General features: G+C 44.9%; 2 protein-coding genes across 2 annotated transcripts; both read left to right on the plus strand.

Annotated features, from left to right (window-relative positions):
- Positions 1–2,820: 2,820 nt before the first annotated feature.
- Positions 2,821–17,881, plus strand: LOC125537839 (putative aldo-keto reductase 2). Its single transcript, XM_048701155.2, has 5 exons — positions 2,821–3,199; positions 3,286–3,486; positions 15,248–15,420; positions 15,637–15,739; positions 17,251–17,881. Exons 1-5 carry the CDS (start codon positions 2,972–2,974, stop codon positions 17,587–17,589), a joined length of 1,044 nt encoding a protein of 347 aa, XP_048557112.1. The 5' UTR covers positions 2,821–2,971; the 3' UTR covers positions 17,590–17,881.
- A 2,553-nt stretch (positions 17,882–20,434) lies between these two features.
- Positions 20,435–23,210, plus strand: LOC125537840 (putative aldo-keto reductase 2). Its single transcript, XM_048701156.2, has 5 exons — positions 20,435–20,770; positions 20,862–21,062; positions 21,950–22,122; positions 22,205–22,307; positions 22,556–23,210. The coding sequence occupies exons 1-5, from the start codon at positions 20,546–20,548 to the stop codon at positions 22,892–22,894; spliced, it is 1,041 nt and encodes a 346-aa protein (XP_048557113.2). The 5' UTR covers positions 20,435–20,545; the 3' UTR covers positions 22,895–23,210.
- Positions 23,211–50,562: the final 27,352 nt, after the last annotated feature.

The following is a 50,562-nucleotide window of genomic DNA, read 5'->3' on the forward strand; positions in this document are numbered from 1 at the left end:
TTAATTAAAGTTTTAGTTTGACCCACTACAAAAAGGTGTGCAAGATATATATAAAATCAAATAAACATCATACGAGTTAGGCTAGACCGATTGACAGACACATGACAGTGCTAGCTACTCGATCCCGATTGTCTTATTATTTTGTTAATTTTTGGGAGCAGATAAGTCCTGAATGTTTGGATTTGAGAATAACAAAACAAACATATTTTGTGACAATTTATATAAGTGAAGGATGCATAACAATTTTTGTTAGGAAATTACCGTGCTTCTCAACTAAATTCGTCATCCTCACGTCAACTAAAGTTTGCACAAAGATGTTTGATTTGCCATCCTGAACATTCAGGGATTTTATCATTTCCGTGCTTGTTTTTTTAGAAAATCAGGGTGTCACTTTCCTGTTCATGTTTACTACGAGCGAAACCGTGCACAACATGCTACGGATGTTCAGGTTTAGCAAAACGGTAAATAACAGAGAGCTAAAGCAAAAGGCAGAGCATTGCTTGCAAGCACGCAAAAGATTCAAAGTGTAGGGAAGCTAAAATCCTACTTCCTCTGTAATATAAGACGTTTTATATTTGTTAATGAAGCTACATACAAACTGAAATGAATGAACAAATACACTAAAATGCATTTATATACATTCGAATCAGAAAAAAATTAGAACGTTTTATATTTGTTAATGAAGGGAGTACTATATATTGCAAAGAACGACGTCGACGCGAGGAGAGAGAACAAAACAGGAAGCTCTCTCAGCTCCTTGTCCGTCGCCACGAGAAGTGGTGACCAACAATCAGATTCAATGATTGATGCTGGGCCCAGGAAGGCATGCTTCTATGAGATCTTCTCGCTTCTTGGTGGTTAATTAGGTTCATCTCCATCTCCTAAGATGTGAAACAATGAATGGTCATCCACATGAGAGAGAACTCCCCAGTTCATCTAACTGGGGCATGATATTGACCTTTCTCAACCACCTTGTAGAGGCAGGGGTGCTCTCAGCATAATTGTCAAGTGAGAGCAGGAACACTCCATTTGTTCTTTCTTCCGGAGGGCAAAAAATCACCCATGTTCTAACCATTTTCGCTTTTCAGGATTCTTCAACAAATCCGTTTGATGTCCATCCACAAGACATTGTAAAAAACATGCTATTCCTATGTTTTCAGATACTCCATACCAACAGTGACAAAGTTAGAACTAGGTGCTTTTTTATTGGCACTCCAAAACATGGCAACAGATTCAAAGACCTATTGAAACTTCACTGAAACTAGAGATAAATGGCCTAACATTAGAGGCAACCATACAGTCAAAAGCTAAATGCTAAATGGACCGTATTTTTAGCAACATGCCTTTTCTTCAAGTTATCTTTTGTACCTTGTTGTGAGCTAATAACCAGAGAAAGAATGTGTCCTCAAGGGGGTATCCAAACCTTCCAAATAGGTTGTACTCCTCAGAAATTAATTATACTATATAAGGAACGACTAGATGGCCCTTGTTCTCTAGTTGCGTGCCGGACTTGGAGGGTTCTACATGCCCTCTCTAGTGTTTTTTCTAATCTAGGCAGCAATTTGATATGTAGATCATGACGACTAGCCTCGTTTGATCTATATTAAGTTATTGACTGAATTCTTGACTATTGTTTCTATAAGTTCATGAGTTTCAGAAAAGTGGTTTCTTTTTTCTCCTCCACAAGAAAAGTTCTTCTCCTCCTGTCGGCGCCGCCGCCGGTCCCTCCCATCTCCGATGGTCTCTAGGCCATGGCGGCGTGGAGGATCTCGCCCCCTGCCGGCGGGAGGGACCCGTTCTCGTTCTTGTTAGATTCAACATCTTGATTGGGATTGTGTCCCTTGGTAGGAATAATGTCTCCCACGTTCTATCCCTGTCCCGATGATGCGTCTAGCATCGTCGGAGGGCGTGTGGAGGTTTGTCTCCGTCGGATCTTGCGGGATTCGATCGGTGCTGGTCTTCGGTGGATCTATTTGGATCCGGTCTTCGTTCATCTTCGTTTAGGTGTTTACATGATTGATTCTTCTAATTTATGACTTTCTTTATCGCGATGGTTGCTACTCTGGTGCGCTGGTCTTTTGGGTCTTTAGCACGACGACTTCCCGTCTGTCTACTACAATAAGGTTTGCCCAGCTTCGGTGAGGGAGGGGCGATGACGGCGGCACGTCTTTGGCTTGCTCCAATGCTTGTAGTCGTCATTAGGTGGTCCACGGACATGCTTGTAATTTTTATTACCTTTGTTGTTATTTGTACTGCCATAATTGAAGATGAATAGATTGAAAGTTTCTCAAAAAAAAAGTTCATGAGTTTCAACAAATTTGCTCTGCTAAGACAGACTAAAGACTTCAACACCCTACAGACTTAGATGTAATTTCTATTTTTTGTAAAGTCTTTTTAATGATAGGTACTCCCTCCGTTCTAAAATAGATGACTTAATTATATACTAACTTTAGTATAAAGTTAGTATAAAGTTTGGTCATTTATTTTGAAACTGAGGAAGTAATATTTAGTATATGACTCTCTTAACTGGGGAACATTCACCGGGAGAGGTTGACATTAGCGAATGTTTAGATGGCAGTTTTAGTTATACGAGGGGTGACAGTTTCTTTCTTCAGAGAAGAGCGTTTTCCTTCTAAAATTGTCACCGTTTAATCTCACATCACAACTAAAACCATCAGGAAAGTGCGTAAGCTTGCCACCCCCAACCATCTGCCAGATAACATTACCGTTAATATATGGCCAGTTTGCACGGTGAAGGAATGAGACGGTAAGCTGGAGGTGAAAAACTACCTCTCTGGCTGTCCCACACTGATGCCGCCATTCCACCAACCTCAGAAGTCAGAACATCTCATACACTCGCACGAACAATAAAAAGTTTCGAGAACACCTAGCTGCTCCCCATTTACGTCAGAGCCAGACCAAAACCTGCCGGCAACATCCAAGACCAGCGGGGAGCACTACCTTGACGACCATGGCGACCGCTCCTGTCACGGTGGTGCCGCGCTTGAAGCTGGGCTCCCAGGGTATGGAGGTCTCGGCGCAGGGCCTCGGCTGCATGGGCATGTCCGCCTTCTACGGCCCGCCCAAGCCCGAGCCCGACATGGTCGGGCTCATCCACCACGCCGTCGCCGCCGGCGTCACCCTGCTCGACTCCTCCGACATCTACGGGCCGCACACCAACGAGATCCTCCTCGGCAAGGTCGGTTATGTGCTGCAATCATGCTCAGATCTTTGATTTATGGACGCGCACTAAAGGCGCTCGATGTAATGCTCTGCTCGTGACAGGCGCTGCTGGGGGGCGTGAGGGAGAGGGTAGAGCTGGCCACCAAGTTCGGCATCTCGTTCGCCGACGGCAAGCGGGAGGTTCGCGGGGATCCGGCCTACGTGCGGGCGGCGTGCGAGGGCAGCCTCGAGCGGCTCGGCGTCAGCTGCATTGACCTTTACTACCAGCACCGCGTCGACACCAGGGTGCCTATCGAGGTCACGGTGAGTTTCATGTCCCCAACTATTTTTTTGGTTTTTTTTTGGAGTGATTTTTATATTTGCTGTGGTTATAGTTGTGATGAATACGAGAGTGGGGACTGCTGGTGATGAGAGAACTCAAATTTCTTAGAACAGAGAGTGGGTTGGTGGAGGCTGGTTCACCGGACGGTTGGTGTCTTATGTCCTTTTGGGCAACTCCAACGCTCATCACCAAACCTCCCCTAAACGTTCGGACTGGCTTGTCTGGATATTTTGCCATCCAATGGTGTCCCTTAAACACCGTGGACGCCTTCGGACGTCCAAAAGAGATTTTTTACGGCACATCATACTACCTCTGGTACCAAGTAGTATTGAATCATCTCAGCCGTTAATTAGCGGGGTAGTTTTGTCAAAAAAAAAGTTTCCTAATTTGTAAAATCGCTCACGGTGGCCATCCTCATGTGACCTCGTCGTTGCCATCGCCGGTCATCAATGGTGCATGTTCAACAATCGATCAGAGCCATGACCTTCAAGTGGGAGCTATGTCTGTGATCGGGCATCAAATCAATCAGGAGGCCACGGAGCCGCCACTACGGCGTCCTGATCAGCAGCGCCGTCGTTGCTGCAGCTCCCTCTCGGAGGTGCGGCCGCTGCTTGTGCGTGCGTCGCTTGTGTGCATCGGTCGCGGCCACCGGCTTGATCGCCGGAAAACAATCGGCTGATCACATACGCGTACTAGTACATCATGACACGATCAATCAATGTATTGTATATGGTGATTTCTGTTAGAGTTATAATATAAGTCATGTACCCCTTTGTATTTATCCCATTGTATAAGGGGTTTCCTGCGTATGTTCCACACCTGTACATGTATATATATCGGCCTATGGCCTCATGGGAATACAAGTTGCATATTTCCTAACATGGTATTAGAGCCCTAGGGTTTTTTTTTCGCACGCCGCAACTCGTGCTCGATCCCGTCGTGCACGGCCGTTTCCGTTTCCTTCTCTCCGGATGGCCGCTGCTGCTTCCTCTCCTATTCTGCTCCGGTGGAATCTTACCCATCCATCCACGCCAGGTCCTGATCCGCCGCCCCGGCCTGAAGCATCCACGCCCGCCGGCTTCCTCAGCACACGCTGGGGCGCTGCTTCTTCTGGATGCCACAGCCGCCACGTGGTCTGCAAGGTCGGGCAGACTAATCCGGCCGCTCGCTGTTGGCCTGTGACGGCCCGCCTGAACCTGACGTGTGCATGTACAAGTCTCATCCCAATGTGTGCTTGTTCACATGCGGCTGCTGCACCATCTTCCTCCCGTGAAGGCCCGTGACGTGGTGCACTAGCCTCCCCCACTTGATTCTGCTCCGCCGCCGCCTACTGATTCCGATCTGATTTGCTCGGCCGCTGTGTTGGCTGTTTGACTGGTTGCCTTCCGATAAAAAAAAAGAAAAAAAAGAAGAAAAAAAAAGAAGAAAAAAAAGGAAGCATCATGTCGTCGGGTACAATTTCCTCTCCACACTGTCCGCTGATTTTGGAAAGCGTACCCTACACTGATCCTGTCTCGCATATGCGCTTTTCCTCGGTGCTTGGTGCTCGTCAGCCTGTGACGTCGTCCGCTACGGCATCTTCCGCCTGTTGTGTTGGTCACTCCTCCGCGACTCTTCTCCCGACCTCTGCACATGGTGACCGTCGCTCTACGTCGACTCCTCTCGCGACTTTCACTGGTAGTGCTGGTGCATATGGTTCCGTCGACTCCGCCTCGCACAGGCGTCTTCCATTGACGATTGGCGCTTGTCTACATACGGCCTCGTCTCCTCCACCGGCCTGTGTGGATACTACTGGTCATGCTACACCGCCACATCTAGCGGCTTCCACAGGTGGTGGTGGCCGCTTCTCTCCCGGTGCTCCCGGTGCTACTGCGTCGACTACTTCAGCTGTGTACTTCACTGAGGAGGAGATTGCGCGACTTCGCGCCCTGCTGGTTGCCTCAGACTCTCTATTGTCGGGCGCATCTACGTCGACCTCTTCAGTTGCGCCCCTGACCGAGCAGGAGATTGTGCGAGTTCGATGCCTGCTAGCTCCATCCTCCGGTTCTCCATCGACAGGTTCTGCTGGTTCTGCTGCTGACTCTTCTGGCATTGTGAGACCACCTTCTACACAAGCAGGTACATCTCCGTGGATTCTTGATACTGGAGCATCTTTTCATATGACTCATGATTCATCCACTCTGTCCTCTACTCGACCTCTCGATTCTCCTGTTCATGTTCTTACTGCTGATGGTACCTCTCTCCCGGTTATTGGCCGAGGCATTCTTAGCACTTCTTCTTTTCATGTTCCTGATGTTGCTCATGTTCCCCGACTTACCATGCAGCTCATTTCTGGTGGACAAATTGTTGACTCTGGTTGTCGTGTCATTCTCGACTTTGACTCTTGTTCCGTTCTGGACCGCCATACTGGTACTCTCCTTGGTGCCGGTCCTCGACGTCGTGACTCTCAGGGTCTCTGGGAGCTTGACTGGCTTCACCTTCCGTCCGCTGCTGCTGCCGCCAGTCTCTCCTCCTCTGTTGCCTTGTCTACCAGCTCTTTTCAGCAGTGGCATCATCGCCTTGGTCACCTATGTGGCTCTCGTCTCTCATCCTTAGTTCGACGTGGTCTTCTTGGATCCGTCTCCGGCGGTGTGTCTTTAGACTGTCAGGGCTGTCGGCTTGGTAAACAGGTCCAGTTACCTTGTCCTCACAGCGACACTGTGTCTCAGCGTCCTTTTGACCTTGTTCACTCTGATGTCTGGGGTCCAGCTCCCTTTTCCTCGAAGGGAGGTCATCGCTACTATATTATCTTCATAGATGATTTCTCTCGGCACACATGGATATATTTTATGTCTTCTCGTAGTGAGGTCTTATCTATCTATAAGCATTTTGCTGCCATGGTCCACACTCAGTTCTCTACGCCTATTCGTGTGTTCCGTGCTGACTCTGCTGGAGAGTATATCTCCAAGATGTTGCGTGGAGTTCTTGCCGAGCAAGGTACTCTTGCTCAGTTCTCTTGTCCTGGTGCTCATGCTCAGAATGGCGTGGCTGAGCGCAAGCATCGTCACCTTCTTGAGACGGCTCGTGCGTTGATGATCGCCGCCTCTCTTCCACCTCATTTTTGGGCCGAGGCTGTTTCCACTTCCACCTATCTCATCAACCTTCAGCCTTCCACTGCTTTGCAGGGTGGCGTTCCTTTCGAGCGTCTCTTTGATCGTTCTCCTGATTACTCGGCGCTTCGTTTGTTTGGTTGTGTTTGCTATGTTCTTCTAGCCCCTCGTGAACGCACCAAACTGTCCGCTCAGTCTGTTGAGTGTCTTCTTAGGCTATCGTGATGAGCATAAGGGCTATCGTTGTTGGGATCCTATCGGTCGTCGGATGCGTATTTCTCGGGATGTAACTTTTGATGAGTCTCGTCCTTTCTACCCGCGTCCATCTTCCTCAACCTATTCAGTGGAGGATATCTCTTTCCTCACTTTTCCTGACACACCTCCCTCTGTGCCCAGTATGCCTATTCCTCGTCCTGCTGTTGCAGATCCGACGCCATCCTCTCCTACAGATTCTTCTCCATCTTCATCACCGCCACATTTCCCATCTCCACCTTCATCACCGATACCTTCCCCTTCTCCACCTTCGTCCTCGCTACATTCCCCGTCTCCACCTCCAGTGATTCCACCTCTTCCCTCCTTTCCTTTTCATTATACTCGTCGTCCACGTGTTCTAGATAAATCCACTGACGTGCCATCTACTTCTGGTGCGTCGTCCTCCTCATCCCAGCCGCCTTATGGTCTTCGGGCTCGGCCTCGCCCTCCCCCTGACCGCTATTCTCCTAGTCGATATGCTCTTTCAGCTATACTCGAGCCTACGTCTTATCGCGATGCTCTTGTTCATCCTGAATGGCAGTTTGCGATGGCAGAGGAGCTTGCTGCTCTTGAGCGTACCGGCACGTGGGATCTTGTTTCTCTTCCTCCCGGTGTTCGTCCCATCACTTGTAAGTGGGTCTACAAGGTTAAGACTCGCTCTGATGGTTCTCTTGAGCGTTACAAAGCTCGTCTTGTGGCTCGTGGTTTTCAGCAGGAGCATGGTCGTGATTACGATGAGACATTTGCTCCTGTGGCCCATATGACCACTATCCGCACACTTCTCGCTGTGGCCTCTATTCGTCATTGGTCTGTTTCTCAGCTTGATGTTAAGAATGCCTTTCTTAATGGTGAGCTGCGTGAGGAGGTATACATGCAGCCCCCACCTGGGTATTCTATTCCTGATGGCATGGTCTGTCGTCTTCGTCGCTCTCTCTATGGCCTTAAGCAAGCCCCTCGTGCCTGGTTTGAGCGTTTTGCCTCTGTGGTGACTGCCGCTGGTTTTTCAGCGAGTGATCATGATCCAGCGTTGTTTGTCCACATTTCCACTCGTGGTCGGACTCTTCTTCTTCTCTATGTTGATGACATGATCATCACTGGCGACGACCCTGAGTATATTGCCTTTGTAAAGGCTCGTCTTAGTGAGCAGTTTCTTATGTCTGATCTTGGACCTCTTCGCTACTTTCTTGGGATTGAAGTCTCTTCTACCTCTGATGGCTTTTCTATATCCCAGGAAAAGTATATCCAGGATCTTCTTGCTCGTGCTGCTCTTACTGACGAGCGCATTGTTGAGACTCCTATGGAGCTCAATCTTCACCTCCGTGCTACTGATGGTGATCCTCTCCCTGACCCGACGCGTTATCGTCATCTTGTTGGCAGTATTGTCTATCTAGCTGTCACTCGTCCAGACATCTCTTATCCGGTTCATATTCTGAGTCAGTTCGTCTCTGCTCCCACATCGGTTCACTATAGTCATCTCCTTCGTGTTCTTCGATATCTCACCGTCTATTCTTTCCTCGCTCCAGTTTTTTACAGCTTCAGGCCTATTCGGATGCTACGTGGGCTAGTGATCCCTCAGATCGCCGTTCACTTTCTGCTTACTGTGTTTTTCTTGGTGGTTCTCTCATTGCCTGGAAGACGAAGAAACAGATTGCAGTCTCCCGTTCGAGTGCCGAGGCTGAGTTGCGAGCAATGGCTCTTTTGACGGCAGAGGTGACTTGGTTACGGTGGTTACTTCAGGATTTTGGTGTTTCTGTCACTACACCGACTCTGCTCTTATCTGACAGTACAGGTGCTATTAGCATTGCGCGCGATCCTGTGAAGCATGAGCTCACCAAGCATATTGGTGTTGATGCTTTCTATGTGCGCGCTGGTGTGCAGGATCAGGTTATTGCTCTTCAGTATGTGCCTTCTGAGTTACAGTTGGCGGATTTCCTGACGAAGGCCTAGACTAGAGCACAACATGGCTTTTATCTCTCCAAACTCAGTGTTGTTCATCCACCATGAGTTTGAGGGGGGGTGTTAGAGTTATAATATAAGTCATGTACCCCTTTGTATTTATCCCGTTGTATAAGGGGTTTCCTGCATATGTTCCACACCTGTACATGTATATATATCGGCCTATGGCCTCATGGGAATACAAGTTGCATATTTCCTAACAATTTCCTCGGCCAAAAAGACCTCCGGCATGGATCCATCGACTATGTACAATCGTCTCTGTTGCATCTCATGTCCGCTGGAAAATATTTGGCCGAACCGGTCCCTGCAGTCTCGTCAGAGCAGGAGAAGAAAAAACACGGATTTCCCAATACGTGTAGAGTTTTGGTATCTATTTTGTAAGTCTTCCAGTTTTACCCCTTGAACAAAATATACTATTGATTTTTTCTAGTTGTATTGGTGGATTTAGTCCATTGAATCACTGAAAATGGACGGCTCACATTAGTTTGATGCACTGTAAAAGGTCTCGTCCAAAATCCCACAAACCGGTACCAAACCCAGGGAAGGTTTGCGGGCGTTTGGACTCGTGCTACGTTTGCGTCCGACTACACGGCCCTGCCCAAAACCCTTCCCGCACCTTCTGCTCTAGAAACCTCGCCACACATTCATGCCGCTTAGCGTGGATGCAGAGCTGATGCGACTGGACGGCCGCCTACCCGAATTGATGGGCAGACGGACGTGACCATGTAAAGTAATTGAGGAAGCGTAGAACCCTTCGTCTGGGCCGCATTGTATATATAAGAGACATGCCGTGGCTACAAGGTAGAGATCGATCGAGAGAGAGATCAGGATCGACTCAATCGGTTACAGAAAGAGAAAACAGAAGAAGAGATAAGAGAGAAGATTACAAGTTTAAAACTACTCTCCTACCTCTACACAACTTATTCTAAGATTCCCCCTCAATCTGAACCGAATGAACTTTTCCAAGGTTAAGATTGTTCTTGAACCCGTTCAACCTTCTTGTAGTGAGAGGTTTTGTGAAGCCATCAGCAAGTTGATCACCAGTTGGTATAAAACGAATATCAAGTAGCTTTCGAGCTACTCTTTCTCTGACAAAGTGAAAATCAACTTCAATGTGTTTGGTCCGTGCATGAAAAACAGGATTAGCTGAGAGATAAGTGGCACCAATATTATCACACCATAACCTCGCTGCCTGTGGAGCTTTGATTCCAAGTTCATATAGCAAAGTCTGTATCCACATTACCTCAGCTGTAGCATTAGCTAGTGCTTTATACTCAGCTTCTGTACTTGACCTAGAGACAGTAGCCTGTTTTCTTGCACTCCATGACACAAGATTTGTTCCCAGAAACACAGCAAAACCACCTGTGGACCTCCTGTCATCAGCACATCCTGCCCAGTCTGCATCAGAATATGCAGTAACAAGTAGAGACAATGATTTTGTAATCTGAAGTCCAAGACCTTCTGAATATTTGAGGTACCTTAAAATCCTTTTTACTGCAGTCCAGTGAGTTGTTCTAGGTGCATATAAATATTGACATACCTTATTGATAGAATAAGAAATATCAGGACGAGTAAGAGTCAAATATTGTAAAGCACCAACAACACTTCTATATTTTGTTGCATCTTCCGGTCCAAGTGCCTCTCCACTTTCAACTGTAAGTTTCTCTGAAGTTGAAATTGGTGTACTTACAGGTTTACATTCGTCCAATCCCACTCTCTTGAGTATATCATTGGTGTATTTTTCTTGTGTAAGAAGTATACCATCCTTTATCTGATTAACTTCTATGCCAAGAAAATAATGAAGATCACCTAAGTCCTTGAGAGCAAATTCCAACTTCAAATCTTTAAGCAAACAAGTGGTAGCATGTGCACTTGAACTAGCAACAATTATATCATCAACATAGACAAGCACAAATATAGTGATCTTATCTCTATGATAAAAGAACAATGAGGTATCTGCTTTAGATGGTGTAAACCCAAGTTGTTGTAGCTGCATATTCAACCTTGAGTACCAAGCTCTCGGGGCCTGTTTCAAACCATACAAAGCTTTATCCAATTTACATACATAGTGTGGTGTACTTCGGTCCTCATATCCCGGTGGTTGCCGCATGAACACTTTTTCCTCAAGAACACCATGAAGAAACGCGTTCTGAACATCTAGCTGGCGTAGGCTCCAACCTCTGGAAACAGCAATAGACAGTACAAGTCGAATAGTAGCTGACTTAACAACAGGACTAAAAGTATCTTCATAATCAATACCAAATCTCTGTTTGAAACCTTTGGCAACTAGTCTAGCCTTGTATCTGTCTATGCTTCCATCAGATTTTCTCTTTATCTTGTATACCCATTTACAATCTATGACATTGTGACCCTGCCTTGGTGGTACCAAATGCCATGTTTTATTTTTCATGAGTGCATCATATTCATGATCCATAGCTTCTTTCCATTCTTTGTGTGTAAGGGCATCATGCAAATGAGTTGGTTCACCAATGTGACTGAGAAAAGCACGCCTTACTCTGTCATACCTGACCGTACCATCGGTATATTCTTTTTCTTTAATAATACCTGACTGTGATCGAGTATGCCGACGAGGAGGTTCTGGTACTGTAGATGCTGTAGGCACAGAAGATCCAGGCGCAGGAGATGTTGTAGAGTCAGGCACAGAAGATCCTGGCTCCTGATCCAAGAAGGATAGCCGCGCAGGATCTGCAGAGAATCCAGGCGCGTGATCCAAGGGCGATCCTGACCCCGCAGGCGCCCCGCTGACAGCGCTGTCGGCGGCTGGCTCGGTACCGCGTGCACCACGTGGGGACGCGGTTTCTTCCGTGCGTGGGCTGGCCCCGCTGTCGGGGTCCACCAGGAGCGGGCTGTCGGCCACAACCGTCTCGGGAGCGGGGGAACCCACGCTGGCGTCCACCTGATTGGCTGCATGCCAATCTGCGTCGGATCGCTCGACGGCAGAGGCAGGACTGGCACGCAGATCAGCGTTGGATCGCGCGCTGCTGCTGCCAGGTGAATCCGCCTCGTGCTCTGTGCCGTTCCTGTCTTTTCCTGCACACATAAAATCATGGCCCAATTCTGCACAAACATCATCAGAACCACTATTTTCGATGGAATTTTGCACACAGTCAGTTTTATTTAATTCACCCCCGTGATCGGAAAGGAGTGCTATTTCAGCACGGAGAAGGGCTCCGGCGTTAGGATGAAGTTTGGCGAACGGAAAAAGGGTCTCATCAAAAACAACGTCGCGAGAAATATAGATGCGCCCGGTTGCAACTTCTAAGCATTTGTAACCTTTATGAAGATTACTATAGCCAATAAACACACATTGAGTAGAACGAAATTCGAGTTTATGGCGATTGTATGGACGTAGGTTGGGATAGCAAGCACACCCAAATATTTTAATAGAATTGTAGTCAGGTTTTTGATGATACAAACGCTCCAATGGAGTGGTGTTGGCAATGACTTTACTAGGGAGGCGATTTATAAGATAGGTGGCAGTGATGAATGCTTCATCCCAATACTTGAGAGGCATAGATGCATGAGCAAGAAGTGAGAGACCAACTTCAACAATGTGGCGATGTTTCCGCTCAGCGGAGCCGTTTTGTTGGTGAGCATGAGGGCAAGATACATGATGTTCAATGCCTATGCTACGGAAGAAAGAGTTGAGTTTTTCATACTCCCCTCCCCAGTCACTTTGGACTGTCAAAATTTTCCGATCAAAGTGACGTTCAACAAGTTTTTGGAACTCTTGAAACACAGAGAAAACTTCAGATTTGTACTTGAGCAAATAAATCCAAGTAAACTTGCTATAGTCATCAATGAAACTGACATAATATTTTTTTTCTTCCAAAAGAATCTCTGGCATGACCCCATACATCACTGAATATAAGTTCTAAAGGAGCATGAGATACACTATTCGACTTGGGATAAGGGAGTTGGTGACTCTTGGCACATTGACAAGCTTCACAAACAGACTCATTAACTGAACTATGGGACAATCAGAGATTGCCTTTATTGACTACTTGTTGAACTATGATCGATGACGGATGCCCTAATCTTTGATGCCACCTGGCCAAGGAGGGCTTGATGGCGGAGTGGACTTGACGACGCTTGTGACTAAGTGCTCCGGATGTGATGGGGTAGAGACCTCCAATGCATCTACCGTGATGGAGGAGTTCCCTCGTTGCCCGATCCTTTATGAAAAAGTAACGAGGGTGAGTTTCAAAGAAGATGTTATTATCATTGGCTAAACGAGACATGGATGCAAGATTTTTGTCGGCTTGAGGAACATGAAGAACATCTTTTAGGATTAGATCATGTTTAAGCGTAGGGGAATTAATAAAAGCTTGACCAATGTGTTGAATATCCATACCTCCACCGCTTGCAGTGTGAATTTGATCGTTGCCATGATACTGTTCACGGAGGGCGAGTTGCTCTAGTTCGCTTGTGACATGGTCCGTTGCACCAGAGTCAACATACCAAACCCCTTCTCCTCCTTGTTCACGCATGGCTGCAGCAACGTGACGGGAATCAGGAACAAAGTTCTCATCGTACCGATGCCAGCAGTCCATAACTTCATGGCCCGCCTTCTTGCAGAGCTGGCAGCGAGGTTTCGCACGGGAGGAAGGGGGACGGCGACTGTTGTTGGCGTTGAAGCCACCACCCCCTGCCCTGTTGTTGTAGCCGCTGCTGCCGCTGTTGTTGGTGTAGTCGCTGTTGCCGCGCCCGCGCCCGCCGCCTCGTTGCCCCTGGTGACCGCGCCCACGGCCACGGCCACGGGAGGCAGAGTTGGCGGAGGACTGTCGAACGTTGGTGCCGTGGAGGAGACTGAGACGAGCGTCGAAGCTCAAGAGCTGGCTATACAGCTCCTGAACCGTGATGGGCTCCACCCGTGCAGCAAGAGCCGAGACCACAGGGTTGCAGTCCATGTCGAGGCCGGCAAGAATCTTGGACACGATCTCCGGATCGGAGAGCACGGCGGCGGTGCAAGCTACTTCATCTGTAAGGCTCTTTATTTTTCCAAGATATTCAGCCATTGTCATGTTACCTTTTTGAAGATTCGTGAGCTCGATGCGGGTGTTGATTGCTTGAGCTTGGCTTTGGGCAGCAAACATGGCGTGGATGGCATGCCATACTTCGGCCGGCGTCGAGAGCGTTGCGACCTGTGCCAGGATCTCGCGGGATAGGGATCCCATCAAGAATCCTTGGAACTGCTGTTGCTGCGCGTACCAGAGGGATCATGCGGGGTTGAGGACCTGTTCGTCCTTGCCGTCCTTGGTGATGGTGAGCATGGCCGGCGGTGGCGGGCTCTGCGCGTCGAGGTGGTGCTCCATCTGTGCGCCCTTGATCTGGGGCAGCACGATGGCCTTCCAAAGCAGGAAGTTACCCCTCGTGAGCTTCTCGTGGGGTGGTGATCCGAGGAGAGAGGTGTTGGTGGAGGTGGAGGAGGAGGCAAAGGCGGAGGATGATGAGGTGGTGAGCGCACCAACGGTGCTGGCCGTCATGGCGGCGGAGGTGGTGGACATCTCGCTCGGTCGAAGAGGTAGCTAGATGCGATCTTTCCTGATCTATCGAGGAAGAGGCTCTGTTACCATGTAAAGTAATTGAGGAAGCGTAGAACCCTTCGTCTGGGCCGCATTGTATATATAAGAGACATGCCGTGGCTTACAAGGTAGAGATCGATCGAGAGAGAGATCAGGATCGACTCAATCGGTTACAGAAAGAGAAAACAGAAGAAGAGATAAGAGAGAAGATTACAAGTTTAAAACTACTCTCCTACCTCTACACAACTTATTCTAACAGACCAAAGGGTTGAATGCGCCGGCGTTCACATCGACGTGGCAACCGAGAAACCTACTTCGGCCGCTGCGTCGCATTGAAGTGGCATCGGTCTGCCTGCCCCTGCTATTTAAGCAGGCTGGTGTGCCGACCAACCCCATCTCCTCTCCTCTCATCACACCGCCACCTCACCTGTCCTCTCCTCTCCTCTCCTCCACACACCGCAATGAGCAAGTCCGGCAGTGGCTGGTTCTTGGTTCCGACCGGTGGATCCGATGGAGTGAGCTCCGGATCGTGGCGCCGCCGCCCACGGTCTCGGGGGCCGTCGTCCTCCACCGCTCCGTTAGTGAAGGAGGAAGTCGTGCTCCCGTTTGTGTTTTTGGAGTGGTTTTTATATTTGTTGTGGTTAATGTTATGAATACGTACATACAAGTGGAGGTGAAGACTGCAAGTGAGAGAAGTAAAATTTCTTAGAATAGAGAGATGGTTGGCGGAGGCTGGTTCACCGGATGGTTGGTGTCTTATGGCTGTCCTTTATCTGTACACACAACTGTCGGACTGGTCCTTTTGTTCTCATCCTTGTCCATTTATTATGTTGTTATATGATGTAAGCCATGCCTTTGTTTTTTTATGTTGCCAACTAAATTTACTTCCACCTTATTAGGTTGGAGAACTCAAGAAGCTTGTCGAAGAAGGAAAAATAAAATACATCGGATTATCTGAAGCATCTGCATCAACAATCAGGAGGGCTCATGCTGTTCATCCTATCACTGCAGTTCAGATGGAGTGGTCACTGTGGTCAAGAGATGTCGAAGAAGACATAATTCCAACTTGCAGGTACTCCCTCCGTCCGGAAATACTTGTCACCAAAATAAATAAAAGGGGATGTATCTAGACGTATTTTAGTTATAGATACACCCCTTCTTATCCATTTTGATGACAAGTATTTTCGGACGGAGGGAGTATTATACAAAAACCAGGGATCCAGGGCATTTTGTTTGTTGAAAAGTCGGGCGCTTTATTTATCATAATCATTTTACTTGTAAATTTCAGAGAACTTGGAATTGGAATTGTTGCTTACAGCCCACTTGGTAGAGGATTCTTCTCTAAAGGAGCAAAATTGGTTGACTCACTATCAGACCAGGACTTCCGCAAGGTGACTTCCCATGACATTGTGGCTGCAACTTAGTTCTTCATTGTCATCAGATTTCTAAATGTGCAATGATCCAAATATTATGCTTATGCATGATGGGAATGATCCTCATTCCCTTGATCCTATGGAAACTTTTTTAAAGCATTGCCTTGCAAAAAGTAGTTGTTTTGGACATATGTCTAGTCAAACTCCAAAATTTGTGGTACTGATATCTTATTCGATAAATTGTTGATGTACCACTACAAAGGTAATTATTAATGTATCACTTCAAACACGGTAATTCCTATGGTGCCATTGCAAAGATGTCAAATAGGGTCAGTGTATCACCCTAATAAGTTCAAATGGAGCACTTCTGTGTTGAAATTTTTGAAAATAAATTCTTGGGTGTATATTATTAGATGAATAGTAAATCTTGTCGCTGTGTTTTGTATTGATCTCATGCACAAGGAGTTCATCCAAAAGTCCGAACTAATGCAGAAGGGTGAGCATTTTGTTTCCACCCCCCCTTCACGTCTAGGCTGCTCCTAGCCTTAGATATGGCATCAATGTAGGCTGCAATTATTTTTATTCAAAAATGTGTTTGTCGGGTCTTGAACTTGCGACCTCTTGGCTCTGATACCATATCTAATTCATGCACCAACCAGTTCATACAAAGTCTGAACTGATGGCGAATGGTGGACAATATATTTCAACATTTTGTGCCTTATTTCATCATTTTCCACCTTGGGGGTAGTTTAGGTATCCCTCAAAATATTGGGTACTCCCTCCGTCCGGAAATACTTGTCCTCGAAATGGATAAAATGGATGTATCTATAACTAAAATAAGTCTAGATACAACCATTTCGAGGACAAGTATTTCCGGACGGAGGGAGTACCAATGATAAATTGACTCTGTTTCACCTCTTTGCAAAGGTACCACAGCAATTACCATGCTTGCATTGATTCACAATTGCATGCATTTGCAAGGGTACATTGACCAAATGTATTTGGATTGGATATATGTGTTAGACCTGCACCTGGTTTGTGTGGCATGTCCTGCATGTATGCATGGTACTCTACCATCACGGTCTATTATCTACTCTCTTTAAGGTTACCTCATGTAAGCAATTTACTCTAGTTATTCGTGATCAATGAAATGCAATGGTGTGTGGCAAGTGTTAGTAGTCTACTACATGGTATTACAGTGTGTCCGCTCTTGTACTCTGTCACTCCGATGATTGCTCTTTTGTTCCCTGCTTCTTAGCACTTCTGCCTCCCTATCTGTCATCTTCCACAAAGTATATTATAATAAAAATTCAACAATTTTTGTCAACTAGCATTTGAACTTGTAAAGCTACTGGTAACAAAGTATATTATAATAAAAATGCTGCGAGGACCATATCATTGTCTAAAATCACAGTTTTTTGTGAACTGGCATGAGTGTACATACAAGACTTGTCCATTTCTCCTACAAAACTGAGGTAGAACTTGTACTACCAGTTTGATCTTTTACTGATAACTTTATACTTCTACAGAATTTACCTAGATTTCAACCAGAGAGTCTCGAGAAGAATGCCCAGATATTTGAGCGTGTTGATGCGATGGCCACAAGGAAAGGATGCACACCATCACAACTTGCCTTGGCTTGGGTTCACCATCAGGGAAGCGATGTTTGCCCCATCCCTGGGACAACAAAAATTGAAAATTTCAACCAAAATGTGGGAGCATTAGCTGTGAAGCTCACACCAGAGGAAATGGCTGAACTCGAGTCTTACGCGGCTGCAGGTGATGTTCAGGGTGACAGGTACCCTCCAATGGCTAGTACTTGGAAGGAGTCTGAGACCCCTCCATTGTCATCTTGGAAAGCTGAGTAGACAGTTTCATCTCTTCAACAACTACACTGTTTACTTTTGATGAGAAGGTAAAAGCAGGGTAGAGTTGAACCCAGGACTTCGTTTTCCATTTCTGCAGATGCATGTATATGAACTGAGCTGCGATGTGTGTATGTTATGCTTGGTTACCGATTTGCTCCTGCTTAATAAATGTCATTGCTACCAAGGCTTCTGTATTGTATTGACCAACAAAATACAAGTGATGTGTGATATTAATATGTCGGCAGAATGAATAATCCTGTTTAAATTATGTAATGAAACCGTTGGTAGAGTATGTGCAGTGGTGCAGAGACCAACAGTGGTTACCATAGATAGTTCAGCCTTTACATGCCCAAACAATCCAGTTTGGAAGATAGGACCGAAGACTGCCTTTATGCTGGTAGCCTCGATGCTTGTTTTAGCTTGGTTCTGGAGCACTGTAAAAGTACTTCGTCCGTAAGGAAATATAAGAGCGTTTAGAGCAACTCTAACAGGGCGATTCAAACGGGTACGCGCTTTGTCCGTTTGGATCGGCCAGGCGGATGTGCACGTCTGTATTTTAAAATGGGTCGGCTTGACCGTCCAACGAGAAGGCCGATCCAAATGTGCTGGCGTGGAAATAAACAAAAAGGTTGCACGAAATAAACATAATTAAACATAAGTGGCCGGTCAAACTCCGGCCAAAGTCTATTTAGATCTAATTAAACATTAAAAAAGTCTGCGCCCGCCTGCTGCCGCCCCGCACGCTGCCCTAGACGTTGTCGGCCTTGCCCTTGCCCTTGTCGTCGACGCCGTCGTCGTCGATGAGGTCGATGAAGACCTGAGCAGGGCCAGTCCACCCGAACGCCGCCTGGTACGCTGTCAGGGCAGCCTCCTCCGGCGTCTGCTGGGGCGGCGGCATTGCGGCCAGCCGCACGCGCCCCTCCTCCTCCTCCTCCTCCTCCTCGAGTCGGAGCGCCTCCGCGTCACGTTGGAGCATGACCTCGTAGCGCATCTGTTCCTCGCCGTCGGCCTGCTCCTGGCAGAGCCGGTGCTCCTTCCAGCGCCGCCTCCTGCTCCGGCGTCGCGGCGAAGTGGACAGGAGGCGCGCTCACCCACTCGTGGTACCGGCCCGTCCATGAGCAGGCCTCCTCCGGCCAAGTGGGTGGAGGCGGGGAGCGCTTCCGCGTCGGCTCCGGCTTGGGCAGCGACGGTGGCGGTGGCGGCACGAAGAGCGGGGTGTGGACGGAGTCCCCCATCGCCGACAGGGCAAGAGCTTGCTCCATCCCATCCCAGTGCGCGTCCTCCTCGAGGCGGCTAGCCTCCAGCGCGTGTGCAGGGCCTCCTCGAGGGCGGCTTGGTACTCCACCTCCGCCTCCATGTCCTTCGGCTCTACCTGCGGGGGCGGCGACGGGAACGGCGGTGGGACCCGAGCGATGTTGTTCCTCGTGTTCGAGGGCGAACCACGCCTCCCAGTTGGGAGAGTCGGTGGCGTACTCTGGCAGCCGACGCTGCTCCAGCGTGAGCTGCGCGCGGCGCCTACGCACCTCGCCGTCGTGCGCCCGCTGGCTTCGCGGAACCGCCAGCACCGGGATCCGTTGCGGATCCAGATGCCAATGGTGCGGAAGCGTGACATCGGGGTACGGCAGCAGCTGCCCGTACTCCCACAGCGACCACGCTTGGTGCACCGGGATGTGCATGCGTCGGCGACCAGGGCGGAAACGCAGCGCCGCCGGAGGAGGAGGGGGAGGGGGAGCACGGGAGGACGAGGCGTCGGGGATGCCCTTGCCCTTGCCATTGCTGCTGCCGAAGAGGCCCATGAGCGCGCTAGGGTTTGCGGTCGCCGGCGAGGAAGCGTGGGGGGGGGGGGGGGGGCAGATGTGGACAGGAGAAGTGGATAAGGCTGGCCCCCGCCGCACGCGTGGTTAAAAAAGGACGCTTCCACTGGCTGACGCGTGGGCCCGCTGTCGGTGTGTCATAAATAAGACGACTGGTGGCAGTTGGGTGGCCTACAGGTGGGGACGCGGCAGACGGTGAGGAGACGCGCGGCGCGTCCGCGCCGACGCATTTCAGGCGCAATTTTGGGCTGGAAATGGGTCGGCGCAGACGCCAGGTGGACACGATTTGAGTTTGGATCGGCGCATTGGGCCTTCAGTTTTGTCCGCCCCGACCCGCGGACACGGGCGGACGAAATGGATCACCCCATTAAAGTTGCTCTTAGATCACTACTTATATTTTTTTTTACGGAGAGAGTACTTCTTGTTTACGTTTATCATCTTGACCGGAGAATCACCCTGGATGTGTTTGATTGCGTGCATCAACCCCTCACCCCCTCCCTCGACCACTTCTAGTGTGGTGGAACGTATTATGCAACCTCTCTTCATCAACAACGGCGATGGCGATTCTATTCTCTTCTTCGGTGAAGGCGGTGTCAATAAATAAATGCAGCCAAAAACACTAGGATGCTTGATCGGTCTCGGTTGTTTAGGACTTGTGGACGTGTGGAGTAGATGGGTAGGCGCGCTTTGCCGCGCCGGACTTTTGCTATTCCCAGTCAAGCTGTTATTTTTTACCACGACTTAACGTAATTTTTGTGGCCATGAATATGAATTTGTAGGACGATTTCGTCCCCGAAGAATAAACAACTAGGATTTGTACGACGAAGGACGTGCCAGGAGAACCCGGGAAAAAAAAGACGTGGCACGTGATGAGGTCTACTTCATTCTGTAGCAAGACGCCCCGTTTACATATGGGATGACGCTACCCTGTTGGGAACGGCTCCCTTCTGAACGGAAACTCCACGCTCGTCAACTCACGTGACATATGGGGTGACGCTACCCTTCCCGCCAGCCTCACATGGCACTGACACTACATAAAGGTACGAGGCTACGAGCTCCTCCACGACAATCCACACGAACACCAAACCACGGTGGCCGCCGATCGACCCGGCCACGCCTGAGAGCAGCATCTTGCCGGAGACATGGCAACCGCTCCTGCGGCGGTTCCCCGCGTGAAGCTGGGCTCCCAGGGAATGGAGGTCTCGGCGCAGGGCCTCGGCTGCATGGGCATGTCCGCCTTCTACGGCGCGCCCAAGCCCGAGCCCGACATGGTCGCGCTCATCCGTCACGCCGTCGCCGCCGGAGTCACCTTTCTCGACACCTCCGACATGTACGGGCCGCACACCAACGAGATGCTGCTCGGCAAGGTTGGTCCTAGATTCCTAGAAGCTAGACTAATTAGTCGGACTCTGATTCACGGACGTGCACTCAAGGTGTTCGATGTAATGCTCCTCGCAGGCGTTGCAAGGCGACATGAGGGAGAAGGTGGATCTGGCCACCAAGTTCGGCATCTCGTTCGCAGACAACAAGTGGAACATCCGGGGGGATCCAGCGTACGTGCGCGCGGCTTGCGAGGGCAGCCTCAAGCGGCTGGGTGTCGACTGTATTGATCTCTACTACCAGCACCGCATCGACAAAAATGTGCCCATCGAGGTCACGGTGAGTGTCACACCCCCACTTATCTATTTTGTTAGCTACAACGAAAAGGTGATGCTGGACCCAGGTCCACATACTAGCTAAACAATTACTCCCTCTGTTCATAAATATAAGTCTTTTTAGAGATTCCAATATGAAGTACGTACGGAGCAAAATGGGTGAATCTACACTCTAAAATACGTCTATATACATTTGTATGTGGTCCATATTGAAATCTCTAAAAAAATACTTATATTTAGAAGGAGGGAGTAGTTTTTTTCCTTTTCCCGAAAAGAAGGATAAACCCCGGCCTCACAAGTCTGTTGAATGGTTAACAAAATATGCACTAATTCAGAAACAACTCACATGAGTGATCACCTGTCTCCTCTCATTTTTAAGATCAGCAAACTCAAAATGTTTAGCTGAAAGACAGGATTAAACTTTCCCCAAAGTTCATCTCACTGATGATCTAATCTTACTTTTCTTTTCAAAGAATAAGTTTGCCGATCTTTAAAAGTTCAAAATAGTACTACACTCCATCATTTCTTTTGAGTATCCAAACCTAAATTCCAAATGCCACATCGACTGAACTTCACCCAAACGATTCATAATAATTAATAAAAAATAATAGGACAGAAACGTGGTTAAATGCTGCTATTCTCATGACATTTCTTTCTTTTTTAGTCACAAGAATTTGATCTATCCACTGTAAGTAATGATACCTTTAGCAGCCGTGAACTTGCACCATTTTAGACATGTACATTTGAACGTGGACGTGAACTATCCCTTTTTATGTTACTGTCATATACAACGTGAGCTTGCTAGATTGGCGGAATGTTGAGAACCCCAGTTGCACAATTTGAGACATGTTTTTTATTTTACATCTTAAATCTGAGTTTCCACCTTGCTAGATTGGCGAACTCAAGAAGCTAGTCGAAGAAGGAAAGATAAAATACATCGGACTATCTGAAGCATCTGCATCAACAATCAGAAGGGCTCATGCTGTCCATCCTATTACTGCAGTTCAGCTGGAGTGGTCATTATGGTCTAGAGATGTGGAAGAAGACATAATTCCAACTTGCAGGTAATGAACAAAAATTGCTATCTTCTGCTTGTTGAAATCAGGGACTACATGGTCTAAATTTATTTTGTTGTGTCAATTCAAGAGAACTTGGAATCGGAATCGTACCTTACAGCCCACTTGGTAGAGGATTTTTCTCTGGTGGAGCAAAACTGATCGACTCGCTATCAGATCAGGACTACCGCAAGGTGAATTCCAACGACTGCTATGTAGACTTTGCTATTTTTGGTGCAGGTTAATCCTGCTTTTTAAGTTAGCTTCTAACTCTTCATCAATCAAACATATTTGTGTTTATGCTTGATGGATTTTTTTCTTTGCATTGATCATACACATACCTTTTCTTAATTTAAACGCCTTTTCAGTTTCTTGTCACAAAAGGGGAATGGGACTTCCACGGCAAGTTGTCCATTTCACTGAAAACTTCATACTTTTGCAGCATATGCCCAGATTCCAGCCAGAAAATCTTGAGAAGAATACCCTGATATTTGAGCGTGTTAACGCAATGGCAACAAGAAAAGGGTGCACACCATCACAACTTGCATTGGCCTGGGTTCATCATCAGGGGAGCGATGTTTGTCCCATACCTGGCACAACAAAAATCGAGAATTTCAACCAGAATGTGGGAGCACTATTTGTGAGGCTCACACCAGAGGAGATGGCCGAACTCGAGTCCTATGCCGCTGCCGGTGATGTCCAGGGTGAGCGGTACTCTGAAATGGCGAGTACTTGGAAGTATTCTGAGACCCCTCCATTGTCATCCTTGAAAGCTGCGTAGCCATTTTTCTTCAGTGGGACTACAGGAGTTCATGATTCCAAACAGGCACAGGAGGGTAATCATAGTTGTGTTTTTGGAGTATTGACCAGAGTTGGACTCCCATTGTTGCGAATGCCGGTATGTAAAATAAGCTGTGGTATGTATGTGTGTATGCTTCGTTGTTGGTATACAACTAGTGTGTTGAATAAGCTTGTGTGCTGTAGTGCTACATAAAGGTGTGGTAAAAATACATGTTGACAAAAAGAATAATCATGTACAAATTGTCCCTTGGGTTATATTTTTGTGAAAGCATATGGACACAGTGCTTGTAGGGGAATTTTATTGTGTATTTTTGTACCTAAAGTCGTGCACCATACCTTGGAGCCACTTGTGGCCACCCGCCATGAAAGACGAGTGTTTCGGTGAAAGTGTAGATCGATTGATCTTCTTTGAATCCTCGAGATTTGTGAGTGTTTGGGTGGAGGAATCAATGGAGGATGAGCTTTTTCGAGTTCAGACAAGGGCGGGCAACTCAAGGTGGAAGGATTAGGTTGGAGGTGGAAGGAGTGGCTTTTATATCCCCTCTCAAATCTTACAATTATTGGGCCACTCGGTGTACCCTGGAGTTTGGGGGAAGCATTGGAGATCCGGGCTCCCCTGAGATCCAGGCCATGAGACCCCGGAGATCCATCCCATCAAGAGGGCGAGCCAACAGATATCACGGATATCCAGGGTCTCACACCCCGGAGGTCTAGCACATCCAGTGAAGATGCCATGGATAGCTCAAAGATCCCGGAGTTTCCAGAGAGGGAGCCATAGGAACCCCGGAGATCCAGGGCACGGAACAGCGGACATCCGAGGCATGGGACCCCGAAGAGATCCGTTTCTCCAGAGAGGAAACCATTGGACCCTGGAGATCCAGGGGCACTAGAAGGATGTATATTTGATGAAACTTAGTGGCAATGATGAATTTGATGTGTAGTTGGATGTTTGAGTGAGTGTATGAATTGAACTGAACTTGTTATGATCTCCTAACTAGAAACATTATCTCAGCCCCTCTTAATGATGCGGCTTTTCTATTGACTCAAAAAGATAAACCGAAACAAACCTCCGATTTTTTGTAATCTAGCCAACAACTTTTCCCTCTTTGGATTGGAGCCTGCCTTTCTTCCATCCTTTATCAGTGTAGAGGAATTAACATCTGATAATTACTTCAGGAAGGTATTAGTCCCTCTAATCATACATCATCATCATAACTAAAACATGATTAAGAAACACGACACACTTTCACAAGGGCACATCTCCTCTAACAGAAACACCGCATGCAGAGGCAAGAGCCCTCCAATGGTAGCATGAATGTGTGCCGTCCCCAGCACCCCACCACCAAACGGTACCCACCGACCATTGTAACCCTTCCCTAAATTACCGCCCCTCGGTCCAGAGGCTTCCCAGGGCGTCTAAAGGACATGTACTGAGCAAAAGCCCCTGCAGATGGCACACCGCACACAAGGTGGACCAGTAGAAGACCACCTCTCCCTTTCACCGAAAAAGGTGACCCACATGTTGATCTCCCACTTACCACAGGGGCTCATCAGGGAAGAAATAGCCTAGGCATCGCGACACAACAATTCACGCGAACCATCCCACTGACCATCATGGTCCCACCATACAATTGATGCCCTCAATCAACTCCCAGGGCTCCAACGCTATGGAGCATCGTATATTTAGAGCATCTCCAATAGTTGCCCTATTTTTGGGCGTGAAAACATGGTGTTGTAAAAAAAATTGGGTGTGAGACAGTTTTTTTTGACACGAGGAAGCTCCATATCCAACAGGTGTCCTATAATAGGGCACCCATATAAACAAAACCATTTTTTGAACAAACATTTGAACTACTTTGACCATATTTCATATTTCAAACATAGTTCGACTGAAGTTTATGAAGGAAATATGCCCTAGAGGCAATAATAAAGTTGTTATTTATATTTCCTTATATCATGATAAATGTTTATTATTCATGCTAGAATTGTATTAACCGAAAACTTAGTACATGTGTGAATACATAGACAAAACAGAGTGTCCCTAGTATGCCTCTACTTGACTAGCTCGTTAATCAAAGATGGTTAAGTTTCCTGACCATAGACATGTGTTGTCATTTGATGAACGGGATCACATCATTAGAGAATGATGTGATGGACAAGACCCATCTATTAGCTTAGCATAAATGATCATTTAGTTTTATTGCTATTGCTTTCATCATGACTTATAAAGTTCCTCTGAATATGAGATTATGCAACTCTCGAATACCAGAGGAATGCCTTGTGTGCTATCAAACGCCACAACGTAACTGGGTGATTATAAAGATGCTCTACAGCTGTCTCCGATGGTGTTTGTTGAGTTGGCATAGGTTGAGATTAGGATTTGTCACTCTGATTGTCGGAGAGGTATCTCTGGGCCCTCTCGGTAATGCACATCACTATGATCCTTGCGAGCAATGTGACTAATGAGCTAGTCACGGGATGATGCATTACAGAACGAGTAAAGAGACTTGCCGGTAATGAGATTGAACTAGGTATTGAGATACCGACGATCGAATCTCGGGCAAGTAACATACTGATGACAAAGGGAACAACGTATGTTGTTATGCGGTTTGACCGATAAAGATCTTCGTAGAATATGTAGGAACCAATATGAGTATCCAGGTTCCACTATTGGTTATTGACTAGAAGTGAGTCTCGGTCATGTCTACATAGTTCTCGAACCCGTAGGGTCCGCACGCTTAACGTTCGATGACGATCGGTATTATGAGTTTATGTGTTTTGATGTATCGAAGGTAGTTCGGAGTCCCGGATGTGATCACGGACATGACGAGGAGTCTCGAAATGGTCGAGACATAAATATCGATATATTGGAAGGCTATGTTTGGACATCGAAATGGTGCCGGATGAGTTCGGGCATTTTCTGGAGTACTGGGAGGTTACCGGAACCCCCCGGGGAGTCAATGGGCCTTATTGGGCCTTAGTGGGAGAGAGGAGGAGGCGGCCAAGGTGGAGGGCGCGCCCCCAAGCCCAATCCGAATTGGGTGGGGGCCGGCCCCCCTTTTCCTTCCCTCTCTCTCCCTCTTCCTTCTTCTCCTACACCTACTAGGAAGGGGAGAAACCTACTCCTACTGGGAGTAGGACTCTGATACGTCTCCAACGTATCTATAATTTTTGATTGTTCTATGCTATTATATTATCTGGTTTGGATGTTTAATGGGCTTTATTATGCACTTTTATATTATTTTTGGGACTAACCTATTAACCGAAGGCCTAGTGCAAATTGCTGTTTTTTGCCTATTTCAGTGTTTCGCAGAAAAGGAATACCAAACGGAATCCAAACGGAATAAAACCTTCGCGAGGATCATTTTTGGAACAAACGTGATCCAGGAGACTTGGAGTGGACGTCAAGGAAGCAGCGAGGCGGCCAAGAGGTAGAAGGGTGCGCCCCCACCCTCGTGGGCCCCTCGCAGCTCCACCGACCTACTTCTTTCACCTATATATACTCATATACCCTAAAAACATCTAGGAGCACCACGAAACCCTATTTCCACCGCCGCAACCTTCTGTACCCATGAGATCCCATCTTGGGGCCTTTTTCGGCACTCCGTCGTAGGGGGAATCGATCACAGAGGGCTTCTACATCAACACCATAGCCTCTCCGATGATGTGTGAGTAGTTTACCACAGACCTTCGGGTCCATAGTTATTAGCTAGATGGCTTCTTCTCTCTCTTTGGATCTCAATACAAAGTTCTCCTCGATTCTCTTGGAGATCTATTCGATGTAATTCTTTTTGCGGTGTGTTTGTCGAGATCCGATGAATTGTGGGTTTATGATCAAGATTATCTATGAACAATATTTGGTTCTTCTCTGAATTCTTTTATGCATGATTTAAATATCTTTGCAAGTCTCTTCGAATTATCAGTTTGGTTTGGCCTACTAGATTGATCTTTCTTGCAATGGGAGAAGTGCTTAGCTTTGGGTCAATCTTGCGGTGTCCTTTCCCAGTGACAGCAGGGGTAGCAAGGCACGTATTGTATTGTTGCCATCGAGGATAAAAATATCGGGTTTATATCATATTGCTTGAGTTTATCCCTCTACATCATGTCATCTTGCCTAATGCGTTACTCTGTTCTTATGAACTTAATACTCTAGATGCATGTTGGATAGCGGTCGATGTGTGGAGTAATAGTAGTAGATGCAGAATTGTTTCAGTCTACTTGTCACGGACGTGATGCCTATATACATGATCATGCCTAGATATTCTCATAACTATGCGATTTTCTATCAATTGCTCGACAGTAATTTGTTCACCCACCGTAGATTATGCTATCTTGAGAGAAGCCACTAGTGAAACCTATGGCCCCTGGGTCTATTCTCCATTATATTATTTTCCCGTCAACTAGTTATTTCTGTCGCGTTTATTTTGCAATCTTTACTTTTCTATTTATACAACAAAAATACCAAAAATATTTATCTTATTATCTTTATCAGATCTCACTTTTGCAAGTGGTCGTGAAGGGACTGACAACCCCTTTATCGCGTTGGTTGCAAGGTTCTTGATTGTTTGTGCAGGTACGAGGGACTTGCGTGTAGTCTCCTACTGGATTGATACCTTGGTTCTCAAAAACTGAGGGAAATACTTACTCTACTTTGCTGCATCACCCTTTCCTCTTCAAGGGAAAGCCAACGCATGCTCAAGAGGTAGCAGACTCCCCCCTTGGGCGCGCCCTATGAGGGCCGGCCCTCCCCTCCTCCACTCCTTTATATACAGGGGAGGAGGGCACCCCATATACACACAAGTTGATTGTTTAGCCGTGTACGGTGCCCCCCTCCACAGATTTCCACCTCAGTCATATCGTTGTAGTGCTTAGGCGAAGCCCTGCGTTGGTCTTCATCATCACCGTCATCACGCCGTCGTGCTGAAGAAACTCTCCCTCAGCCTCAACTGGATCAAGAGTACGAGGGACGTCACCGGGATGAACGTGTGCAGATCGCGGAGGTGCCGTGTGTTCGGTTGGATCGCGAAGACGTTCGACTACATCAACCGTGTTTCATAATGCTTCCGCTTTCGGTCTATGAGGGTACGTAGACATACTCTTCCCCTTTCGTTGCTATGCATCTCCTAGATAGATCTTGCGTGATCGTAGGATTTTTTTTGAAATACTGCGTTCCCTAACAGTGATATCAGAGCTAGGTCTATGCGTAGATGTTATATGCACGAGTAGAACACAAAGGAGTTGTGGGCGTGAGTATATACATATTTGTTGCCGTCACTAGTTGATTCTTGATTCAGCGGTATTGTTGGATGAAGCGGCTTAGACCGACATACGCGTACGCTTACGCGAGACTGGTGAAGGAAATATGCCCTAGAGGCAATAATAAAGTTATTATTTATTTCCTTATATCATGATAAATGTTTATTATTCATGCTAGAATTGTATTAACCGGAAACATAATACATGTGTGAATACATAGACAAACAAAGTGTCACTAGTATGCCTCTACTTGACTAGCTCATTGATCAAAGATGGTTATGTTTCCTAACCATAGACATGAGTTGTCATTTGATTAACGGGATCACATCATTAGGAGAATGATGTGATTGACTTGACCCATTCCGTTAGCTTAGCACTTGATCGTTTAGTTTGTTGCTATTGCTTTCTTCATGACTTATACATGTTCCTATGACTATGAGATTATGCAACTCCCATTTACCGGAGGAACACTTTGTGTGCCACCAAACGTCACAACGTAACTGGGTGATTATAAAGGTGCTCTACAGGTGTCTCCGAAGGTACTTGTTGGGTTGGCGTATTTCGAGATTAGGATTTGTCACTCCGATTGTCGGAGAGGTATCTCTGGGCCCTCTCGGTAATGCACATCACTTAAGCCTTGCAAGCATTGCAACTAATGAGTTAGTTGCGGGATGATGTATTACGGAACAAGTAAAGAGACTTGCCGGTAACGAGATTGAACTAGGTATTGAGATACCGACGATCGAATCTCAGGCAAGTAACATACCGATGACAAAGGGAACAACGTATGTTGTTATGCGGTCTGACCAATAATCTTCGTAGAATATGTGGGAGCCAATATGAGCATCCAGGTTCCGCTATTGGTTATTGACCGGAGACGTGTCTCGGTCATGTCTACATAGTTCTCGAACCTGTAGGGTCCGAACGCTTAACGTTTCGATGACGGTTATATTATGAGTTTATGAGTTTTGATGTACCGAAGGTTGTTCGGAGTCCCGGATGTGATCACGGACATGACGAGGAGTCTCGAAATGGTCGAGACATGAAGATTGATATATTGGACGACTATATTCGGACACCGAAATGGTTCTGGGGGTTATCAGATATATACCGGAGTACCGGGGGGTTACCGGAACCCCCCGGGGGGTTATTGGGCCTCATGGGCCCAAAGTGGTGGGAGAGGAGAGGCAGCAGGAGGTGGCGCGCGGCCCCCCTTCCCCAATCCGAATTGGGAAAGGAAAGGGTGCGCGGCCCCCCTTCTCCTTCCTTCTCCCCACCTCCTCCTTCCCCCTTCTCCTAGTTGGAATAGGAAAGGGGGGCAAAACCTACTTGGAGTAGGATTGCCCCCCCTTGGGCGCGCCTCCTCCTCTTGGCCGGCCCCCTACTCCTCCCCCTTTATATACGGAGGAGGGGGGCACCCCATAGACACAACAATTGATCTGTTTGATCTTTTAGCCGTGTGCGGTGCCCCCCTCCACCATAGTCCACCTCAATAATACTGTAGCGGTGCTTAGGCGAAGCCCTGCGTTGGTAGAACATCAACATCGTCACCACGCCGTCGTGCTGACGAAACTCTCCCTCAACATTCGGCTGGATCGGAGTTCGAGGGACGTCATCGGGCTGAACGTGTGCTTAACTCGGAGGTGCCGTGCGTTTGGTACTTGATCGGTCGGATCATGAAGACGTACGACTACATCAACCACGTTGTGCTAATGCTTCCGCTTTCGGTCTACGAGGGTACGTGGACAACACTCTCCCCTCTCATTGTTGTGCATCACCATGATTTTGCATGTGCATAGGAATTTTTTTGAAATTACTACGTTCCCCAACAGTGGCATCCGAGCCAGGTTTTATGCGTTGATGTAATATGCACGAGTAGAACACAAGTGAGTTGTGGGCGATATAAGTCATACTGCTTACCAGCATGTCACACTTTGGTTCGGCGGTATTGTTGGATGAAGCGGCCCGGACCGACATTATGCGTACACTTACGCGAGACTGGTTTTACCGTCGTGCTATGCACACATGTGACTAGCGGGTGTCAGTTTCTCCAACTTTAGTTGAACCGAGTGTGGCTACGCCCGGTCCTTGAGAAGGTTAAAACAACACTAACTTGACAAACTATCATTGTGGTTTTGATGCGTAGGTAAGAACGGTTCTTGCTCAGCCCGTAGCAGCCACGTAAAACTTGCAACAACAAAGTAGAGGACGTCTAACTTGCTTTTGTAGGGCATGTTGTGATGTGATATGGTCAAGACATGATGAGATATAAGTTGTTGTATAAGATAATCATGTTTTGTTGAAGTTATCGGCAACTGGCAGAAGCCTTATGGTTGTCTCTTTATTGCATAAGATGCAAGAGCCAAATAATTACTTTACTTTATCGCTATGCGATAGCAATAGTTGCAAGAGCAATAGTTGGCGAGACGACCATGTGACGACACATTGATATAGATCAAGATGATGGAGATCATGGTGTCATGCCGGTGATGATGGAAATCATGACGATGCTTTGGAGATGGAGATCAAAGGCACAAGATGATGATGGCCATATCATGTCACATATATTTTGATTGCATGTGATGTATATCTTTTATACATCTTATTTTGCTTAGTTAGACGGTAGCTTTATAAGATGATCTCTCACTAAATTTCAAGATAAAAGTGTTCTCCCTGAGTATGCACTGTTGCCAAAGTTTGTCGTGCCCAGACACCACGTGATGATCGGGTGTGATAAGCTCTACGTCCATCTACAGTGGGTGCAAGCCAGTTTTTGCACACGCTGAATACTCAGGTTAAACTTGACGAGCCTAGCATATGCAGATATGGCCCCGGAACACTGAGACCGAAAGGTCGAGCATGAATCATATAGTAGATATGATCAACATAGTGATGTTCACCATTGAAACTACTCCATCTCACGTGATGATCGGACATGGTTTAGTTGATATGGATCACGTGATCACTTAGAGGATTAGAGGGATGTCTATCTAAGTGGGAGTTCTTAAGTAATATGATTAATTGAACTTAAATTTATCATGAACTTAGTCCTGGTAGTATTAACATATCTATGTTGTAGATCAATAGCTCGCGTTTAGCTCCCCTGTTTTATTTTTGATATGTTCCTAGAGAAAACTAAGTTGAAAGATGTTAGTAGCAATGATGCGGATTGGATCCGTGATCTGAGGTTTATCCTCATTGCTGCACAGAAGAATTATGTCCTTGATGCACCACTAGGTGACAAACCTATTGCAGGAGCAGATGCAGATGTTATGAACATTTGGCTAGCTCAATATGATGACTACTTGATAGTTTAGTGCGCCGTGCTTAACGGCTTAGAATCGGGACTTCAAAGACGTTTTGAATGTCATGGACCATATGAGATGTTTCAGGAGTTGAAGATAATATTTCAAGCAAATACCCGAGTTGAGAGATATGAAGTCTTCAACAAGTTCTATAGCTAAAAGATGGAGGAGAATAGCTCAAGCAGTGAGCATGTGCTCAGATTGTCTGGGTACTACAATCACTTGAATCAAGTGGGAGTTAATCTTCCAGATAAGATAGTGATTGACAGAATTCTCTAGTCACCATCACTAAGTTAGTAGAACTTCGTGATGAACTATAATATGCAAGGCATAACTAAAACGATTCCCAAGCTCTTCGTGATGCTGAAATCGACGAAGGTAGAAATCAAGAAAAACATCAAGAGTTGATGGTTGACAAGACCACTAGTTTCAAGAAAGGGGCAAAGGGAAGAAGGGGAACTTCAAGAAGAACGGCAAGTAAGTTGCTGCTCAAGTGAAGAAGCCCAAGTCTGGTCCTAAGCCTGAGACTAAGTGCTTCTACTACAAAGGGACTGGTCACTGGAAGCGGAACTACCCCAAGTAATTGGCGGATAAGAAGGATGGCAAAGTAAACATAGGTATATTTGATATACATGTTATTGATGTGTACTTTACTAGTGTTTATAGCAACCCCTCAGTATTTGATACTAGTTCAGTTGCTAAGAATAGTAACTTGAAACGGGAGTTGCAGAATGAACAGAGACTAGTTAAGGGTGAAGTGACGATGTGTATTGGAAATGGTTCCAAGATTGATATGATCATCATCGCACACTCCCTATACTTTCGGGATTAGTGTTAAACCTAAAATAAAAGTTATTCATTGTTTGCGTTGAGCATAAATATGATTGGACCATGTTTATTGCAATACGGTTATTCATGTAAGTTAGAGAATAATTATTGTTCTGTTTACATGAATGAAACCTTCAATGGTCATACACCCAATGAAAATGGTTTGTTGGATCTCGATCGTGGTGATACACATTTTCATAATATTGAAGCCAAAAGATGCAAACTTAATAATAATAGTGCAACTTATTTGTGGCACTGCCGTTTAGGTCATATTGGTGTAAAGCGCATGAAGAAAATCCATGTTGATGGGCTTTTGGAATCACTTGATTATGAATCAGTTGATGCTTGCGAACCATGTCTCATGGGCAAGATGACTAAGACTCCGTTCTCCGGAACAATGGAGCGAGCAACAGATTTGTTGGAAATCATACTTACTGATGTATGTGGTCCGATGAATATTGAGGCTCACGACAGGTATCATTATTTTCTGATCTTCACAGATGATTTGAGCAGATATAAGTATATCTACTTGATGAAACACAAGTCTGAAACATTTGAAAAGTTCAAAGAATTTTAGAGTGAAGTGGAGAATCATCATAACAAAAATAAAAAATTCTACAATATGATCGCAGAAGTAAAATATTTGAGTTACGAGTTTGGCCTTCAGTTAGAACAATGTGAACTAGTTTCACTACTCACGCCACCTGGAACACCACAGTGTAATGGTGTGTTGTAACATCCCAAAATTCTAAATTTTGGAATGTTATAATAAATAGATAGATTTGATTGATTGTTTGATTGATTTCGTGAAATTGAGTGAAATTCGAATCCTTTTTGAAAGTTAAATGAGAGGGAATAAAAGGACTTTCCCAAACTTTCATATTTGCTTTCTGATCTCCATGAATTCAAATTCTTTTCAAACACAAAACCCCGGAGAGAAGATGACATGACTTCTTCCATTTATTTAAATGACAAGGGGTGTTGAAAATATTTGAATTTCATTTGAAAATATTTCCGATTCAGAAACTTTATGCAACTCAATGATTTTCACGAGAGAAGATAAAATGACTTCTTCAAATTATATGAAATATGAGTTGGGAGTTTCAAAGAATTAAATTCAAAGTTCTTTTGAATTTATTTTCAATTTGGATTTATCTGAGTTTTATTCAAATTATTTTCCTCCAAAAATAAAATATATGGAAATTAGGGTAACATGATTCCCTACATTAGAAAATTGGAGAAAAATTAATTTGAAATCATTTTGGATTTTTAAAAATGATTTTTGTTGGATTTTAATAGACCAGGAGCACTCTTTGAATTATTAGAATTTGGGTGTATTTAATTGGGTGCTAGAAAAATGTCCATGTTGTTGGAAATCTTTTTCTGAAAATTTTGATATATTATATGCCTATATAATATTTTTATTTTGTTTTGTCCTTTTTATTTTTTGGTTGTGTGAGAATATGTTTAAAAAAAAACTTCTTCTCTCCTCCGCCGCCGAACTGGGCCGGCCCAATAGGCCACGGCCCAGCCCAGCCAGCGCGCCGCCGCCTTCCTCCTCGCGTGCCTCAGCAGGACTCGCTGGAGTCCGGCTCCGGCACGCCGCCGGGCGCCCCCTCGCCCAAGGAAGGCCTCGGCCTCGTGCCTTTAAAAGGCGGGCCCCCGACGCCCCTCCCTCTCTCTCCTCTACCCGCATCTGCCGCTGCTTGCTTCTCGTCACCGCCGCCGCAGCGCCTCGCCGCGCCGCCGCCCGCTACTGCTGCACTGCGCGCCGCCCGCGCCACCGCTCCCCGCTGCCGCGCCGCGCATTGCTGCTGCTCTCGCCGCTCGCCTTGCCCACGCGCCGCCGTGGCCGCTCGCCGTCGCCTCGCCTCGCCTCGCCGGAAACCGCCACCGTTGCCGTTGCCGTTGACCCGCCGTGGACCGATAAAACCCGCCCGGTCCGATCCGGTTTTATTTTAAGTTCGTTTTTAAAAAAAAACCCTAGACTAGATCTGTTTTTTTTGGTTTTATTAAACAGCGAACGTCCACTGTTTTGATCTTATAAGCGAGCGTTCGCCTTTTAGTCCTTTTCTTTTTCTGTTATTTCCGGCCAGGGACTTATCTGTGAGGTTTTTCTTTACAATTTAGTCCCTGAACTTCAAACGATCATTACTTTTACTCGTTAGTCCAAATCCAACGAAACCAATGCCCACGTCTTCGTTACGATCCCCTCTATCCGGATAAACAACTTAAACATGTTTTTTGAAAAGTTTAAAATTTGAATTAGATCAGATTTGAATTCAAACTTTGTTTGATCATAACATGAGTTTCGTAGCTCCGTTTGAGTTGATTCTTTTTGCAAATCAAAGCTCTTGACCAAAACATTCTAATAAGGCCAAATTCACATAATTTTGGTACTGTTAGAAATTGTTTTATGCTGCAAGAGTTATTTTCTTGGTTTTGGTGTTTCCGAATCGACTTCTTCGTTCTTTCTGATCTTTTGAGTGATTGCTTATGTGTGGTTACTATTGCTTGCTTACGATAGATTGACCGGAGTGTGATGAGTAGATCTATCAAGAGTTTCGAGTGCGAATCATCTTCATCAACATTGCAGGCAAGTTCACACTTTGATCATACCTTTTCTACAACCCATGTTTTATTGCATTAGATCAATCCTCTCACATTGCATGATTAGGATCTAATTAAACTGTGGGATGGGAAGTAGATGAGGTAGTACCTATTACCTGTTATTTATCAAACCTTTGGGAGTTACTTCTACGTTTGCTTATTATGCCATGCTATGCTAGTAGACGTGGATTGGGTGAGTGATATCCATGACAGATGTGAGTTGTAAATTTTAATGGTTTATCTAAGGTGGCAACTTAAACACACATCTAGGTGGATTGAGGCACCTGATGTCTATCAGGACTTGCCTGTTTTATTTTGGACCGCCACCCAGGCTCAAAGGGATCATAAGATCTTTCATGCTAGAAACTTCCGTGTGCAGCCACAAGCCATTATGGGCTCTGGCATAGTTGACTAAGTTGTGTGAACTCTTACAGTGGTAGACTAGCAGATGTAGGGGATGTAGGTGTACCGGTCTACCCGATCGTAAGGTGCTAGCGCTTCTGAAAGACTATGTCTCGGTCATCCGTTTCTCAAACACCATGTAGTGCGAGAAATCCAACGGAGGCGATCGAGTCTTGTGGGGAAAAGTGCGCAAACCTCTGCAGAGTGTACAAACTAATCATGGTTAGCCGTGTCCCCGGTTATGGACATTTTGAGTATCTAGTTCTTGGATTATCCTGTTGATCTCATCACGTTACTTTAAATGAATATTGTTGGGTTTAATGATGTTACTTAATTGGGATTGAGAATGCTGTCAACCATTCTCAATGTTCAACAACCACCATGATAGTTAAATAAATTTATTCCTTTGCAGTAGGGAAAAATTGGCTTTACGCAAAAACCTTATAACCATAGAGCTTTTCCACCAGCCATATATGCATATAGGGATAGCCATTGTTCATCATTTTCTCTATGGTGTGAATTTGCTAGTACATTCAATGTACTGACCCGTTTCGGGCTGCAACGTCTCATGTTGCAGGATTATCTTACGACGAGTAAGTGATACGTTAGGGTTACGATTTCTACACTCAACTTTGCCATTGGTGCACAACCTTGTTGTTCCGCTATATGGATTGAGGTAATAGTATTTACGTTACTTTATACATGTGATTTACCTCTGTTATAAATCCTTCGAGTACTGTGTGTGTCAGCATACCGATCCAGGGATGACACTTAAGCACAGAGACTTGACCCATTCGGGTCGGGTCGCTACAAGATGGTATCAGAGCACATGTTGACTGTAGGACGTGACCCTAGAAACTGGCAAGCCCATAGCAAAGATTTTTCTCTAAAACTTTACTCTTCAAAAGGATCTTTTACCTCTCTTCTCTTCTGAGCTTATTCAAAATTCCCTTTAGTGAGACCATACCCCTTTCCCCTTTTGACCACACGAAGATTCGACTGATGAGACCACTCCAAGAAGTACAGGATATCAGACAAGTAAGACCATTCGGAATGAAGAGGATTTTACCATACATTATGATAATGGAAACTACAGCTGTTGAAGACTCTGAAGACTAGGAGAATTGGAAGCTCTGAAGAATTCCCAGATTTGTATGACCTAGGAAGGCTACCCTTATGGAACTTGACAGATTATGGAAGTTGTCAATACCCGAGATCAAGGTGTGTTGGAGAAAGACCGGAACATGGATCATAGAACTCAAAGTTTTGTCAAGGAAACCCCAATGCAGGAGATATAAACTATGGAGAGATAGCTCATGGAAATGACAAGAGCAGAAACACGGCTATCCATGAGGTTATCGCCCGCTTATGCTATTGTCACCGTGCGGAGTTAAGCATGCATATGCATGGAAGGATTGAATGGTAGAAGGATGATAGAGCACCTATTAGTAAGATGAAGTTTTAGCCCTAGCTGGTGTATCACCAGGATCTGGAGCAGTACATCAAGAAGTTAAGATGGAGCTACAAGAAGCCGTATTTTGACAAGGAGCATTTCGTGAAGAACTTAGGTCCAAGAAGCGAAAGTAGCCAAGCTGGAGGAGCTACAACCTCGAGATACCGGAGAATTGTCAGGAACTGAAGGACAGTATGACCATGGTTCATGCCAAGGATGTTGAAACCTAGAAGTTTGAAATACAACTCCAGAATATTAAAGGATGTCACGAGAGATTTCACGTCAACAGAGATGATCTGGCAAAAGAACTTGAGAAGACAAGCATGATCGGAAGAAGCCATTGGAGGCATGAACAAGACTTGAAGAGTTTGGCGACGATGACCTTAGCAGACCAAACCCCTGTTTTATACCTACGTTAGATGCGACGTTTGTGAGCTGTCAATTGTTTGATGTTTTCCCGACGGCCACAAATAAAATCTGTCTTTTCAAAACCATTGTTTGTATTGTGTGTATCCCTCTCTATCCCTCTTATCACACCCCAAAACCCATGGACCCAATAGAGGATGAATGGAGATGAGCTTGTATTTCCTGGACCGATGAGTCAGTTGGAGACAGACCGATGGATTCAGAACATGGAGGATCACATGGAGAATAACCCTATAGTTGGAAATGATATGACCCAGCATGCTCTTTAGTGCTTTGAAAGAGGTGCTGCTACTTGATGGAAGATATACCAAACCATGAATGGATGGCAAGGAGTAACCACTTGGAAAGAATTTAAGTTGACTTTGCCAAAGTCTCGGTTTGTGTCCCTGAAGTTGAAACCTTATGGAAAGGATATAAAGAAACCTTGTGCATGCAAGCTTTGTGGAGAAATAGGACACAACCATAAAGAACACAGGGATGAATGCCCTAATTGTGAAGGAAGTCACCCAGCTGAAGAATGCCCAACTAGGCAGATTACTTGTTTCTTGTGTGAAGATACTACCCACTATTCTACTCAGTGTCACATTTACCCCATGGTACAATGAACCATCCAGCAGAAGAAAGAAGCAATGAAAGGAGCCCTTATGGAAAGTTTAGAAGAACCTGTGATGAAGGACGAGGTGGAGGACACACCCAAAGGGGAACCAATTAAACCCTGCACCAAGTCTTGCTATTCATGTGGAGAAGAAGGACACATCTCCCAGAATTGTATGAATGGGGATCTAGTAGAATTCTCGACAGAGGAAGTAGAATATGACCCACAAGAAATAGAAGCCCTGATTGGAATGGAAAGGTCCAGGAAGAGAAGCAGATTGGGTTCCAGGAAGGACCTGAGTCATATCACCTGTTACAAGTGCAAGGAGTCAGGACACTACCTCAACAGTTGCCCAAAAGGAAACCTCGATACTTGTCAGAAGTAATGTGTTTTAGTTGTAATGTAGCAGGGCACTTTGCTAGAGAATGCCCCAAGGAGAAGGAGACTTGTGCTAGATAGTTGAGTTTGCAACAAAAGAAATGGAGTAGTAGAAGTGAGAACATTTCTTTTATATTGAGGTGTTGAGTAGAGACATGTAATGGAAAAGCGAAAGATTGAAATCATTGGAGAATCAATAAAGTTAGCATCGTTGGTAAAAGATTTGGATTTTATGAGTTGTTACTCTATGAAGAAGGATTTTGACCATTTTTGAGAATAAGAGAAATATGGTCTATGGAAGAATTGTGCATTTTAAGGGTGGTGGTACCCTGTAATGGATTTCGGACAAAATGAATATGAGTTTTGTCTCGATATGTGTGATGCCCCAAGAGTATGTGGGATGAAGTTGGAGACCGACAGTTGTTTGGACCAAAGGTGATCAAAGGAGTCGGAAGAGAGTGTTAAGTTGATTCGAGATAGACTGAAGGTAGCTCAGTCCAGGCAGAAGAGTTATGTAGACTCAAAAACTCAAGGAGGTAGTCTATGAAATTGGAGATAGAGCATGTCTTCATGTGTTCCCTCTGCGAGGAGTTAAACGAATTGGAGTTAAGGTAAAGTTAGCCCCGAGATTTGTAGGACCATACCGAGTTTTGGAGCGTATGAGAGAAGTGGCCTACAAGTTGGAGTTATCCGAAGGACTGTCAGGAGTTCAAGATGTGTTTCACGTTTCCCAGTTGAAGAAGTGCCATGCAGAGATGGCCAATATTCCCCTGTAAGGACGCTTGACCCTGGAAAGGATAATGAGGTTCCACGAAGTGGAATGGACTCCACAAGTATAAGTTTTATCTTGGTATGTGGGATATTCCACGAGGATGAAGATATAAATTACTATTGGATATAAAGGAGGTATGATGTTGGAAATATGGATCAATGGAAACTCCATGATGAGTCTGAGTAATCATGTCTTAGTTTGGTGCCAATAGAAGGAAGGAAGACAGTACAATTGGATGGATTTAAGAATACTAGGAAGTTGGAAGATGGAATAATGATAAGTTGCCCAATGATAAGTTCAAGGATTACAAGTGACGAGATGGGCCATAACCCACAGGCCCCAGGACCTGCCAAGAAGCAAGCACATTCTTGCTGAAGGAAAAACCCTGAAAGAAGTTACGATTTCATCGACAGATGATCTTATAGGAGTTATGCAAAACCCGAGAGTTGTGAAGGAACGTTAGATGGTTGTTTGGCTTGCAGAATCTATGGATTTATTCAAACTTGGTTCGTCGACAAGAGAAATTCTGCAATGCTTGTGAGGATGACTGAGTGTTAGAATGCGAGATTCGCTAAACCATATACAAGGTAATGACTTGGGTGCGGGATGGATTGATCACCATACCGACTTACTCTTATTGTTCGCCTTGCTATATGGAATGGTAAATCTGAGTGACTTACCTATAGTGGAGAGACGACGATCAAAACCTTGTTTAAGCCTTAGAATGGTATAGGTATTTTTCCCTTGTACAAGGCAGCTTTTGCCAACCGTAGGTTATACGGTGAGGATCAACCAGACCCATTTCCTGCAGGAGAAACCATAAATTGTTGACCACCATGAGATGTCGATAGTTGATTAGTATTGGCGCCAGACCCGTCAGCTAAGAAGACCCAATCTCGGAAGAACCTTACCAAGATGAAAGGATAGAAAAATTGTGGTAAGGTTATGCCACTACCAGAAGAGCTCAGAGAAGGAAATTTTCTCGAGGATCTGAGAAGACCGACACTGTCAAGAATAAGGATGGAGTATATGAGTTTTGATGGAACAAGTAACCATGCTTCTAAGGGTGGTAGCACCCCAGACCCCTTTGATGATCGATGGATTTTGAGAAGACCCCCAAACCCTAACCTATTTCTTGCTAGCCTCTCCGAATCTCGAGGATGAGAATCATTTTAAGGGTGGTAGGTTTGTAACATCCCAAAATTCTAAATTTTGGAATGTTATAATAGATAGATAGAATTGATTGATTGTTTGATTGATTTCTCGAAATTGAGTGAAATTCGAATCCTTTTTGAAAGTTAAATGAGAGGGAATAAAAGGACTTTCCCAAACTTTCATATTTGCTTTCTGATCTCCATGAATTCAAATTCTTTTCAAACACAAAACCCCGGAGAGAAGATGACATGACTTCTTCCATTTATTTAAATGACAAGGGGTGTTGAAAATATTTGAATTTCATTTGAAAATATTTCCGATTCAGAAACTTTATGCAACTCAATGATTTTCACAAGAGAAGATAAAATGACTTCTTCAAATTATATGAAATATGAGTTGGGAGTTTCAAAGAATTAAATTCAAAGTTCTTTTGAATTTATTTTCAATTTGGATTTATCCGAGTTTTATTCAAATTATTTTCCTCCAAAAATAAAATATATGGAAATTAGGGTAACATGATTCCCTACATTAGAAAATTGGAGAAAAATTAATTTGAAATCATTTTGGATTTTTAAAAATGATTTTTGTTGGATTTTAATAGACCAGGAGCACTCTTTGAATTATTAGAATTTGGGTGTATTTAATTGGGTGCTAGAAAAATGCCCATGTTGTTGGAAATCTTTTTCTGAAAATTTTGATATATTATATGCCTATATAATATTTTTATTTTGTTTTGTCCTTTTTATTTTTTGGTTGTGTGAGAATATGTTAAAAAAAAAACTTCTTCTCTCCTCCGCCGCCGAACTGGGCCGGCCCAATAGGCCACGGCCCAGCCCAGCCAGCGTGCCGCCGCCTTCCTCCTCGCGTGCCTCAGCAGGACTCGCCGGAGTCCGGCTTCCGCACGCCGCCGGGCGCCCCCTCGCCCAAGGAAGGCCTCGGCCTCGTGCCTTTAAAAGGCGGGCCCCCGAAGCCCCTCCCTCTCTCTCCTCTCCCCGCATCTGCCGCCTCTGCTGCTGCTTGCTTCTCGTCACCGCCGCCGCAGCGCCTCGCCGCGCCGCCGCCCGCTACTGCTGCACCGCGCGCCGCCCGCGCCACCGCTCCCCGCTGCCGCGCCGCGCATTGCTGCTGCTCGCGCCGCTCGCCTTGCCCGCGCGCCGCCGTGGCCGCTCGCCGTCGCCTCGCCTCGCCTCGCCGGAAACCGCCGCCGTCGCCGTTGCCGTTGACCCGCCGTGGACCGGTAAAACCCGCCCGGTCCGATCCGGTTTTATTTTAAGTTCGGTTTTTTTTAAAAAAAACCCTAGACTAGATCTGTTTTTTTGGTTTTATTAAACAGCGAACGTCCACTGTTTTGATCTTATAAGCGAGCGTTCGCCTTTTAGTCCTTTTCTTTTTCTGTTATTTCCGGCCAGGGACTTATCTGTGAGGATTTTCTTTACAATTTAGTCCCTGAACTTCAAACGATCATTACTTTTTACTCGTTAGTCCAAATCCAACGAAACCAACGCCCACGTCTTCGTTACGATCCCCTCTATCCGGATAAACAAATTAAACATGTTTTTGAAAAGTTTAAAATTTGAATTAGATCATATTTGAATTCAAACTTCGTTTGATCATAACATGAGTTTCGTAGCTCCGTTTGAGTTGATTCTTTTTGCAAATCGAAGCTCTTGACCAAAACATTCTAATAAGGCCAAATTCACATAATTTTGGTACTGTTAGAAATTGTTTTATGCTGCAAGAGTTATTTGCTTGGTTTTGATGTTTCCGAATCGACTTCTTCGTTCTTTCTGATCTTTTGAGTGATTGCTTATGTGTGATTACTATTGCTTGCTTACGATAGATTAACCGGAGTGTGACGAGTAGATCTATCAAGAGTTTCGAGTGCGAATCATCTTCATCAACATTGCAGGCAAGTTCACACTTTGATCATACCTTTTCTACAACCCATGTTTTATTGCATTAGATCAATCCTCTCACATTGCATGATTAGGATCTAATTAAACTGTGGGATGGGAAGTAGATGAGGTAGTACCTATTACCTGTTATTTATCAAACCTTTGGGAGTTACTTCTACGTTTGCTTATTATGCCATGCTATGCTAGTAGACGTGGATTGGGTGAGTGATATCCATGACAGATGTGAGTTGTAAATTTTAATGGTTTATCTAAGGTGGCAACTTAAACACACATCTGGGTGGATTGAGGCACCTGATGTCTATCAGGACTTGCATGTTTTATTTTGGACGGCCACCCAGGCTCAAAGGGATCATAAGATCTTTCATGCTAGAAACTTCCGTGTGCAGCCACAAGCCATTATGGGCTCTGGCATAGTTGACTAAGTTGTGTGAACTCTTACAGTGGTAGACTAGCAGATGTAGGGGATGTAGGTGTACCGGTCTACCCGATCGTAAGGTGCTAGCGCTTCTGAAAGACTATGTCTCGGTCATCCGTTTCTCAAACACCATGTAGTGCGAGAAATCCAACGGAGGCGATCGAGTCTTGTGGGGAAAAGTGCGCAAACCTCTGCAGAGTGTACAAACTAATCATGGTTAGCCATGTCCCCGGTTATGGACATTTTGAGTATCTAGTTCTTGGATTATCCTGTTGATCTCATCACGTTACTTTAAATGAATATTGTTGGGTTTAATGATGTTACTTAATTGGGATTGAGAATGCTGTCAACCATTCTCAATGTTCAACAACCACCATGATAGTTAAATAAATTTATTCCTTTGCAGTAGGGAAAAATTGGCTTTACGCAAAAACCTTATAACCATAGAGCTTTTCCACCAGCCATATATGCATATAGGGATAGCCATTGTTCATCATTTTCTCTATGGTGTGAATTTGCCAGTACATTCAATGTACTGACCCGTTTCGGGCTGCAACGTCTCATGTTGCAGGATTATCTTACGACGAGTAAGTGATACGTTAGGGTTACGATTTCTACACTCAACTTTGCCGTTGGTGTTGATGGGAATCCACAACCTTGTTGCTTCCGCTATATGGATTGAGGTAATAGTATTTACGTTACTTTATACATGTGATTTACCTCTGTTATAAATCCTTCGAGTACTGTGTGTGTCAGCATACTGATCCAGGGATGACACTTAAGCACAGAGACTTGACCCATTTGGGTCGGGTCGCTACATGTGTCCGAACATCGTAACCGTACTTTATTAGATATGGTGCGATCTATGATGTCTCTTACCGATTTACCACTATCGTTTTGGGGTTATGCATTAGAGATAACTACATTCACGTTAAATAGGGCACCATCTAAATCCGTTGAGACGACACCGTATGAACTATGGTTTGGCAAGAAACCTAAGCTATCGTTTCTTAAAGTTTGAGGTTGCAATGCTTATGTGAAAAAGTTTCAACCTGATAAGCTCAAACCCAAATCGGAGAAGTGCGTCTTCATAGGATACCCAAAAGAAAATATTGGGTACACCTTCTATCACAGATCCGAAGGCAAGATATTCATTGCTGAGGATGGATCCTTTCTAGAGAAGGAGTTTCTGTCGAAAGAAGTGAGTGGGAGGAAAGTAGAACTTGATGAGGTAACTGTACCTGCTTCCTTACTGGAAAGTAGTTCATCACAGAAATTCTGTTCTTGTGACTACTACACCAATTAGTGAGGAAGCTAATGATGATGATCATGTAACTTCAGATCAAGTTACTACCGAAACCTCATAGGTAAACCAGAGTGATATCCGCACCAGAGTGGTACGGTAATCCTGTTCTAGAGGTCATGTTACTTGACCATGACGAGCCTACGAACTATGAGGAAGCGATGATGAGCCCAGATTCCGCGAAATGGCTTGAGGCCATGAAATCTGAGATGGGATCCATGTATGAGAACAAAGTATGGACTTTGATTGACTTGCCCAATGATCGGCGAGCCGTTGAGATTAAATGGATCTTCAAGAGGAAGACGAACGCTGATAGTAGTGTTACTATCTACAAAGCTAGAATTGTCGCAAAAAGGTTTTCGACAAGTTCAAGGTGTTGACTACGATGAGAATTTCTCACTCGTATCTATGCTTAAGTCTGTCTGAATCATGTTAGCAATTGCCGCATTTTATGAAATCTGGCAAATGGATAAACAAAACTGCATTCCTTAATGGATTTATTAAAGAAGAGCTGTATATGATGCAACCAAAAGGTTTTGTCAATCCTAAAGGTACTAAAAAAATATGCAAGCTCCAGCGATCCATCTATGGACTGGTGCAAGCATCTCGGAGTTGGAATATACGCTTTGATAAGTTGATCAAAGCATATAGTTTTATACAGACTTGCGGTGAAGCATGTATTTACAAGAAAGTGAGTGGGAGCACTACAACATTTCTGATAAGTACTCCCTCCGTCCGGAAATACTTGTCCTACAAATGGTTGTATCTAGACTTGTTTTAGTTCTAGATACAACCATTTCTAAGACAAGTATTTCCGAACGGAGGGAGTATATGTGAATGACATATTGTTGATCGTAAATAATGTAGAATTTTTTGGAAAGCGTAAAGGAGTGTTTGAAAGGAGTTTTTCAATGAAAGACCTCGGTGAAGCTGCTTACATATTGGGCATCAAGATCTATATAGATAGATCAAGACGCTTGATAAATTTTTCAATGAGTACATACCTTGACAAGATTTTGAAGTAGTTCAAAATGGAACAGTCAAAGAAGGAGTTCTTGCATGTGTTGCAAGGTGTGAAGTTGAGTAAAGGCTCAAAACCCGACAACGGCAGAAAATAGAAAGAGAATGAAAATTCATTCCCTATGCCTCAGTCATAAGTTCTATAAAGTATGCTATGATGTGTACCAGACCTATTGTGTACCTCACCATGAGTTTGGCAAGAGGGTACAATAGTGATCCAGGAGTGGATCACTGTACAACGGTTAAAATTATCCTTAGTGGAATAAGGAAATGTTTCTCGGTTATGGAGGTGACAAAGAGTTCGCCGAAGGAGTTATGTCGATGCAAGCTTTGACACTGATCTGGATGACTCTAAGTCTCGATCTAGATACATATTGAAAGTGGGAGCGATTAGCTAGATTAACTCCATGCAGAGCATTGTAGACATAGAAAATTTGCAAAATACATACGGCTCTGAATGTGGCAGACCCGTTGACTAAACTTCTCTCACAAGCAAAAGATGATCACTCTTTGGGTGTTAATCACATAGCGATGTGAACTAGATTATTGACTCTAGTAAACCCTTTGGGTATTAGTCACATGGAGATGTGAACTAATCACATAAAGATGTGAACAATTGGTGTTAAATCACATGGCGATGTGAACTAGATTATTGACTCTAGTGCAAGTGGGAGACTGATACGTCCATTTTGCATCATGCTTTTATATCGATATTTATTGCATTATGGGATGTTATTACACATTATGTCACAATACTTATGCCTTTTCTCTCTTATTTTACAAGGTTTGCATGAAGAGGGAGAATGCCGGCAGCTAGAATTCTGGGCTGGAAAAGGAGCAAATATTAGAGACCTATTCTGCACAACTCCAAAAGTCCTGAAACTCCATGGGAGTCATTTTTAGAATATATAAAAATTATTGGGTCAAGGAAGCACCAGAGGGGGGCCACCCACCATCCATGAGGGTGGGGGGCATGCCCTACCCCCTGGGCGCGCCCCCTATCTCGTGGGCCCCCTGGTAGGCTTCCGGTGCCCATCTTTGGCTACATGAAGTCTTTCTCCTTGGAAAAAAAATCATAAGCAAGCTCTCGGGACGAAACTCCGCCGCCACGAGGCGGAACCTTGGTGGAACCAATCTAGGGCTCCGGCGGAGCTGTTCTGCCGGGGAAACATCCCTCCGGGAGAGGGAAATCATCACCATTGTCATCACCATCGATCCTCTCATCGGGAGGGGATCAATCTCCATCAACATCTCCACCAGCACCATCTCATCTCAAACCCTAGTTCATCTCTTGTATCCAATCTTTGTCCCAAAACCTCAGATTGGTACCTGTGGGTTACTAGTAGTGTTGATTACTCCTTGTAGTTGATGCTAGTTGGTTTACTTGGTGGAAGATCGTATGTTCAGATCCTATATGTATATTAATACCCCTCTGATTATGAACATGAATATTATTTGTGAGTAGTTATGCTTGTTCCTGAGGACATGGGAGAAGTCTTGCTATAAGTAGTCATGTGAATTTGGTATTCGTTCGATATTTTGATGAGATGTATGTTGTCATTCCTCTAGTGGTGCCATGTGAATGTCGACTACATGACACTTCACCATTGTTTGGGCCTAGGGGAAGGAATTGGGAAGTAATGAGTAGATGATGGGTTGCTAGAGTGACAGAAGCTTAAACCCTAGTTTATGCGTTGCTTCGTAAGGGGCTGATTTGGATCCATATGTTTCATGTTATGGTTAGGTTTACCTTAATACTTCTTTTGTAGTTGCGGATTCTTGCAAGAGGGGTTAATCATAAGTGGGATGCTTGTCCAAGGAAGGGCAATACCCAAGCACCGATCCACCCATATATCAAATTATCAAAGTAACGAACGCGAATCATATGAGCGTGACGAAAATTAGCTTGACGATAATTCCCATGTGTCCTCGGGAGCGCTTTCCTTTATATAAGAGTTTTTCCAGGCTTGTCCTTTGCTACAAAAAGGATTGGTCCATCTTGCTTCACCTTATTTACTTTTATTACTTGTTACCCATTACAAATTACCTTATCACAAAACTATCTGTTACCGATAATTTCAGTGCTTGCAGAGAATACCTTACTGAAAACTGCTTATCATTTCCTTCTGCTCCTTGTTGGGTTCGACACTCTTACTTATCGAAGGGACTATGATAGATCCCCTATACTTGTGGGTCATCAAGACTCTTTTCTGGTGTCGTTGCCAGGGAGTGAAGCACCTTTGGTAGGTGGAATTTTGTAAGGAAAAATTTATATAGTGTGCTGAAATTTACTGTCACTTGTTACTATGGAAAGTAATCCTTTGAGGGGCTTGTTCGGGGTATCTTCACCCTGACCAGTAGAGCAAAGAGTTGATCCTCAACCTACTGAAAATGTTTACTTTGAAATTCCTTCGGGTATGATAGAGAAACGGCTAGCTAATCCTTTTACAGGAGATGGAACACTGCATCCCGATTGGTACCTAATCTATGTGGATGAAGTTTGTGGATTATTTAAGCTTGCAAGTATGCCTGAGGATGTTATCAAGAAGAAGGTCTTCCCTTTATCTTCGAAGGTAAAGGCATTGACATGGTTTAGGCTATGTGATGATATTGGATCATGGAACTATAACTGATTGAAATTGGAATTTCATCAGAAGTTTTATCCTATGCATCTTGTTCATCGTGATCGTAATTATATATATATATATATATATATAATTTTTGGCCTCGCAAAGGAGAAAGCATCACTCAAGCTTGGGGAGGCCTAAGTCAATGCTATATTCATGCCCCAATCATGAGTTCTCAAGAGAAATTATTATTCAAATTTTTTATGCTTGGCGTTCTCTCAATAATCGCTCCATGCTCGATACTTCTTGTACTGGTTCCTTTGTGATGAAGACTATTGAATTCAAATGGGATTTATTTGAAAGAATTAAATGCAACTCTGAAGATTGGGAACTCAACGAAGGTAAGGAGTCAGGTATAGCACGTAAGTTTGATTGTGTTAAATCTTTTATGGATACCGATGCTTTTCGTGAATTTAGCACTAAATATGGACTTGACTCTGAGATAGTAGCTTCTTTTTGTGAATCCTTTGCTACTCATGTTGATCTCCCTAAGGAGAAGTGGGTTATATATAATCCTCCCATTGAAGTAAAAGTAGTTGAACCTATTAAAGTTGAAGAAAAGACTATCACTTATAATGTTGATCCTATTGTTCCTACCGCTTATATTAAGAAACCACCTTTCCCTACTAGAGTAAAGGATCATGCTAAAGCTTCAACTGTGGTTCGTAAGAGTAATACTAGAACACCTACACGCTCTGAGCAAATTAAAGTTGAATCTAGTATTGCTATGGTTAAAGATCTCTTGTCCGATAATATTGATGGGCATGTTATTTAGTTTTGTGATGAAGCTGCTAGAATTGCTAGACCCGATTCTAAAAATAAACATAAACCTGTTGTAGGCATGCCTATTATTTCTGTTGAAATAGGAGATCATTGCTATCATGGCTTATGTGATATGGGTGCTAGTGCGAGTGCAATACCTCATTCTTTATATGAAGAAATTATGCATGATATTGCACCTGCTGAGTTAGAAGGTATTGATGTTACAATTAAGCATGCCAGTAGAGATACTATTTCACCGATTGGGATTGTTAGAGGTGTTGAAGTCTTGTGTGGGAAAGTTAAATATCCTGCTGATTTTCTTGTTCTTGGTTCCCCACAAGATGACTTTTGTCCCATTATATTTGGTAGACCCTTCTTGAATATTGTTAATGCTAAGATAGACTGCAAAAGGATATTGTTTCTGTTGGTTTAGGGGATATGTCTGATACGTCCATTTTGCATCATGCTTTTATATCGATATTTATTGCATTATGGGCTGTTATTACACATTATGTCACAATACTTATGCCTATTCTCTCTTATTTTACAAGGTTTACACGAAGAGGGAGAATGTCGACAGCTGGAATTCTGGGCTAGAAAAAGGAGCAAATATTAGAGACTTATTCTGCACAACTCCAAAAGTCCTGAAACTTCACGGAAGTCGGTTTTAGAATATATAAAAAATATTGGGCGAAGGAAGCACCAGAGGGGGGCCACCCACCATCCACGAGGGTGGGGGGCGCGGCCTACCCCCCTAGGTACGCCCCCTGCCTCGTGGGCCCCCTGGCAGGCCTCTGGTGCCCATCTTTGTCTATATGAAGTCTTTCACCCTGGAAAAAAAATCATAAGCAAGCTCACGGGACGAAACTCCGCCGCCACGAGGCGGAACCTTGTCGGAACCAATCTAGGGCTCCGACGGAGCTATTCTGCCGGGGAAACATCCCTCCGGGAGGGGGAAATCATCACCATCGACCCTCTCATGGGGAGGGGTTCAATCTCCATCAACATCTTCACCAGCACCATCTCCTCTCAAACCCTAGTTCATCTCGTGTATCCAATCTTTGTCCCAAAACCTCAGATTGGTACCTGTGGGTTGCTAGTAGCTAGTGTTGATTACTCCTTGTAGTTGATGCTTGTTGGTTTATTTGGTGGAAGATCATATGTTCAGATCCTTTATGCATATTAATACCCCTCTGATTATGAACATGAATATGCTTTGTGAGTAGTTACCTTTATTCTTGAGGACATGGGAGAAGTCTTGCTATAAGTAGTCATGTGAATTTGGTATTCTTTCGATATTTTGATGAGATGTAGGTTGTCTCTCCTGTAGTGGTGTCATGTGAACATTGACTACATGACACTTCACCATTGTTTGGGCATAGGGGAAGGCATTGGGAAGTAATAAGTAGATGATGGGTTGCTAGAGTGACAGAAGTTTAAACCCTAGTTTATGCGTTGCTTCGTAAGGGGCTGATTTGGATCCATATGTTTCATGCTATGGTTAGGTTTACCTTAATACTTCTTTTGTAGTTGTGGATGCTTGCAAGAGGGGTTAATCATAAGTGGGATGCTTGTCCAATGAAGGGCAGTTCCCAAGCACCGGTCCACCCACATATCAAATTATCAAAGTACTGAACGTGAATCATATGAGCATGATGAAAACTAGCTTGACGATATTCCCATGTGTCCCCGAGAGCGCTTTCCTTTATATAAGAGTTTGTCCAGGCTTGTCCTTTGCTACAAAAAGGATTGGGCCATCTTGTTGCACCTTATTTACTTTTATTACTTGTTACCCGTTACAAATTATCTTATCACAAAACTATCTGTTACCAACAATTTCAGTGCTTGCAGAGAATACCTTACTGAAAACTGCTTATCATTTCCTTCCGCTCCTCGTTGGGTTCGACACTCTTACTTATCGAAAGGACTATGATACATCCCCTATACTTGTGGGTCATCAAGACTCTTTTCTGGCCCCGTTGCCGGGGAGTGAAGCGCCTTTGCTAGGTGGAATTTGGTAAGAAAAAAATATGTAGTGTGCTGAAATTTACTGTCACTTGTTACTATGGAACATAATCCTTTGAGGGGCTTGTTCGGGGTATCTTCACCCCGAACAGTAGAGCAAAGAGTTGATCCTCAACCTAATGAACCTACTGAAAATGTTTACTTTGAAATTCCTTCGGGTATGATAGAGAAACTGTTGGCTAATCCTTTTACAGGAGATGGAACATTGCATCCCGATTTGCACCTAATCTATGTGGATGAAGTTTGTGGATTATTTAAGCTTGCAGGTATACCCGAGGATGCTATCAAGAAGAAGGTCTTCCCTTTATCTTTGAAGGGTAAGGCATTGACATGGTTTAGGCCATGTGATGATATGGTATCATGGAACTACAACCGATTGAAACTGGAATTTCATCAGAAG

This window comes from Triticum urartu, chromosome 2A (genome assembly GCF_056163025.1).
Source record: "Triticum urartu cultivar PI428250 chromosome 2A, HENAU_Tu73, whole genome shotgun sequence".
In the NCBI taxonomy this organism is placed as follows: Eukaryota; Viridiplantae; Streptophyta; class Magnoliopsida; order Poales; family Poaceae; genus Triticum; species Triticum urartu.

Coding starts and splice junctions, on each gene's coding strand:
- LOC125537839 (XM_048701155.2), top strand. CDS start 2,972: ATGGCGACCGCTCCTGTCACGGTGGTGCCGCGCTTGAAGCTGGGCTCC. Junction 3,200..3,285: donor ACGAGATCCTCCTCGGCAAG/GTCGGTTATGTG, acceptor TGCTCGTGACAG/GCGCTGCTGGGGGGCGTGAG. Junction 3,487..15,247: donor GGGTGCCTATCGAGGTCACG/GTGAGTTTCATG, acceptor CCACCTTATTAG/GTTGGAGAACTCAAGAAGCT.
- LOC125537840 (XM_048701156.2), top strand. CDS start 20,546: ATGGCAACCGCTCCTGCGGCGGTTCCCCGCGTGAAGCTGGGCTCCCAG. Junction 20,771..20,861: donor ACGAGATGCTGCTCGGCAAG/GTTGGTCCTAGA, acceptor TGCTCCTCGCAG/GCGTTGCAAGGCGACATGAG. Junction 22,308..22,555: donor CAGATCAGGACTACCGCAAG/GTGAATTCCAAC, acceptor ATACTTTTGCAG/CATATGCCCAGATTCCAGCC.